We start from the raw sequence: 61,893 nt of genomic DNA, 5'->3' as shown, positions 1-61,893 counted from the left end.
AGCTTGGCAGAGGTTGAGGGAGGTAACTGTTTTCCGGGACACCAATGAAGGGGGTGCAGCTATTTCAGGAAGACAACAGTACAATATTTAGGGCCAGCCCCTTGATCACGTGGCAGTTGCACGAATAAACATCATCTGGGCCGCCTTTTGCAAAGTGGCAGTGTCTGCCTGTTATTCCTTGCGCAAAGAAAAGCAGCTGAAAAGCCCCCAAAGGCACAGCGAGAGATGATGAGGTAAAGAGAGAGATTTTAAAAACCCTGTCAGTTGGACGCACGCGCACACCAGCATGTTAAACAGCCTCGTTTGTTCTGCGAGACCCTGTTTGATCACCGGGAAGCATCTCTTCGCTGCTGTCTTGTAATACCAGGTGGGTCCCTGCAGTGCCTGACAGCCGTACAAGACAGCTCTCCCCAGCGCTCCCGACAATTCACTCTGTGCACCAGACGCAGGGGCTCCCAAGTTTAATTAGAATAATTGACACTTGTTTTGGAAATTGGCTAAATAATAACCGCACAGCAAGCCAAGCTTGAGAGGAGGAAGATTGACATTGATGATGGGGGCAGGGACCGTCCTTCGTATTGCACAATTTTGGTTTTTTTTGTTTTTGGTGGGGGGGGGGGGAAAGGGTGATGGGAGTGGGAAAAGGGGATTGGGGAGCAAAATATACTCTGAAAGTTTGAGCAAAGAATGTGAATTCAAAGGGTGCAGATGTTGTATAGCTGACAACCAAAAGCCAGAGTGCTGGATTAGGACCTGGGAGACCAGGATTTATATCCCTGCTCAGCCATGAGGTCCACTGAGTGATATCGGGCCAGTCATTGTCTTTCTGCCTAACCTTCTAGAGAGGGTTGTTGTGAGAATAAAAGGGAGAGTGGGGAAAGTGTTTGTGCCACCTTGAGATCCTTGCAGGAAAAGGTGGGCTATAAATGCAGTGATAAAATAAAATGTTTTCTGATCTCTAAAAAAGGGGAAGCTTAACAGAGTGGGGTCAGTTTTAATAATGAGGACAGGAGGCGGGTATTGGAGCACATTCTAAATAGTGGAGCAGTTCCTTCCACTATACTCGCAGTTGGCTCCTGTGGTCCCAAAACAAAATATTTAGATCTCTGAACACCCCAGTAAGGGGTATAACTATACTACACTATCTTTTATTTTAGTTTTATGCCACAGCTTCCTTCCCCCCCCCAAAAAAAACCATGGGAACTGTGGCTTGGTAAGCGTGCCAAGAATTTTCCATTAGAGATCCCTGCTCTGCACCACCAGCGCCACAGAACTACATTTCCCATGATTCCTGGCAGAGGGATTTGCTACTTAAAACTAATTTAAACCAGTATCATAGAGATATTGTAAATTTTTAAGGGAGTTTGCGACCACAAGGCATGGTGCTGGCCTCTGGCTTTATAAAAGGAGGATTGCCTGCATGGAGTATAGATAAAGGTGTTTCTGATTGTGTGAATAAACTAGCCTGCTGTACAAAGGCAGGCCCTTGCTCTGCCCAGTTTTGCCTCTTGCCCTGCCATGGCTGACATGTGGCCCTTGGAAGGTTTCTCAGAAAGGATCTCAATGTGGAAAAGGCTCCCCAACCTGAGGCTAAGAGATGCTGACTGAAGAAGTGTGTATGCACACGAAAGCTCATACCAATAAAAACTTAGTTGGTCTCTAAGGTGCTACTGGAAGGAATTTTTATTTATTTATTTGTTTATTTGTTTTGACTGGCCCAGCCTCAGTCAATGGCTTCATCATGACGGAGAAGCAATTTGAACCTATGTATCCAAAAACTATTTTAGAGTGGAGGGACATATACATGTTAATAATTCTTTATTCAGGATGCTGTGTGAAATCAGGAATCAACTTCAGCACCACGTAGCACCATTTCCCTGTACAGTGCTGGTAAACTCTATAGCTCCCAGGTCTACAACCCCTGAGACACTGGGTAAGATTCCCATTACTGTCTCTTCTGCATGCTCAGCAACAGAGGCAGAACTGTTGTTATTTCAATAGCAGTAGGAACACAGGAAATTGCTATATGCTGAAACAAGACCACTGGTCCCTCCAGCTCAGTGCTAACTACACAGACTGGCAGAACCTCTCCAGGGTTCCAGGCAGAATATTTTTTTCCTGCCCTTACTGAAGATGCCAGGAATTAGAACTGGGACCTTCTGCATGCAGGGCATGTGCTCTACCAGAGAGCTGCAGCCATTTCCTGTAGTCTGTAGTTGTGGTCACAGAACATGACTAGTGGCCAGATATCTATGGCTCTTCAAAGACCCACAGATTACCACCCATCTGTCTCAGAGGCTTGGAGCAGATTGCAGTCATCCTTATCTCATTTTTATCCTTACAAAAGTGCCTGGATTATTGTTGGGGGGTGGGGATGACAGCTGATCACAAATGGCAAGCCAATTTAGAATGCACATACCCTTGCGGTTAACTAATAAGGCAAAGCCACCCTATCAAATTATGCACCTGGCGTGTGGGAGAAGGTGCGCCACCTTGGCTAGAGTGTTGGACGAGGACGACACAGTCCCGGGTTCAAATCCTGACTCTGCCACATATTTATTTATTACATTTATATACCACCTTTCCCTCCAAGGAGCTCAAGGTGGGGCACTTGGTTCTTCGCTCTCCATCCATTTTATCCTCACAACAACCCTGTGAGGTAGGTCAGGCCAAGAGACAGTGAGTGAAGAGACAGCCTGGAAGCTTGCTGGGTGGCCTTGGGCCAGTGACTCTCTCAGCTTAAGCTACCGCACAAGGTTGTTGTGAGTGAGAGCAAAATTGGGAGGGGGCCGCTAAGCATCACCTCAAGTTCCTTAGAGGAGAGGAGGGGTATAAACTCAATAAACAAGCCAGTCCATACATTTCACCCTGAGATCTAAGACACAAGGGTGGTTCCTCTTTGAAGGCTCCACCTTCCCCAGCCACAGCTCAGGGGGTGCCATGTCCTCTAAATATAGACTTATTTCGTGCCTCCCACACACTTGAGATTTCGCACATTCCAGGCTAAATTCAACTCTTCCCCACTGCAGCTAAATCCCATCACATCCCCTCCAGCTGACTCAGGAATACCCCTCCCAAACTCACCTCAGCCTCTCAGCCCCACTTTTCTTTAAGGTGGCTGTATTTATCTTTACCTGTCCTTCCCCGCTCCTCCACCAGCCTTGGAATTTCATGTTGAGTTTTCAAGTGAGGGGGGTGGCGCATCTTTAAAAAACACCCTTCTCTGCTCCCTGGGTCACCACAGAGTCCGGGGTGGCTCGCTTTGTTTATGTGTGTCGGGGAAACACGCATATGGCCCCAAACGCATCGCCACTTGTTTACCTCCAGTGCCGCGCACAGAGGTGGATGGGAAGCTGCCTCTTAGCAAACAATGGAGCCGTGGCTGCTCTAATCCTGGACTACCTTTCTTTGCGTATATTACTCCCCCCCCCCAAAAAAAAAAATGAAGGAAGAGCGACTGTTCCATGAGATGCCCCAAAATTCCACCTTAAGAGGCAGTGATGTCATCACGGGGTCCGCAGTACCAGAAGGCGCAGCCTGCATCCGGAGACCAGGGGTGGGGGGCGGGAGGCAGAGACGCACAAGGTGTGTGGGGGGGACAGACGGACAGACTGACTCCTATTCGTCGACATCCTGCATCTTCCTTCCCCCACCAAAAAAAAAAAGCAAAAAGCTCCCCATCATCCTCTCCATTCTCCCTCTGCTCTCCGCTTCAAGGGGTTTTCTCAGTCCCCTCAAGGTGCTGGGGGAGCTTCTTATAGCCTCTGTCTTCGCCTCACTGGTTGATTTTTATATTTTTTTAAAAAGAATTTTGGTTGGGGGGAGGTTGGGGGTGAAGATTCCCCCCCCCTCCATCTCTGCTCCTTCCTCTCTCTCAAAAATATTATTAAGCCACAAGGGGTTGGTTTGGCAGGTAAGTATGGGCCTTCAGTGGCTACATTGTGTGTGTTTGTTTGTGTATGTGTGTGTACATCTATAGTGTGTGTTTGTGTGGTGTTTTGTTTTCCCCTGGGGCAGCAGTGGGGGGGGAGGGAAGGTGAGGGGGGGAGAGATCATTGAGTGTCCCCTTTTACCTAACACTGAGATCATAGGACAGAAGGAGGAGGGGGGAGTTTCAGCACCTGTGAGGTGACCGGCTGCATGTTAACATTGGTGTGCTTGTTTTTTGCTCATTAGTGCCAGCCTAGCTGAGAGAGACAGACAGACAGACTTGCTTCTGATGGCTATTTGTCTGTCTGGGTGTATGTGTGTGCGTGCGTGTGTGTGTAAGAGAGAAAGATGACTGTCAGTTTGTGGATATTTGTGTGCTGCCCACTGCAGTGTGTGAATGAGTGAAGGATAGCTTTAAGTGTATATGAGGAAGGGAGGAAGGGAGGAAGGAAAGACAGACAGTCTGCATGTCTGGTGGACATATGAGGGTGTCCGCTAAGGTGTGTGGAAGAGTGGTTCGAGTGTATGGGCAGTTTGTGTGTTCATGTGTATATATGCCTGGGACTGATAGATTGTGATTCAGGCGGTGTGCAGTTTGTGTGGTGTGTGCACTTGTACGATTTCAACTGGTGCATGAAAGAAATTAGCGCGCCTAAAGTATGCTGACAAGTACCAGTTATTAGGATGTGCTTGTTCTAAGGGTCTGGGCGCATCTGTGTCCATGGATACAGGAGAAACAGGTGAGGATTTGTGTGCCGTTGCGTCTTTGTGTGGTGACTGTAAGTGTCTGTGGTGTCCCTTGGGCTTTTCTGTTGTGTGATGTCTGTGTTGGTGTGGTGCGCCAGTGAACTGGAGGGGGAGGGGTTTAAGAAGAGAGAAAGATAACTCCCATGAGAAAACAAACACAAACACACTGACACACTGACACACAACACTGAAGTAAAGTTCACAGAGAACATCATCTCACTTAGCCCTATGTACATACAGAGAGAGAGATCATAACAGAGACAACTAGAAAAAGCAGACACCGTACATGCCCCCCCCGCCCTTATACACTCTCACGCATTGATCATTGTCATACACATGTGCTCACACTTGCATAATAGCTCACCCACATTCACACAAGCCGGCACTCCAGGCACCCTTGCCTTCTTACCCCCATATAGCAAAGGGCAAAGTGAAACATCTGAAACAAATTTTGAGGTAGGAAGAAACGTAAAATCTTATATACAGTAGTTTGAATGCATGTGTAGAAAATAGACAGTGGAAGTTTTTTTAACAAACAAAACAAAACTCAAACCAGCTGTTATATTAAAACTCATACTGACATTATATTATATTATATTATATTATATTATATTATATTATATTATATTATATCCGAACAGCCTTTCGATCATAATGGCTCCCATAATGGTTTCAGATGAGCACAAACTATAATATTTAACAATTCAAATAATTTAACAGTACTGTCTGTAGCATGCTTACTTAGAAGTAAGCCCATCTGAGTTCAGCTGGAACTTATGCTGAAGGAAGTTTGGATAGGGTTACAGTCTTTAATAATAAAACCAGACTGCAGTTCTCTGCCCACTTTCTGGGGAATAATCCCCCACGTAAACCAATGGAGATTATTGTTTAGTAGACCTGTATAGCAGACCTGCTGTTAATCATCTGCAGATGAAGGCACTTGGAGCGGGTGCGTGTGATGCTGTGCATCTGACCTAGACCCCTGAATGTTCTGGCTGCTGCCTTAGCCCCTTCCTATCCCACCCTACGCATTTGTACATTCTGATTTATAAATTTGAAATCTGGGGGATGAGTAATTCTAAGGTAAATGTGTAAAAATGTTCAAAGCTGGGTGGCAATACTTCAAACACATGCACAGCACTCAAAAAGTAGTTTTGAGATTAGACATGCTTCGCTGATTTTTAGCTCTGCCAGTCATCCTATCGTGCAGATAAGTCTTATTCCAGAATCCGATCATGCAGGTGTAACTTACTCCAGAATATGGCCATTTGCAGTCATTTTGCTTTCTGTAAGGTCGCTCTCACATGTAGAGGTCTACGCTTGAACACATGTAAACAGATACAACATTGTTGTACTTTTACTCTTAAGTTACCAGTAACATCTTCTGAAACACACATAAAACGTTGCCTCAGAACACACCATGCTGCCTGTAAACATGCCGGCCCTCATATTCAAACACACCACTTCATTCACACATGCACAAATACCTAAGTGCACACTCAAATCTGTGTCACCGTACAGTTACCTCCACTCACAAAGAAACATACACAGGGGAATAGTGGGTATTGCAGTCCTCTCTTGTGCATTCACACACATCCTTAATTTGAACAAAAAAAAGAGATCACACCAGCATAAATATCACATACACACACTTTATTGCATATTCATTATTTTCATATAAGGCTGATTCACACATGCACACGTCAGTTGATTTCTTATCACGATGAGAGACAGGGACAGCTGAATGTGTGAATGCTCCATTGAAAAATATTGCATTTGAGGTGGAGTCACCGAGTGATCAGTTGTGCATGAAGGAACCAGCTCTGAGATACCAATTATGCGTCTTTTAGGTGCCTTTTAGAATGCACAGCCAGAGCCAAGTAGACACACGATCAACACAGCTATGGCTGTGGTCCTTTGCATTCATCTGGGAGAAAGAGGTACAAAACAGGGTGCAGTTTATTTCTGAGTAAACTGAGCACAGGATCATGTTGCTGGGCTTACAGCATAGCGTTCTCCACACAAAGAATACGAAATAATTTCAGAACACTCATGCTGTGACACACACACACACACACACACACACACACACACACACTATGCATGCCATGTCATCCCAACACAGAGATTCCTGCACACACTCACAACACATGGATCCATCCTCAATTACAGATTTCTTCATATACAAATTCTGTTCGCACCTATAGTTACTTACTACATCCTTACGCACAATACACACATGCATGTTTCACTGAGAACACAGGCCTTTTTCCTTACACACAAACCCACCATATAAACCCATTTTAAGATAGGCAGAAATGCATTGCCCCGAATGTCACTCCCTATCTTAACCAGCGTAATCCTACCTAAAGAGCCCCATTACTCTCTGCACATGCAGCTCCATCTAAACATTTTTCAACAAAGGAAGAACCCAAATGTCAACTTCTTAATTAAAGCAAAAGCCCCTGAATCCAACTTTTCAAAACTTCCATTCTAACATTGATTTATTTGTTTGAGGGATAGTTTTAAAGAACTAAACATTAAGGTTCTGTAGATGCATTTTTAATGCAATAACATGTTCATTTGCTGAATTTAGTATGCATTACGTATTAATTTTCAAAAAGCTCTAAATTCAAAAGTATCCATTACAGTATTTAGTTATTGTATTGATTTCCTGCCTTCCCTTCTTCCGAAGATTCCTGCACTGCAGGCAGTTGGACTAAATAACCCTCATGGTCCCTTCCAACTACAATTCTACAATTCTATGATGAAACCTAAGGTGGTATACACACACAGGCTCCCACACTGGCCCTGGCCCAAATCGAGATCAGTCTTCATTTCAGCTGGGCAGGCTGCATTATGTGTCTAGGAATACTGATGATGATGATGATAGGTGGGTGTTTTAAAAAATAATAATAATATGAATTGAGGGCAAGGGAAATGCAGGCAAAATTAGGTCAGGAGAAATTGTTTGAGAATCTATTTTTTCCTCCACATGTATTTTAAGTCTCTATTATGCACTCATGCAAACCCTCCCACATTATTTCTCTCTCACTAGTTTCTCCTTCCCACTCCACTCCACTTTCCCTACTTCTTCATCTCACAGCCCAGGAAATAGGATGGTGCGGCAATAGTGCTGGAGGAGAGACATTGGTCTCCTCACCTACCTAATGCCAAGCCAATTCTCTCTTTTGTACTGAGAAACATTGCACAGACACACACAGTCCCCCTCTGCAACGAAACAGTACAATATAGGAGAGGTGGGTGTTGGGACTGGGTGAGCTACAGGCCAAGGAGGTTCCTTGGAGGCGGCCCAGGATTGTAGCCAATGCTGGTTCTTCTCAGTGCAGACCATTGAAACGAATAGGCATGATTAACTTAGGCCCACAAATTCTAGTAGGTCTGCTCTGAGTACAGCTAGCACTGGACATAATCCCCAGTGAAAAACTTCAGGTGCAGGAAAGGGGAGAAGGAAGAACTGGAGGGGAGGATGGATAGGTCAGTGGGGACTATAGAGAGGCAAGCAGAGGCCGTAAGGAGGAGGAAGTAGCCATGGGGGGAGGGCAAACAGTGGGGCACTGAAATTTCAAGGGACAGCATGGGATAGAGGGTGAACTGGGGAGACCCACCAAAGGGAGTATAGGAGAGCAACCATAGCTAGGAGAGGAGATTCTGAGGGGGCACCCCACAAGAAAAGTGTGGGTGCACTGGGGTCAAAAGTCATATGGGAGAAAGTGGGGGCAAAGAGAAGACTGAAGGGGTCCTAAAGGTGGAGGCGAGCACAGAAGCCTCTCAGCTTCAGGAAGATCATCATCAGGGTCCGTAGTGAAGTCAGCAAGGGAAGCTGGGTCCACTGCAGGAGGAAGGATCTGGCGGAAGATAGGAGGAGGGGCTGAGAGAGAACCAGAGTCAGGTGGGGCAAGAGTGGGGAGCCATGGGGCAGAGAGGTTGCTACCTGGAAGAGAAAAAGGAATTGGTTCATTAGTGTAAACGCAAGGGTGGGAAGACTCAGAGCCCAGCAGGTGGAGCAGTATGGGGAGAGGGCTGGGAGTGGGAATCGGGGGGGGGGGGAGTAGGAACTGGGGGAGATGGCAAGGAAGGAGGGAGGGAGGGAGGAGGGGGTCAGTGGAGAAGGAAAACTGGCTGGTGAGGGAGAGATGAATTGGGAAGCGGTCAATGGCAGTGGAAGGACAGTGCAGAAGCAGTAGATTGAGTCTCCGTTTGAGAGGAAGGGGACATTGAAGAAAGGGGGCAAAGTGAAGGAGAAGCAAAAAGAAAGAGGGGAGTCCTGGGAAGATGGGGCAGGAGGCAAGCGAAAGAAGGAAGAGAGGGAAGGAAGGGTGGCAGAGGGGTGGAACGAATCGATATAAAAGTGAGCAGGCTGCTAAGGTTGGGTAGGTAGTTTTCGTGGTGAAAGAGATGGGGAGAGGGACAGAAGAGGCCCCTGAATGAGAAGTGACATTTCGCCTACAGGTGAAGCTCTGGCGAGCATCTATTTTGCCACAGTTACACTTTGAGTGTGGAGCTGCTTCCAAACTTAATGTGGTAAAGGGGCAAACTAGGCACTGCCTGCTTTCTGTGCAATGAGGGAGAAGGAGACATGTCTCCGTGCAGGAAAAGTGTGTGTGAAGTGACCCTAGGCTAAGCAGAGGATGGAGGGGGGAAAGGCAGAAGTTCCCCGGGAAAGAAGGACAGCGATAAGAGAGTAGAGAAAGGAGTTATGGCAACACATGGAAGCGGGGAAGGAGAGGAGACCATGAAGAAGGAAGAAAGGAGAAGAGGAAGAGGGTTGATGAAAAAGACAAAGTCAGCAGAAGAATGGAAAGGGGTAGAAAGAGGGAAGGATGTGAGGCTGTGACAGAGAAGAAATGAATGAAGGATGAGAATGAATGGAGGGCAGAAAAGAGGTGAGGGAGGGAGGCCAGAGATGAATGGGTATCCTAGGACGTGGAGATAATGATGGCAGATCTGCATGGACAGGCACTTGGAGAGGATAATGAAGCGCCAGGGGTGATGGCATGAAGCCTGCAGTGAAGGACTGCGGTGATGGTCCACAGGGCTCGAAAAACGATGGTGGCAGAGGGCTATGGAGGGAATTGAAAAAGAGAAGGGGATGCAGAGGGCAGGAGAGAGAGGGGGGAGGGGTAGAAGGAGGGAAGGCTGTGTGTAAGGATGGAAGGGATGGAGTGGGAGTGACAAAAAGAGGAGAGAGTGATAATGGCAGAGGGGTGCAGTGGCAATGCCGGTCATTACGAGAGGGATGGGAGGGAGGGAGGGAGGGAGGAAGGAAGGAGAGGAGAGGACAGTGGAGAAGCGTACATGGTGGAATGGGGAGGGCGAAAGCGTAACGCAGCAGGGAGCGCGAGTGGCCAAGAAGCGCCATGGAGGGAGCGAGAGGAAGAAGGGGTGAGGATGGCAGGGGCCACGGGGAGCGGACAATGGAAGGGACGGCGGCCCGAGCGGAGTGTCGGCGTGCGGATGGATGGTGGGACGGGAGCGATGGAGGGCAGCGAGCGGAGGGAGAGTGGCCGAGGCTGCGGAGGACTGTGGCGGAGCAGCCGTCCGCACTCACCTTCCCTGTCCCTTTCTCTCTCTCTCTCTCTGTCCCTCTCTTTCGCAGACCCCGGCGCTGCGCGGGCTCTTTCTCTGCCAACTCCTGCCTCCTCCTGCTGCTGCGCCCGCCCCGTCTAGAAAGAGCCTCGCCCCCCTCCCCTCTTCGCCGCGCTCCCTCCTGCCTTCTCCTTTCCCCGCGGCAGGAGGGGTGGGGGGAGAGGGCGGTGGGCCGAGGAGGAGGAGGGGCCAGGATGACGCCTCGCGCCCTGATTTGACACCTGCGCACCGTCGGGGGGCGGCCCCCCGCCTCGGCCCGCGCTGCCGATGCTGAGCTCAGTGTGCGTCTCCTCTTTCCGCGGGCGCAAGTCTGGGAACAAGCCGCCGTCCAAGTCATGTTTGAAAGGGGAGATGGGCCGGAACGAAGACAACGACAAGATAGTCATCAACGTGGGCGGCATCCGGCATGAGACGTACCGCAGCACCCTCAAGACCCTGCCGGGCACGCGGCTGTCGTGGCTCACCGAGCCCGACGCGTGCAGCAACTTCGACTACGACCCCAAGGCCGACGAGTTCTTCTTCGACCGGCACCCGCAAGTCTTCGCCTACGTGCTCAACTACTACCGCACGGGGAAGCTGCACTGCCCGGCCGACGTGTGCGGGCCCCTCTTCGAGGAGGAGCTGGCCTTCTGGGGCATCGACGAGACCGACGTGGAAGCCTGCTGCTGGATGAACTACCGGCAGCACCGCGACGCCGAGGAAGCCCTCGACAGCTTCGAGACGCCCGAGAGCCAGGACGATGAGGAGAGCGGAGACCTCAAGCGCCACTGCCTGCAGGAGGACGGGCGCAAGCTGGGCCGGTGGGCCGCCATGCAGCCCAAGGTGTGGGCGCTCTTCGAGGACCCCTACTCCTCCAGGATGGCCAGGGTGAGTAGCGCTGGGCTGGGGGCTCACTTAGTTGCTTCCTCAGGCTCACCTGCTGTGGGCAGCATGGAGGAGCAGGATATAGATACCTATGACTGCTGTTGTTATTGCTGTTAGCATCATGACCACTAGCATTGACGCTCTTGTCCACACTAATGGCACAGGAGAAGGCAAGCAGGGGAGCGGAGAGGCAGGATCCCTGCCCCCAGGAACTTACAGATCTCAATGTTGACAAGAGGAGTCAGGGGAATAGGGGCAAGCATAGTTAAGGCTGGCAGAGCACAGCTTGTTTGCCAAGAAGTTAATCCCACTGTGTTCATTGGGGCTTATTGCCAAGGAAGTGCAGAAGGGTTTGAGGGCAGCCTTGGTTCGTGTAGGGGAGAGAAGAGCACCCTTGCTTTTCTCTCCCTCCCTTACACTGAGTCAGGTCCCAGGTCCATTTAGCCCAGAATGGCTACTCTGACAGGAAATGGCTTTGCAAGGTCTCAGGCAGGGTCTTCCTCAATCCTGCTACTTTTTACTTGGAGAGGCAAAAATTAAAGCTGGGAACCACCTGAGTCCAAAGCATGGGCTCTGCCTCCCTGAACTGAGTTTGCTCTCCCAGTCTCTGGTTACAGCTAGAGGTGGGACAGAGTAAGCAGGAGAAATTTCTCTTTAAATGTTCTTTTGCTCGTTTTGCAATTGTCCCTTAGCTCTGTTCAACAGCAGGCCTTCCAGCCTTCTTCTTTGCTGTAAATCCTGACTTCCCAAAGAAACCCCCCCCCCCCCGCTACCCTGAAATTGTACTTTTAAGAGAAAGGGGTGCAAGGGGCAGATGGAAAAGGTGAGATGTAAATGGTCAAGAGTGGAGGTGCGGGCTAACGTTGGAGGTGCAGTTGAGATGTGCAAGACTTGTCCCAAGCAAAATGGCACAATGCGGAGACTAGCACAGAGGGACTAGTGTGCAAGGGTTCATGTGCAATGCTTGGTAAGCATGGATGGATGTGCAAAAATAAGGGGGGAGAAGGATGTGTGAGTGGCACTGGGTGCTGGAGGTGAAGGCAGATTATGCAGTAGAAAAGATGAGGTTGCCAGTCTTAGTGTGCAAACAGAACAGACTGAGAAATGAAGATGTTCTGCAGGCAGGGATGTTTTTCAGGAGCTGATGGCACCAGTCACATCTTAGGCACACACAAGCGATGTGCACCGTGCACTGAAGTGCCCTGTAAAGAGAACATATAATAGTCAGATGCTGCAAACAGACATCTAGAGGAAGGAATGGTTGGTTGGGAGAATACAGAATGTGGAACGGAGAATGGTGCAGGTTTCAGAGGTGTGCAAGGGCACTGGAAGAGGTGCACTCAGCCATGTTGAGGCATGCAAAATGTTGCAGAAAATAGGAGAGGTTAATGTGCAGGCTAAGAGGGGGTGACTGAACGAGCCTGATAGAGAGGGGCAGTGATTCCTGTTCAGGGAAAGCGTGCAAGAGACCCAAGTGTGAGAAATGGTACTCTAAGAAGGAGAAAGGAGCATGAGGAAAGGAATGGGGATCATGCAAGGAATGCTGCTGGTGGCAGTGAAAAGGGGGTGCAAGAAAAAAAGTTGAGCTCAAGAGTTGAGCACCATGGGACACAAGCGTGCGAATGAGTGTAGTAGTGTGTAGCAGCAGGAGGATCCTGACACGCATGCGCTGGGCTTATGACTTGCTTGTCGGTGTCAGGGTGAATGCCTTGATCTCCAGCAGGAGGTGCTGCTAAAACAGCTCCGAGTACTTTCCTCACTGTCCCCAAAATGAGGTCCCCTGTCCTCCTCCTCCTCCTCTCTGTTCTCCCCCATCCCCTCCACACACAGTTTATCTCAGGTCTCACTTGCGTCTTTCCTGAATTTTGGAATCCTCTGGTCTCACTGCAGTTTTGCATAGTCCCCCCGCCCCCACAGCATGCCCCAGTGCCAAATCTAGGGATCTTTTCTTCTCTCTCCATTCAGCCCAAATCGACATCATCTATCCAGGGAGAAACTCCAGATCTCCTCCCCCAATCTTCAGCAATGCAGTTCTGAATTGCCTCCCCCCCCCTTTCCAGTGTGCTTGAATAATGCTGCTTAAAACTGCCCCCTTCCCAGACACTGCAGTTTAGAATCCCCCATCCTGCACTGCACCCCCTAAATATCGCTCCCCTTACTGCATTACCCCCTGTTCTTTTTTCTTTCAGCCTATGCAGCTAAAACCTTTCCCTAGGTAAAGCACTGTATAACTTCTTTTTGCAGAGCAGCTGAAGGGGGGGGGGTGTTAATGAAAGACTGCTGCTTGTTCTCTCTCTCTCCTTCCTCCCGCCCCCCAACCCCTCCAGTATTACCTCTAGGACAATATTAGTGCTTTGCTATCTCTAGAACTGCAGAGCCAGCGGGTTGAGAAGGGGGGGGGGGGGAAGGGGCACCGCAGTGCAGTGTGGAAGCCCCAGAGTTTGCAGTGCAAAGCCGGCACTCTGCAATACATTTCCCCTCCCCTCGCCCCAGGCAGCTGTTCTCAAGGCTGCAAGGCCTGTCCGATCCCTTTATTCAGCCCCCCCTCCCCCATGCAGTTGGGAATGCAGCCAGAAAAAGTTACAGCAGGGAGGAAGAGAGGGCAGGAGTGTTGGGGAGCAGGGAAGGGAGGGGGGTTGCTGGCAGTGGGAGCCAAGAAACCAACGGGACTATGAGGCAATGCTGCATTCAGATGGACATCACGTCAGGGGTTCCATAAACAGAGGAGCTGGTTGAGAACTGAAGCCAGCATCTCCCCACTACCAGCCGATATAACGGTGGCTCCCCACTTAATGCATTTACAGAAATGGCATATGTGTGCTGTAACTACAGTAGGGCCCCCCCCCCAACCTTCTCTCTTTGGGCATTTGTGTATGAATAAGAAAAAGACGCAAATCGGTACTGAAGTTTGCAAAGTTGAGGGGGCGGGGAGAGTTGAGGTTCATGCCCCAAGCACAGTGTTTGAAGTACCTCCTTATGAAAAAGGATGCAAGGAGATTGGCCCCCATCCACCACTATCCTCGCCAGACAGGCAGACAGAAGGAAAGACTATGGACTGGGGAAGAGGAGATAGAAAACCAGATCAGTTGACAGCATAGTGAATAGATTGATGGGCCAAAATGCACTTCTGAATAATGCTTCTCCAATACGCAAAGACACATTTGCTTTGTTTTCGTTCACTCTGCACACACCAGCATGCATATTTTATAGTGATGCATAGGCAGGCTGGGGCTACAAAATCTGTACCAGAGCATATTTGATAGCTGCATCTAAGTCCCTACATATCAGAGAGGTGTAAAGTGTGTGCGTTGACAAATAGACAATGAATTAATAAAGACACACAGAGAGATACTTTTCTTCCTCTCATTCCCAGATCTTTTCACATCACAATCATTCTTTTTAAGTTTAGCTTTTCTCTATCAGTTTGCACCTTCTTTTAGTCTGGACTGTGTCCCAACTTTGATCCTGGAAGCACTTCAAGTCCCTTCATGGTATATAGACAAGGAAAAAGTTCCAGAGGGGCAGCTGCATTAATATGGTGCACCAAATATAAACCAAGAGGCAACCTTAAAAGTTTTGTCACTGGCTCGACGGCAGTTCCTTGAGTAATTATGTATAATCATGTATCTATTCCCATTTGTGTGGGTAGAGAAACATATTACATAACATAATTTGATTAAACCCAATGTAATTCCAAGCATGTTTGCTTGGAAGTTCAGTGGGACTTTGCAGCTAGCAAATGTGCTCAGGGTTGCAGTCTCAAACTGTCATATTTAGTGTACAAATGGCGCTTACTCATAAATTAAAAACAAAGTGCAGGTATGTGTACATATGCCTGTATGCAAGTGGAATGCATAAATATACGTACTCAGGACTGTTATTTCCATTTCCATTTCTCCCAACACTACTATTTTGTACTTTAACCACATTTGAAGTATGGCATGAGTATTTATTTCTTCATTAGCTGTGTGGACAGCAAACTCATACGTATACTCACAGATACATAATGATTAGGGAAAATATCATACGCAAAGCAGCTTCATCTGTGTAATAAGGTTACTGTATATGTATTATTATATTATATTATATTATATTATATTATATTATATTATATTATATTAATGCATATGTTTTTAGGTATACATGCACGAGGGAACAAAGTAGGGCCACTTAACTCAGACAAGCCTGTTTTCAGTACGCAAAGGGTTATATGGAATAAATGGGGAATGTGTTCTATCAGGGAGCTTGTTTAAAATGATGAAAATAAGATAAGTATCATTTACTACTGCATGCATTTTTAACGCCCAGATCCTTGTTCAGGGCAAATCTGCACTTTTTAATCAAATCGGGAACTAGGAACCCCGACTTCAGCATCATATAAAATGGATGATTTTTTTCTTTTCCTGCCAGCCTTGCAAGGGAAGTTCTGAGTTAAAATCCAATATACCCCTTCTCTGTAATCAGCTATAAAGTTGAACCTTGGACCAAAAAAAGGTTGATGCATCCAAAGTATTTGTGTCTGTCCAGCAGACTGAGAGCCAGTACCAGCTTCTGTGCTAAGGGAATTTATTTTTAACCAAGTTCACCTCTGCCTCTCCATCCCATCCTCACCTGTGATCTGCAAACACTGCTTTTATTCTTGACGCTGAAAGAGAAGGCAAAGTCTTTTTGTCCTATAGGAGGCACTAGAGAGACAGTGCCAACACACTCTGCAACAGAGCCCAGTCTTTCTTTTATCCTTTTAGCAAACTCTGCACAAATTTCCATGTCCCTTCGCTGGAGATCTTTGCTGTGCCCCCTTCCTTTTCATATTAATTCTCTGGCTTTCGTCTTCCCTGCATGATTAGCAAGCCAGTGCAGAAATTCTGGTTCAGCTTCTTAGGGAATTCAAAGGAGAGTAGATATGTGGGGGAAGGGAGGGAGGAGAGAGGGGGTTGTTTTTTTTTAAAGGCTTTTAATGACTCTTGTGAATAATGACTGCAGAAAGGGAACAGATTCCAGATGCTGGCAAGAGCCAGCTACAAAGGGTGGCTTCTCTTATTTATTACAATGTGGGGCTCAAGCATCTCAATTCTCTAGTCTCCTCTTTTTCTAGTTTAAACACCTCCTCACTCAGAGAGTTCTGGCATTCAGCAGCCCAATTCAAATTTGCCAGCCTCCATTCTTGTCCCAAAGGCTACAGAAGCTCTGGTCCTGAACACCATCTTAACCCACAAGCCAGTGTCCTTCTCCAATGAATCTAGGAGTCCTAGTTGCCAGCTCTCACTGTTTTAACCACCTAGACTCAACACTCCTCTAATTCAACCACCCCTATCCCAGTATATCCACTCCTCTGCTTAAAAAAACCAGCAGTTCTGGAGCAGTTCTCATATTTCCCCCTGCAAATCCAACCCCTTTCATGGCAATTGGGGGACTGTCATTGCCATTGTCCCTCCTCATTTCACGCTCTTGGAGCCTTATCTGCTACCTACTCAGTCACCCAGTAAATCTCCCCTTGTATTCCCTAGAGTCACTCTTCGTCCCCCAAATCAAGAGTCCTGCCATGTAATTCTGCCTCTGCTCTTAAACCACTAAACTCAGTGGGTCAAAATTTCAGATATTCAGTTAATTGAATACAGATTCATAATGTAGGTTAGAGCGGTAGGTAGCATTCTGCCCACTCAATTTCCTTCCAAGACCAAGATGATCCTGGCTTTGCACGTACATACATACTCACGCACGCACACATCCCAACTCAGTAATTCCAGTTTTCCCACAGAAGCTCTTGCATATTCTTTCAAACATGCATTCTCACACTGTATCACTCTTGGTCCTGTGGGACCTCGGTGGTGCCATCTGTGCCCCACTCAGAATGAAAGGAAGCCCTCCTCCGGCCCTGAAAATGCAGCAGGACCGGCTTACTGCATTTCAAAGTAAGTGAAGATATATACATTGCCATCTAAACAGGGACCCCATGTGGGACTGCACTGTCCACAATCTTAAATTAACTGCACCGCCATGTGGCTTTGCTCAATAACTCAGCAATCCGAGCACCCCATTCCTTCCCTACTTTCTGTCACTCTGTAGACTCACCCCCGCTTTCAGCTCACAGAGCCCAAACACCTTTACTGTCCATTTAGTCCTCTCTCCCCCAGTGTCTGACCCCTCCAAATGCCCTTCACAGAAACCCCTGGAGTTTCAGAAACCCCTCTTGCCAAATCGCACTTGACTCCTTTCCATCAACTTTCCCCCTGAAAATCTTGGGTGCCCGGGGGTCCCTGAGCAATCCTTTACCCACAGCTCTACACAGGAAGCAACCCCCCCCACTCCCCCTCCAGTATTGTGGAAAGATGTCCACTTCTACCCCAGGAGCTGAAGGGCTATTGCGGTTTAATCCATTCCCTCCCCTTCATTCCTTGCCGCTCTCCATGGTACTGAACTGCAGTGTTACATCCAGTAATAGCGGCAGCAAAGGGAGAGAATACACACACACACACACACACACAGAGAGAGAGAGAGAGCTTTCTCCCTGTTTGTAAGCATTGTTGATAGAGGTTATTCTATGATGCTATGTATAGAGAGAGGAAGAAAATGATAGGAGAGAAAATTAATGAATTAGTACACAGTGTCAGGTGCGGGGCGGTGTTGACATACATAATGTCCAGTTCAGCCATTAATAATCTGAAGAAAGGGCCAAAGCACTGCAGCCTAGGGCACCCCCCCCTTTTAAAGGCTGGCATTGAGGTGTGTGCATTTGAGAGCAAGGTCATTTGAGTATCTTTACTTTGTTGCATAATAGTTTAATGTGACACAGATTTCACATGAGAGGGGCGAAGAGGGGGTGAGGGAGCTGAAAGGTGGGGTGAGGAAGGATGATAGCCAAGGCCTCCTATCGGGAGGTCTGCCTTGCTTTCTGAGCTCCTCGGCCCCTTATTGTGCCCAGGCAGAAGGACGTACAGTATGTGTGGTAGACTTTGGAAAGAGCAGCAAGACTATAATATGGGAATAGGGGGGAGAATGGAGAAAGGAAAGGCTGTCTTAGCCTTCTCCACAAAAATAAGGCTGATTTCTGTTCAATAAAAAACAGAACTTCCTTGCTTCTATATTCAACTCCAGGACCGCAGGCTTGAAACTGGTCTGCTAAATTCCCTCGTCCTCCGCTGCATCTCCAGTGGCCTTTACGCCCCTCCCCATTTTTCTCCCCTTCCAGAAGGGAGCTAAATCACAGCTTGTTTTCTATCTCTGGCCTAAAATCAATCTTAAGTCTTTCCCCTCTCAACACTCCTTTCTCGGTTTTTTCTCCATCCTTCAGCCTCTGACCCATGCCCATAAACCCACGCGCCTTCCCCCTTCTCCTTTTTGCTGATAATGTATCTGCTAACCTTCACCTCATAGATTTCTCTCAGCACCTTTTTCTTCACCTCCCAGTTCTTTCTTGACCTCCATTCCCCATTTTTCTTCTTAACACGCTCCTTGCATTAAGCCAAACTTTGTTCCAAAACACCTTCTCCAAACCATTCTGCTCACTGTGTTCTCACTGCCAGCCCACTCTGCTGCTCCCCACTTGTGAGACACTTGCAGCAGTCAGCACCTTACTCCAGAGCTTCCTCGATGAGGGGGGAAAGAATGAAAGGACTCTCTAGTCCACAAATCTTACGCCATGAAAAAAAAAGAAGTGTTGATCTTTCAGGGGCCACACAGTGCAGCAACAGACTGACATGGCCAGCCCCGTGAAACATGAAAATGAGAAGCACTCCAAAATAATTTCAAAATCCACATTAGGGCAATATCTTTATTAGGTCAACCAAAATATTACAAACCGCATGCAAGCTTTCTCCGGAACCTTTCCTTTTCATGTGTCTCCAAAGTAAGTGATCTGATGAGGGTTGCAGCATAAGGCCACTTCCGCACCCTTCATACGCATGCCGTTGTTTGAAGTCCAACTTACCTCTAAAACTACCCATCCCTGCTATATCTGCTTATTGTGCCTCCCTCCACTTTCAAATATCTTTGCTGGAAACAGTTCTGACACCAGTTATCCTCAGGACGTCATTGCAGCCTGAATCACAGTCCTCTGCAATGACCTGACTCGTTACAATGCCCCTTTATATAACTTCCATCCATCCAATATTAAGTTAATACTATTAACCAATCTGTCTGTCTGTCTGTCTGTCTGTCTGTCTGTCTGTCTGTCTGTCTGTCTCTCTCTGTGTATGTGTGTGTAAGAGGCAGGGAGGGGTTACTTGCTCTTCTTTGACATATTTCGTCATATTTGCCCATCTCAAGGGTCTAAAATAAGCTTCCTGCCACTTCCCTCCACAAATTTCACTCTGTGCCACCGAGTACCCAGGAGTCTTAAGCTTCCAAAGCCCACCCTGTTCTAAACCTCAACCAACACTTCTATTGCTATTCCCAGAGGTCCACAGCTCCCAACAGCCCCAGGCAGCATGCCAATGGTCAGGGATGATGCATGTTGTAGTAAAAAAATACACATTTGGAGCGCATCACATTGGTTAGCCTGCTTTAACTCAATATACCCCATGCTTCTCCCCGAATAGCTAGTATTCTCCCTGAATAAGTAGCTCTTCCCTTCCTGCCCACCTCTGGCAATCCTTTCCCCTTCTGAATGCAGAAGTCCTGCACCAAAGGACACCTCTCTTCCAAGTTCCACATTCATAGGTAACTTTGGCTTTGCAAGGAGTAGAAAGACCAGTGAGAGCTGACTTTCTCTTTTGCTACTCACAAGGAGAGGTGGGTTGTTGATGTGGTGCAGTTAAGTAACTTTGGACTTTGGGGGGGAGTCCTCTTAAGGTGGCAATGTGTATGACTTCACCTACTTCCAAATATAGTCAGCCGGCTGTGCTGTGTTTGAGTCCCTGCTGCTCATTCTGCTGAGCGGGCCCCTGGACTTCTGCCCCAAAGTCCAGCCACCGAAGGTGCCTTGCATAATGTCCAGGGAACACCTCTTAACGTTTGCTGGATTTGTGATAATAATTTGCCTCCATCAGCTGTCCAGTTTGTAGAATAGAAGCTTTGAACAGCCAAGGGGGAGAGCCAAGGTCATCTCAGGGTATCAGTGGCGGCCAAACCATGACTCTTCCAGGGACCAGAATAACATGTCCTCCTTTTTTCTTTTTTCTTGACTTTGTGCCCACCACCAAGCACACACACTTTTCCTTTACTTCTCACCCCTACTGGATTCCCCATCTGCTACTTCAATATGCTCCCCCATTCATTTCAGGCAAAAGGGGCTATTTCTGTGCTGACGGAAGGACAGCTGGATCCCAACCCAGGGGGGTGGGGGCAGGATTGGGTTTGACAGGGTGGTGGTAAGAGGACAAAACCTCTATCTTTTCAAACAGGGTCCTAATAGGTTGGATGGAGAACTGGAGACATAGGATTTGGGGGCTATTTGGAAGATGAGAGGCTCAGAAGGTAGAAAGAAGGTGCTAGCAACATCTTCTCTTCCTGGCTTTTCCATTCATTCTCTGTGTCTGACCTTGCATCAGTCCGCCCCGCACCAAAAAAATAAATTAAAAAACGGTCCAGAATCAGATATATGAATAATATTTCTTCTCTCTCCCATGTATTCTGCCCTGAACTCCATTTGCTGACACACACCATCTTTCCCAGGAGGCATAATTCATTATTTCTACCAAAATGATTTGGGACTCCCAGAGCTGCTAAAAGGGGGACCCATATAGCTGTCTTCTTCGTGTGTGTGTGTGTGTGTGTTGGAGATTATGGCTGTAAAATGGTGCATTTGTGTGGAGGAGGAGGGTGTACAGAGAATAAGGCATCACCAACCCAGTATATCCAGCAGCTGGGAATATTATATGAGAGAACAACTCAAGACTCTGGAAGTGAGTCACCAGTGCTAGATGGTCCCCAGTAACTTTGCCTTCCTTTGGGATCTCAAAAGGCCTCCCTCCCTTTCCTCCCCACCTAAATGCACCTAAAACACACACACACAAAATCAAGACCAGAGCATCAGTTCCATCTATCCTCTATACTTTCTGTTTATTCATCTATCCAATCACTGCTTTCTCTTTCTCTTCTCCTCCCTCCTCCCATGCCTTGTCCTGTGCTTCCTGGATCCCTTGGCTTGCCCATTCTTCTTCTTCTCCTCTCTCTCTCTCTCTCCTCCCCCCCCCCCCACTTCCTGGGCACCGCACTGCGCTTCAAAAGAGATTCTAGGGTTTGTGTGCAGAAACTGCTGACGGGACGGGAATTCTGTGCAGTGCAGAGATCCAGCGAGTGGAAGAGAAAGCAGAGAGATTGCTTTGCAGAAGGAGATGGGGATGGTGTGTCTGTGTGTGTGTGCTTGCACACACACGCACACACACACACACATCCATGTGGAGTGTGTGTACACATATGTGTGAGCAAGAAAGTGTTCCTGCATTGCCCAAGGCTATATGATCTCTGTGTTGGGACATGCATTCTAAGTGTGTGCATAAAGATACATAGGCTTATCAGTATCTGTGTATAGCATGCCCAACTGCATGTGCATGCATGGAAGTACAGTGGTACCTCAGGTTAAGAACTTAATTCATTCTGGAGGTCCCGTTCTTAACCTGAAACTGTTCTTAACCTGAGGTACCACTTTAGTTAATGGGGCCTTCCACTGCCGCCGCACCGCCACTGCGCAATTTCTGTTCACATCCTGAAGCAAAGTTCTTAACTCAAGGTACTATTTCTGGGTTAGCAGAGTCTGTAACCTGAAGCGTCTGTAACCCGAGGTACCACTGTATGTGGGTATGTATGGGTGCAAGAAGTGTTGCCTAGGAAAGTCAAGTTCCATGCAAGTGTAGAAGCATGTTTGGATGTACTCAAATTGAACAGTCATTTGCTATGTGCATAATAACAAAAGATCGCATGTGTGTGTGCGCGCGCAGATCAGGGCTACCTCTATAAAGATCTACATATTGATGGAAATTATATATAACATGATCTATAGAATGTATCCCTATGTAAATCTGCGCACAATGTATACTGAATGTCTTGTGTGCCTATTTGTGCATATTTATGTTTGAATGTGCACACATGCTGAGTTTTGGTTGCAGATTAGTCTGCAACTAAACCAGCTTAAATCTAATTGAAATCAGTAGATACAGCATAAGCTCATTAAGCAATGAACTTGTTTAGGTAGACTTGCGTGGTGGTATGTGTACAACTGCAGAGATGCATGTGCATCCCTGATTGTGTGTTCAGGAAGGGATAGGAGTGCAGTTAAGGGAATACATGAGTGTGTGTTACCTTGTGTGCAAACCCACACTAGGGTCTGTGTATTTACAGGCCTGCAAAAGAGCACAGCACTAAGATGAGTGTGCTCAGTTGGGCTGCCTGTGGTTGGGAGAAAACGGGTGGAAGTTGTGTGTGTGTGTGTGTGTGTGTGTGTGTACATATGTGCAAGGCATGTATATGTGTGCAGGGTGAACACGCAAAGGAATGCCAGATGCAAAAGGGCAGATAGTTTCGTGTATACACATGTGGAACAGTTTTTCGCTGTATGCATTGACACAAGGTCTGTGGGAGAGCATGTGTAGGTGCACAGATGTTGCCCAGTTGTGGATGAATGGCTGAGCAAATGGAGGGGCAGACATGCATGCCCTAATGTAAGGAATCTGTCTCTGAGGACAGCAGTTGGATTGTGCTTCCAGTGACAAAGCATTTTGTGGTGAGGTGGCAATTGTGTGTGTGTGTGTACCCAATCGGAAAGGTGAATGAATTAAAGAATTTTCTGTGGTGAGTCTATGTGCAGGAAAGCACATGACTGTTTACATCATTGGTTCCCTTCACAGGTTTTAGCAAGACACCAGAGAGGGGAAACGGTGTAACAGAAGGTGTCTGGGTGCTAACCATCCAGCACAATCCTGAAGCCTCAGTAGAAACCTCCTAGCGCTCTTTATTCATTAATCAGAATGCAGATGTTAAGACTGTTTAAAAGCTCACTGGTGGGAATATTGCATGAAATAAGTAAAAAACAAGAACAAAAAAACAGGAGGAGGAAGAAGGGGAAAGGGTTTCCCCTCCCCTTCCCGCATCAAAGTTTTGCTGTAAAAATTGGAAAGAGAATGGCGATCAAGCCCCCCACTCAGTCCCAAAGTTTCAGAGACATTTAGAGACAGGGTTATTTTTTTCTTTTCTTTTTCTCATCTATAATTACTCATCTGTAAAAAAAACAATGCAGTGGTACCTCAGGTTACAGATGCTTCAGGTTACAGATGCTTCAGGTTACAGATGCTTCAGGTTACAGACTCCGCTAACCCAGAAATAACACTTCAGGTTAAGAACTTTGCTTCTGGATAAGAACAGAAATCGTGCTCTGGCAGCGCAGCGGCAGCAGGAGGCCCCATTAGCTAAAGTGGTGCTTCAGGTTAAGAACAGTTTCAGGTTAAGAACGGACCTCCAGAACGAATTAAGTTCTTAACCCGAGGTACCACTGTAATGATGATCTGCCCTAATAGGGCTGTGAGAGGCTCAAGGGTAACACCAGGGAAGCAGAACCTGGTGCCCTCCACATTTCGTTAATTCCCATCTTCCATCAGTCCCAGCCAGTATAGATGGGGATCAGGAATGGTGGGAGTCGGAGTCCAAAAAGCATGTGTAAAGGCCACACATTTCCCATCCCTGCCTTATCTTCACCAAAGGCAACTCAAATCTTACCCTGAGGAAAAACAGTTTTTGCAGCCTACGTACTTCATGCAAATCAGGGAATAACTGCAGCCATAAGGTCCATAGAGTTGCTTTCTTAAAATTCAGGCTGAGAATCTTGGGGTATTGAATGAACACTATGCCGGTTTTCAAATCCTGTGCTTCCAAGGTACAACTGCAGACGCATGGAATATTTATTTGATTGCAATATGTTATTTCTTTCCTCCAAGGAGCACAGGGAAGCATGCATGCGTCTTACCACCACAAACTATTTATTCGCACAGGGAACCTATGAAATAGATTAGGCTGAGAGGTAGCAATGGACCCAAAGTCACCCAGTGGGTTTCATGGCTGAGGAGGGATTTGAATCCAGGTCTCCCTTTATTTCAAGTACAAACTTTGGCCTTATGCCACACTGTGATGTATACTTGCATACAGACCCAATTAATAGTTAATAGCAGTAGCAATTTGATATATAGAACCTCATCTATATATCGAGAGAGCCAGTGTGGCACAGTGGACTGTATGATTAGGGAGACTTGGGTTCAAATTCCTGCTCAACCATGAATTTCAGTAGGCCAAGTCACTATCTTGCTACCTAATCTACCACGCAGGGTTGTTGTGGATAAAGCATGAAGGAAGAGAAAGAGATGTGTCGCCCTAAGCCCTTTGGAAGAACGGCAGGATAAAAATGTAATAAGCAGCTGCTCCTGGAGAACACTAATAGATGTGGCGGTTGCTGATATTTTGTATGGCTTTAAGACAGCGTCAGCTCTCAAGATACTGGTATTTCTGGACTTCAGCTCCTGTCATCCCTGATTATTGGCCAATGGTGGCTGGAGCTCATGGCTGCCGGAAGTCACAGCAAAATCTGGAGTGCCAGGTTTCCCCACTCCTGATTTAAAAGATGATTAGACAAATTCATGGAGGATAAGGCTAGCAATGCCTACTAGTAATGAGCCAGTGGAACTTCCATTGAGTATGCCACTGAACATCAGGTGCTGGGGAGCCCATGGTGTTGTGTTCATAAAGAACAGCCTATACTTCAGTGGTGGAGTTATGGCAAAAGTCCCAGGTTCAATCGAATTGACAAATGTCTCAGCTGGCAGGTGCTGGGAAAGAGTTTCCGCCTGCGACTTTGGAGGGCCACGGCCAGTAAGGGCAGTCAGTAATGGACTAAAGATCAATAGCCCTGACGGACTTGGTGTAAGTTACCTTTATAGGCTGCAGAAATGTAAGTCGATAATTGTTTATCATTTATGATTTGTCACTTTCCCTACTCCAACTGTCTTAAGCCTAGTCTACTCATACAGTACAATGAGGTGCTAGAAAGGACTGCAAGGGGTGTGGGGGATGGAATACTATTTTTTAATGCTCCAGTTTTGACCCCCCCCCTTTAAAAAAAAAACCAAAACCGTCTTGCAAGCAGGCAACTAGATCATCAGAAGCTGGACTACTTTTCTACTTGCAAGGATTTAAAAAAAAAAAAACTCAAGGGGGAACATTAAAAAATGTGACCGTAATCTCTCACACTTGTGAAATCCAGTCCAGCCTACAACCCCCAAGTCTTAGCTTTGCCTGCATGCCTTTCCACTTGTTGGCATAGAGAATGAGAAAAGGAAAGGGGATATCTGCCTTCTGCCAGGAGCATACTCTGTTATCATTCGCCATGTGGATGGGTAGGGATGGATGCTTAAGCACAAATGTGTTCCTTTGGTAGGGGATGCTGTTCCTTCTTTGTCTAGTCTTTTCCAAGGATGTGTGAGCACTAATGGCTTTCTTCCCCATTCTCCCCTGTTACACACCCTCTTTCCCCACGTCCTGCCTCTCTCTCCAGTATGTGGCCTTTGCCTCGCTCTTCTTCATCCTCATCTCCATCACCACCTTCTGCCTGGAGACCCACGAGGCTTTCAACCACATCACAAACAAGACAGAGGTCATACAGTCAGAGAACGGCACCACCGTAAAGGTGGACTTTGAGATGGAGACGGAGCCATTCCTCACCTACGTGGAAGGGATGTGTGTCATCTGGTTTACCTTTGAGTTCCTCATGCGTGTCATCTTTTGCCCAGACAAGCTGGAGTTCATCAAGAGCACCCTCAACATCATCGACTTTGTGGCCATCCTGCCCTTCTACCTGGAAGTGGGCCTCAGTGGCCTCTCGTCCAAAGCGGCCAAGGACGTGCTGGGCTTCCTGAGGGTGGTAAGATTTGTCCGGATCCTAAGGATCTTCAAGCTGACAAGGCATTTCGTAGGGCTGAGAGTCCTAGGCCACACATTGAGAGCCAGTACCAATGAGTTCTTGCTCCTCATCATCTTCTTGGCCCTGGGGGTCTTGATCTTTGCCACCATGATCTACTATGCCGAAAGGATCGGGGCTGACCCAGACGACATCACAGGGAGCAAGCACACCACCTTCAAGAACATCCCCATTGGGTTCTGGTGGGCGGTGGTCACCATGACGACTTTGGGCTACGGTGACATGTACCCCGAGACCTGGTCAGGCATGTTGGTGGGAGCACTGTGCGCCTTGGCTGGCGTGCTGACCATTGCCATGCCCGTGCCCGTCATCGTCAACAACTTTGGCATGTATTATTCGCTGGCCATGGCCAAGCAGAAACTACCAAAGAAAAAGAACAAGCACATCCCACGAGCCCCCCAGCCTGGGTCGCCCAACTACTGCAAACCGGACATGCAGTCCCCACATCGCAGCAACCAGGGCGACTCGTGCCCCCTTGCTCAAGAGGAGATCATCGAGATCAACAGGGCAGGTAAGGTGGGAGTGGGAAGCACCCTGAGGGCAGAAATGGCTAAAAATGCAACCTATTTGTATGAACAGTCTCCTAATCTGGCAGCTTTGAAACTTTCTTCCGTCTGGGTTCCTCTTTCCACACTGAGTTACATGCTGAGGAACTGCTGTTAGGAGGTTGACCCAGAACCCATGCATACTGAAGAGGATTCTTGGGCATCTTAGAGAGTGCGCTCTCATTGTTCCCCTCCATGTGAAACTGAGAGTGACCTGTATCCTGTACACCTCTTTGCACTGCAGAGGAAGGTTGGTAGTCATGGGCAAGCTGTCCTTCAGGAAAGCTTGTCCACAGCTCATTTGCTTAATTATTATTATTTAATTAAGCTGTTCTTCTGTAAGCCACTTGTGTAAAAAGGGACCTAGAAATTTAAGTAATAAATAAAATAATAATAAAACAACAAATAAAATACTTCCAGCCTCCTTTCCAGGTCTTGCTGAACCTCATTTGCTTGCCCTATGCATCCCATAGCTGTCTCCATATGGTAGGTTAGGATTCCAGCACCCTCCCTGAGATCAGAAGATCATAGAATCATAGAGTTGGAAGGGACTGTGTGAGTCATCTACTCCAACCCCCTGCAATGCAGGGATCTTTTGCCCAATGTGGGGCTTGAACCCTCAATCCTGAGTCTCACGCTCTACTGACTGAGTCATGTTAGTAGAGTTTTGTCAGTGTCATCAGTATGCTCTCTTTGAGGTTAAACCCTGATGAACCCCAGACATGTAAGAAGAGCCCTGCTGGATCAAACCAAAATCCATCTAGTACAGAATCCTGTTTCCCAGAGTGGTCAGCCAGATGGCTTCAGGAGGCTATAACCAGGACATGCAAGCAACAGACGTCCCCCAGTTTAACCTCCTCCAAAACACAGTGTGTGGTATCCAATGGGATACTGCATCTGAACACAACACTTTTAAATTCTTCTGTCATTGCCAATAGGCCATTAATAGAAACATCATCCTCCATGAATTTGTCTTATCGTCTTTTAAAGCTATCAAAGCCAGAGGCCATCAGCACATCTTGTGGCAGCATATTTCATAAAGTGATCTTACATTTTGTAAATAAACAGTTTGCTTTCTCTGTCCCTGAATCAACTGCTAATTGATTTCAGGTCTCTCTCTCTCTCTCTTACATACACACACACACACACACCACTCAAGTTCTAGTAATATGGGAGAACGAGAAAAGAAATCTCTGTAGATAATTCCACCACATTATTCTGTGGAACATAGTTTGAAAACTGCTATTCTAATCCAACCTGAACCTTGGAATAATTCTTCAACCAACTCATCCCTGCTGCTTCTGACAGCAGCTAATACAATCAGTAGCATGGGAAACAGCAATTTTAAATTCAAATAATAGTCTCCTAGAAACGTGGAGGATATTATTGTGTCACATGCTTTTTCTTGTCTGATGCTTTGCTGCATTGGGTGCTTCTCCCTCCATGCCTTACAGTCTCTATAGCACAGTTTCTGCCCTTGTGAGAGGTGTAATATAAGAGAAAGGCTAGAGGAAAGTGAAGCACGTTCCCTCCAAACAAGCTGGTTGACTGTTACCTGGTATAGTTTCAGTGAAGTCAGTTTACACTGCCAGCCATTCCAGTGTACAATAATGAAGAGCAGACAGCTTTTGCCATATACACGTGTGTGTGAACCAGCACTGTGATTCCAGTTTATGATGTGTACTGTTCAAGTGTCACACATATGTCCTTGTACTCAAAAGTGCAGGTTTGTAAAGTTACCTTAGATAACAATGGTACACTTACTGCAATATTGAATGATAAATTATTTTTTACATTTAAAAAAGTGTCACACATATGCAGAAACCTAAACTCAGTGAGGAATTCAGCATCCAGGGAATCTCTGCTTTATTTCTCTAAGCAAGTTTCCAGCCCTTAACAATTACAGAGAGATGCGAGGAAAACGCTTTGAAATTTCAGAAGTCTTTCCAGCATCCCAAAGAAGGGTCCTGTACTCACTTTCTTGCTCTTTGCCCTTCCCAATAAGCAGAAGAGGAAGCAGAGTAAGTTTCATTAAACAAAATAGATAAGGAAAGATCTATAGCTCATACTTTGTTGATGATATGAAAAAATAGTACAGACTAAACACAGCTCTACTCTTACTTATTCATAAATAATACGAAACCCAACTTTTCTAATGAACCCAGTACTGCTGCTTATGACTGATACAGATCTCTCAGTTAAAATAATAAGCTGCAATTATCCCCCCCCCCCTTTTAGGGTAGGAGTTTCTTTTTCCCATTTTACACATAGCTGAGCCTAAGCCATAGCAGCTTGCCCAAGGCCACACAAATCTGTGAGCAGGACAGAATCACAGGGCTCCTCGAATACAAAACCAGTTATTGATTCCCTGGCTCAAAATCCAGCTGCCAGTCTCTTAAAATTGTATCTCACCCCCCCCCAATTGATTGGCCAAAGTTCCCTGGTGTGACAGTGGATGAGCTGATTCCCTTGGCCATTAGATATGGGGAGAAAGCCAGAAATGTGAGTCAATACATTTTGTAGCTAAAATATTTTGCAATCTGAACAGGCAGTCTTTCTAGTGGGTTGTATCCCATGGGTCAGATCTGTCAGTCTTCCAAGCTGCCACTCTTAATGGCACCAAAAATCGGCTGTCCTGAGACAGCCACCTCTCTTTACCTCATAGTACGTCTGTGTCAGAAATGAGCCAAGATTATACCACATCACCTGACATAAAAAAGCAGGAGTTAGTAGGGCCAAGTTTTAACTGGAGATGAGGAAGCTCCCACTGGATTGATATAATGGATCTTGGACAGGAGATTGGTTATATTAAGAGGCAGAGTTTTACCAAGACAAAGGCTGTAATGTTGGCAAATAAAACTCTTTCTCCTAACTGTCTTCCTCTCTTTGCTTTGTATATAACACCTTTTGATATAAGGGAGGTAGTAAGCTAACAGTATCACAGAGGCAAGGAATGCTCCACGGATATTTTTAGGAGACCTGGGCTCAAATCTTTGCTCAGAGTCAAAGTCACCAAGGGGATGGGGCCAAGTCATTAAGTTTCTGTCTCGGTTCTTCTAACTGTCAAATGAGAATGCCAGTTGAAATGAGGATTTTAAGTGCTATGTTGTGATTATCTGGATAGTGCGGTGGTTTTCAAACTCTCTTCACAGAAACATGGGCATTCCTCAGAAGCTTATTGGTGAGAAGCTTTGAAAACTTGTCCACCGTTAGCAGTCCTCCTCTGCAGTGTGCGGCTGAAGGAGAGTTTGTGTGTGTTTTGATTGGTCTCCTGGCACTGGTGAGGTCAGACATTTTGCGGAGACCTCAGGGCTCATTTCATTTATTTATTTCATTTACTGTATATCCCACCTTTTTCCATTATGAAACCCAAGGCAGCATCCATGGGGTGCCCAGGTGGCTTTCCCAGCAGACCTAGATTTATTGAGACCCAGAGCTGCTTTAAACAATCATTTCCTCTCCCCATTTGCTCTGTGAGGGAAATAGGGGCCTCTTAACAACTCTTTAGTACCCTTAACAAATTACAGCCCCCAGGATTCTTTGGAGGAAACCATGACTGTTTAAAATGATTACAATACTTCTTTAAATGTATACTGCAGATGAGGCTTCAGTTGACCCCCTCACTTAACAGCATTTTGCTGTATAACAAAAACCTTTTTGGTTTTTTATATTGGTATTTTTATTTTTTGCTTTCCAATGCTTTTGTTTTATCAGCTACACCTGTCTTATTTTATTATCTCTGGTTGTATATATTTGACTGTATCCAGTGCTCAGAGTACACCCACTGCAGTTAATGAACATTTCTTACTTAGGTCCATCCATTTCAATAGGTCTGCTTTGGATACAACCTATTGTATTTCCTAGAACATTAATATTTTATAGTGGATTTCAATTGTTGTTAGACTTCCTAAGTAGTATGTAAGTGCTAGAAGGGCAAGATCTAAATGTTCAAACAAATAAATTCAAGGCAAATCACAACCCTTGTAGCGTTCTGAAAAGCTAAGGGTGCCATCCCAAAAGCAAAGGAGAGAAGCCTCCTCCTTCTGTAATCTAAGCACTATAGGGCCCTAATACTAGCAAAGGTACCACTTCGCTTTTCTTGGAGAACCCAAGAAGACCAGAGACTACACAATAAAATTCTCAAATCACCTCTTCCAGATTAAGGGGGACCCACTAAGGGTGCCTTGTGCAAACTCCCCCCAGAATCCTGAAGCTGGAACTGCATCATAAAGTGCATTCTCAGTTCATCCGGAGCAATGCCAAATCCCTGCAAGGGTAACCAGCACCCTTCACAAACCATGCATGCCCCCTAGAATGCATCCCAGAATCCTTTGCAAAGCAGAAGGGTTTGGCAGCAAACCAACGGATGCTGCTGCCAAGGTTCTCTGGGGTCAGCAAGTTTGAAAGCCAGTGGCCTTAATCTCTCATTCTTCATCCCAGTTTCCTCCCTTGGGTTTTTAGCTGCTGATTCTTTGTTGTGGTGCAAAAGCTGCTTCTCCCTCTGCAAGAGAAGACCTGATCTAGCTGTTTTTCAGGGTAAGGATGTCTAGGGTAGCCCATCTCTGGCTGTGGATACTTTGTCCTTCCAAAATGACTCATATGCTAACATTGAAGAGACTGTTTTGGCAACTTGAGCCACATTTGATCAAGAATTGTTATCTTTTTCTTCTGTGGAGGGATGGGGGTGGAGAGGAGGAGAAGGAGAAGGAGAAGGAGGCAAGCTTGGCAGCTATGCTAGGATTTAGGTGATTTAGAAGTACTGGAACATTTCATTTTGATTTACATATAAAAACTGATCCACTAGCCGTTTGTCGGAAAAGGCACTGAGAATCAGGACTGAAGGGCGTTTGCCAATACATACGTTGCCCTCCTAATTCCTCTCCTCTTTGAGCGGAGTAGGGCATCTGTGAAGATTCCCTGGCATTGCTTGCTCTTACAGAGTTAAGGAGGTGACTCTTGCCTGCATTTCTGCATGTGGAAAGAGCATCCCAAATACCCAAGATACACTGGGGCTCAAGTAGCAGATGGGTCCTCCTATGAGCTGGCAAGGACAATCAGGTTGTTGGCAGGGAATCCCACAAGGGAGACAGTCATGCACATCCCCAGCAAAGGCTGAGAGCCAGAATGACTGGGTTCCCTAGGAATCAGCGGGTCCATCTATGAAGATTTCTGGGCTCTTTCAGAGAGCAGTTGTGGGGGGATGAGGAATGTAGGAGCAAGACCACTTGAGATCTTTTAGAATGACTGAGACAAGGAAAGTGCTTGTGGCAGGAAAAGACAGCGAAGGCTAATGCCTTTGAGCAGAGAAGGCTTGAAAAGGCAGGGTGCCTAGTTGACTGGGGATAGTCAAAATTCATATAGAGTGCGGCAGAGGAATGGGAATGCAGACTACAGTCTGAAAAGTATATCACAATGAAAACAGCTGACCGCTACCCCTTTCTGCGCATGCATAGACACACACACACAAGTTCTCCTGCTCTTTGGTGGCCATTCACCCAGCAAATCTTCAAAGACAGGCAACAAGGCAGAGGTGGGGGAAAGTTGCATGCTGTAGGGCCCCCAGGGCTCGCGGCCAGTTCCTGCCATGCTCTCCCAAGCGCTCCAGTTGCCCTGGGCCAGAAAGGCCATTTGCAGCAAGTGCAGTGGAGGAGCAAGGATTCACTTAATTGGACAGGATCTTGGCTATGCATCGAACATGGCAGAGGGAGAAAAGGGGGAGGCCCAGGGGGATGTGGTTGCTAGAACATCTCCTAATGCTGTCAGGGAGACACATCAGCCTCTGTCTCACTGCATCCCGCCCCCCATCACCCGGTGCACCGTTTTATATCTCCGCTCCTTGGTAGGAACTTCACATTTCCCACCTCGGTTCCTCACATCCAAGTGTAAGTGCCTTTCTGTCCCCATGGCAACAACTTCCCCGCAACTTCATCAACTAGGTTTATGCCCTCACTTCCATACACCACGCTGGTAAGGGTCTTCCCTCCTGCTGTTCCACCAGTCCATATTCCCAGGGCTGGTCAAATACATTTTCCTACCTGAGGCAAAAGGCAAGATGGTGTCCTACCCAAATTCCATATTCAGAAGCTGACTGGGCCGGCAGCTGAAACTTGCTTCAACACTGATGATGGGAGAGTGTCCTCCACCGCACCTGAGGACAGCCTAGTGGGTGCATGACAGGTAATGTGGCACACACATAAGTATTTTAGAGTAGAGGAGAACAACCAAGGGGTTCAGGAAGAACGGCTGGGGGGCTGGTTCCACAGCATCTGCTGGGGTGATTCCTTTATTCTGCCAAATGATATGGCTGGCCCCGATTTTTATCTCTGGGTTAGGTAAAGCGTCTTAGGTATTTTCTGCATATAAACAATAGCCCTACTATGAGACAGTGGTGAACCTTAAGAAAGGCAGTGTGTCTTGATATAGGGTATGCGCTTCAGGTGCCAAATTGTCCAACCAGCCCCAGTTCTGTTTGTCAGGCTGCTTTCAAAGGCACAGGAGGAGAGCCAAAAAAAAAAAAAGGAATCTGGCAATTCTTAGGATAGGTTTTCTGTGAAAATTTTAAAGCAAAGAAGAGAAGTATGCTTCAGTTTGGAAAAGTGAGTTCATAAATCTTAAAAACAAAAAAAAAGATGGGAAGGTTCAGGAATTGGCTGAGCCATGTGGAGAGGCTGCTAATTTTGTTCATTGCATTGGCCACTTTTTGTTTTTATTATATTATTTCAGCATTTATACCCCACTGTCTATGACAGTCATACCCAAAGTGGCTTACAAAAGAAAATGTAATGCTACTTATTTCATTTGGGCCTAGCTAGACTACATTCAGAGTACTTAGTTTAGCTCTGGACACAACAGTTTAATAAAGAAGGATGTTGCCAACAGATTCTGAGGAGAGCTACAAAGACGCGAAAGGGTCGGGAAGACAAATCATGCCAGGAACGGCTAAAGGAACTGAGTATGTTTAGCCTAGAGCTGTGGTTTTCAAACTGTTCCTAGAAATCTTTTGCGACATGCGGGGATTCCACGGAGATGTGCAGCGTTTACTCAGCCAACAAATCAGTGCGGAAAAAGGTCCCTGAGGACAGCAATATGAAATTCACTAACCTAGGGGGAAAGATCGGGGGGAGAAGAGTATATGCAACAATTGCCAAGTATTAAAAAAATGTCAGAAAGAGCAGGAGCAGTTGTTCATCCTGTTTGCTAGAAAAGAGGCTAAGAAGCAATGGGATTAAATTTAGGGGCTTATCAGATGACTGGGTTTGGGGTGGATAAACCGTGTTCAATACACATGAAGGTGTTGATTATTAGTTGCACAGGATTCTTCCAGAAATCTTTCTTAAAAAACAACAACAACAACAAAACATTGTTTCAGCACATGACTTTGCCAGCACTCAAACACCATTATTGTGATACTGGGCACATGTGATTTTTCCGCCTATAGTTTGTGAAAATTGATTGTGCAGTGTAATAGGAACCTGATGGATAAGTTTGCCTGTGACATCACTAGCATGAAAGACACATCACCTTCAATAGTTTTCCATGACCTTTCTGAAATTTTGTTTTTAATGTTATTTTTTTGAAATTAAAGGCTGCACCATGCCAGCAAGGGAGTGTTTCAGTCCTTTATTTTGTATGCAGTAAAGCTCCCTCCTGTCTCTGCAATATTGTTCCACAATTTCATGAAGCCTTTCTCTCTCAGAAAAACTGTTCTCTGCAGGGGCGACCCTGTCCCCCTTTCTAGAATAATTGCCTCACAAGATAAGATATAATTATCTATGTTAACCTACAATAACATCACCAATTCTACTCATCAAATGATAGGTGTTGTTATCAGAGGGGGAGAACTCCCCCACTCAAAGTTGTTTGATCAAAACTGAGAGGCTTGATGTGGAGCATTATCTTAAACGAGGACAACAAAGATGCTTTTATTAAGGGATAGCAGCTCATTTAAAAGATATTCACATATCAAAAGGCCATCACAAAATGAATATTATTTCAGACTACTGTAGCTCTAGGAATGAAAACCTAAAAAAAAACCACCCAAATCCAAATGTTATTTATCTGTACATTTTTACTTGGTAGCCACAACAAGCGTATGAGCTACTTACTATGTTATTTTCAATTTGATTAATGAACTGTGCTAAAAATAAATAATGCCATTTTGTAGCTGCTTTCTTTCAGAACACTTCTGCACTACACATTTATTTAGTCTATGTTTTTCTTCACAGAACCTGAGAAATGTTTTGTTAGAGGTTCCTAGTGCTTCCACATAACTACAACTCCCAAGTTTCCCTTAAGGAGGGAATCACTATTCCTAAAACAAGCAACACTCCACATATGATGAGAATCCTCATAATCACATGTTAACAAAGACAAAAGTTTCTTCCTTTTACCCATTTGCTTGAGCAAATCTTAATGTGAGTACAAAAGGGCAGCGAAACAGGTAATCAATTTACATCAACTGAACTTGAATGTGGACCAAATATATTAATAGCAATTGATATGGGCCAATGGCCGTAATAAATTTTACTACTACTACTATTAATAGCAAGTGGAGGAAAGTCCAAAGTTCATTTTCTTTGATGGTGTTTGATGGTGTTTCCTGCTTGGCAGGGGGTTGGACTGGATGGCCCTTGTGGTCTCTTCCTGCTCTATGATTCTATGATTCTCAAAAAGGTTTAGCTGATCCGAAGTTTTCAAAACAGTTTAAATCTAGCAAGATTTTTTGAAATTCTAATCTACAATTTGGACACTGATCATCATTTATATATTTTAAGGCAATTATGCAAAGCATCAACTTGCTCAGTTCAGTAACGTACATCTGATTTGCAGAGTATGTACTTTAAAAACTTACAGCAGCATTCATTAAATGGTGTAAAGTATTCCTGCTAGAAGGATATTGATTTGGTTATAGACAAGCAAATTTGTGTTTGCATAAGAATTTGCTCCACCCACCCACACTCCCAAAAAATATTTGTTGTGTCTCAGGATGGGAATGGTAGCTAGGTGGTTGTTTGGTTCTTTGTCTGCTTTTTGAGCTGGGAATTCTGGGGAAGGTGCAAAGGTACTATTGAAAAGCCAGGAGTTTGAGGCTTCTTCTTACTTCTGCGTCACTTCTCTTTTTTTCAATCTCACTCCTTTCCCTTATCCGTTCACAGATTCCAAGCAGAATGGTGATGCAGCAAATGCAGCATTGGCTAATGAGGACTGCCCCACCATAGACCAGGCTCTGTCACCTGAGGAGAAGTCACCTGTCACACCTGGTGGTCGGGAACGCTACAACCGTGACCGAGCCTGCTTTCTCCTCTCCACAGGTGACTTTGGTCAGTCACCTGATGGGAACATCCGAAAAGGTACACACATGTGCATAATTTTTCCCCTGCCTCTTTCTGCAAGAACATCTAAACAAGTAGTCCAAGTACGACATCTCCCTTCCCCCACATCACCACCGCCTCCATAACCCTTGTCATAGCAAAACCTCAAATTGACACATTTCTGAGGTAAAAAAAAAGCAACTGCTAATGTGTACTTTGTTTAAATATAACCCTGTCATGAGGGTAAAAAGGCCATGACAAATTAAAATGAGGCAGGTGATGCCCTAGCAGCTGGAAGGCCTCAACTTGCCCATCTTTGCTACCATAGCAACAGCATCCATTGTTCCAAGAGCAGCGCCCTCTAGTGCTTCTTTTCAATTGGCAACCCACCAGCACAATTGATCTTGAACAATTTGGGTTCAAATTGGGGAGGGAGAAGTAGGCCCTCCCCTTCCAGCATTCCCAGTTGCTTCCCGTGATTTTCATGACCTCCGAGATTACCAGCTCAGCCCTGTGTTATGTTCCCTGCACACACACACCCAGCTCCATTATCTCATCCACCTCAACAAATATACTGTATGCTTTTTTGGTCAGCCCTTGCTTTGTGTCAGTTCCCCCTCTCCTTCCATGTCCTCTCCCTTACTTGTATCATTTTTGTCCCACAGTGACTGTATGTGCTCTTCACATTCCTGAAGCTGCCATTTTGAAGGACAACAACAGCAGCAAAGAGTAGACTACCTTATTTTCAGTGACTAGTTGTGATGAAAATCCTACAGTAGTAAACTATTCTCCCTCCTACCCATCCTTGCCCTGCTGTTGTTGTCCTTTGAATAGAAAAAAAACAGACTTTAACCCAACTGACCTGGTTTTAAATCCTTACTTAAACATGGATCCCATAAGCACCACTCCCCATCTATAAAATGGGAATAGTAATAATAAGCTACCTCTCAGGAGCGCAGTCAAGAAATATTATGTTTGCTGTGAGCCTTAGGTAGGATGTAAACTTAAGTGAATAATGAGTCAAAAATAAGTAAGCTGGGTGCGTTTTCTATTCATTCATTTTGGGGCCATTTATTGTTTTAAAAAGGGGACGCGGGTGGCACTGTGAGTTAAAACTACAGAGCCTAGGGCTTGTCGATCAGAAGGTCGGCGGTTCGAATCCCCGCGACAGGGTGAGCTCCCGTTGCTCGGTCCCTGCTCCTGCCAACCTAGCAGTTCGAAAGCACGTCAAAGTGCAAGTAGATAAATAGGTACTGCTCCGGCGAGAAGGTAAACGGTGTTTCCGTGTGCTGCTCTGGTTCACCAGAAGCGGCTTAGTCATGCTGGCCACATGACCCGGAAGCTGTACGCCAGCTCCCTCAGCCAATAAAGCGAGATGAGCGCCACAACGCCAGAGTCGTCCACGACTGGACCTAATGGTCAGGGGTCCCTTTACCTTTACCTTGTTTTAAAGCTGCCTGTGCAAACTCTCAAAGTTCAAAATGTGGTTTGACAATTCTGGGCAATAGTAGTTTTATGAGAAATTGCCACCAATGCAGTTAGTGCTTCCACTACCCCTCCTCAATTTCTTTTGAGTGTTCTCATGACAAATCCCCAAACTATTTCAGGACTCAGGTGAAGCTAAAGAGAGGTTTGTTGGGGGACCAGCTTCAGAACACGAAGCTATGCATGTAGACCTTGATGGAAAATGTTTATGTCCCTATAGATCCCAACCTAGAATTTCAGTCTCTCTGCTGAATAAACACAAATTATGTACTTTAAATAGGGTCATTTATAATTTTGAATATTGTGAAAGTTGGCTATAATTGGATAAGGAAGCCAATGAAAGAGGCTTAGGAACTTGTATTTTTTACAAAAAGGAGGCTGAAAGGAGGTCAATTTCAGATTTCTGAAAAGTGGTCCCACCAATGTATTTGTTACAAATTAATCTGTTTAATAGGTTCTCATAGTCATTTACACATATTAGGATTCCCATTAAAAAAACACACACTTAAAAACCACATTTCAGTCTGCATAGACAGAAAGGCTAGTTAGGGCAGGGCAGTTAGCTATTAACATTGGAAGGCATCATTACAATTTAGAATTTACAGTTTAAACACTGGACTGCTGTCACTAATCAATTTGATTTTAGTTCTGCTGCAAAACCTACCAATAGTTCTTATGAGACCTCTTCCATTTGTAGTCCTGCATCCTAAATTAGGTGAGAGCCAATCTTAGTTTTGCCCATCTCACTGTAGAAAGGTATAGGAGAACATTGCCCCTCTGGAGAGGAATCAGCAGCAACGTGTGTTGAGTGTTTTATAACTGCTGGTCTAGCATCTGTCAGAAGCTGATCTTAGCAGCAGGCAGCCTCTCGAACAGGGACAAGGTTGTGCCTGTCACAGCAGGGGAACAGGAGGATGCAGCAAATGAAAGCTGACGAGGTATTTACTTCCACCGAGGGAGAGAACACGACAGATGTTTGAGGTGTTACACAGCAGGGAGAATCGGCAAGGAGCGGGCAAGGAGCAACTACAGAGAGCTCAAGGGAGGAGCGACTTGTCGACTTGCCACTTGTCATTAGGTCCAAATCTTGACAATTATCTTTCTGGTCCACAGCTCTTGAGACATAAAATAGGTTTTGGTATAGGTATGATATTTTATTGGGAAGATTTCATTTGGCATAACAGCATGCAGACCTTTGAATTGCACAGAATTCTTCATCAAGCAGAATTAAAGTTATCACTTGAAGAAATTGTAGTCTATCAACCAACTGAGTTTTAATCAGTCAGTTTGGCATATGATGACTAAAACAATAGCTTTGAAGAAAGGAAGTGTACTTCCTTTGTGTTTTGGTGGTGCATGTACAGCATATGTTACAGCAGGCACTGGCGAATGGCTTTTCTCAGATGGTGTTGGCTGTGCACCATTTCAAATTACCGGTATTATTTTCTTACTAACTGGGGGTGTCTTTTTAGTCAACTAAAAAGGTTCTTAATCACTTAACCAATTAATCAATTTGCAGTTTCAGTCTTGGGCAGTCGAAAAGGAAGCAAAGGGACCACAGGTGCACAACAGAGTTCTTCTTGTCTTACAAGTCACATCATACATCATACAAGTTGCATCATATAAATTGATGCAACGGTCAGTTTCCAGCAAGGGCAGAGTCTCCCAGCTTTCCTGACTAGCAAAACAAGCCGAATGGCTGATCCACACTTACCTTTTGCCCTGTGCTTTCTTGGGCATGGATCTGCACTTTCCCTGTCTATGAGCTTTTTTTTTTTTTTTTTTTTTTTGCCCTACCACTATCCTGAGGAAAACCTGCTCCTTAATGCTGAATCAGAACAGACAGCAATTCATGTTTTCCACAGGATTGTTTTCAGTGGTAAAGAGTGGGTTTTCGCAGGGAAAGTGCTGGGACCAAAAAAAAAAGCACTCAGACATGGAGATTTAAAGCACAGACCTGTGCCTAGAAACGTGACACAAAAGGAAGTCTGGATGAGCTCTGAGTTTCACCTGGTCCCCCAAGGCTTATTGGTGAAAATAGCAGGACTGTCACCAAGATTAAAGGAAACTTTGATGATTAACTATATGAGTTTTAGTCAATTAATAAATTTAAGATTTGCACAAATTTGAATATAGGTAAAGCAGTACCTCTGAAGGGTTTTTTATATATACATCAGATACGTTTGCATCACAGCAGGTATTTTAGAAGAGATTTTCACATGCATACCATGTGTATATGTGCAAGAAAAGTGGAAATGCCTCTTTCAAGTGTGTTTGCGATATGCAGTTGTTAAGGATGCCTGCATTAAAACTAATACCTTTTGGGGAGGGTGGAGTCTGCTATCTGATTAATCAAAGCACCTTTTTAAACCAAGCAGAGATTTTATTAAATGATTAATGTAATTGCTTATTGATTAAACATTGTAGTGCTTAGGAAGAAATTCATTGCTAATGTGACTGATCTGCCTACAGTTCCCTCCATTTATCTGAAATGGGTAGCAGGGCATATTTTGAATCCATCCCTGATATCCTTGCAATTCAATGTATGTCTACCTAGAAGCAAGTCTCACTTAGTTCAATGGATGCTGGTTAGTGTTGTCAGTTTTTCAGCCAAACCTGCATAGCTGCCCCTTTAATTGCTGTTTGTTCTGCAACCATTAGCAATTGATCATACATAGCTGTTTGCCAAAAAAAAAGCTTCACCTGCTGTTTTCTGTTCATAAAATTTCTGTCAATGGGCCAGAGGGGTCCTTCTACAACCACCTCACCCCTGCTGATACTCAATTCTAGCTACTAATGTAAGATTACTGAGGAATAGGGTCGAGACTGTGAGAAAGTTATTCCTGAAGTTCAGGAGTAGTCTACTCAAAAATACTTTCAAGGAGTCTTGTGACATCTTAAGGACTAACAAATGTCACTGAGCTTGAGTCCATGAAAGCTTATGTCATAATAAATTTATTGGAATTTATTATGGGACTACAAGACTCTTAAGTTGTTTTTGCTGCAAGAGATAATATAGCTACCCCTCTGGAATTTATAACAAAATACTTTGGCACTTCAAACACAACCCATCAGTAAAGGTTATGTTTACTGTACTCACAAATTACAATGCAAGAACCCAAGTGCGCTGTTCAGCTAAATGTATTTTGTATTTAACAAGGTAGCAAATTGTAGTTCCCAACCTCTATTTAGTCTCTTGTCCTCTCATAGTCAGCGTTAGGCTTCAAACAGCTGAACAAACAAATGTACCCCGAAAATTTGTTCTTTTGATTTTTTTTAGGTCTTAATTAGAGCCTCAGGCTTTACTCAGTTAATCAACTAAATGTTTGGTTGATTAATGGGGGGGGACTAGTATTAATTGGTGGAGCTGACAGTGAAGTGCACAATCGTATTTTGATCCCGATTGGCTACAGTAATAGTGAGTGAAAAAGAAAACATTCCTTTCGTTCTACCAAAATGTGTAACAGAGGGAGTTTTAGCAGAATTAGCTGCTTGTATTCTTGCACGGGAAACTGTCCCTGGTGATTTTTTTTTTAAATATCTGCCATCTGATTTAAATAAATCTTTGTTATTATTCATAGGAGTTTTAGTTCATTAATCCATCAATCAAATATTTACATGTAGGAAAACCAACAGAGGCATACTTGTCACAGAAGGTATCACCTTGGAAAAGGCATTTCCCCTTTCTCATAAAGGAGGGAATGCAAATGCTAAGATGGTGCTTGCTTTCGGCAGTCTCTCTCTATATTTACATTAAAGCTAATTTCTAAAAAATTAAAATATGATGCTCAATAGCAAAGTGCTTTTGATCAACAAATATTTGCACCTGATTATCATAGGTGGAGTTCAGGGTGTCATAGTGGACAATTTTTGCTTTAATTGGGTAAAGGCCTACCTAGCCTTGTGTGTGCACTAAAGAAAATATCTACCTCTGTTCACTGTATTTGACCCCATTTTCCTTTCTTGGTCCTCCAAGCAAACATGGAAAAGCAGACAAAGGTGTCCCTTCCCCACACTTGGCACACTTAAGCCAGTCTCAGTGGTCCCAGCGATGCCAGAGTGCATTCTGGGATATCACCTAGGAGCGCATGTGTGGGCGGAAATGTCCTTGGCAAAGAGCCACAGCAATCTTACCACCAGATTAAAAAGATGTCTGGACAAGCATGAATAAAGCGATGGTGTTATTGAAATACCACTTGGTAATTTATCACATCACAGCCTCAGGATAAACACGATGCATGAAAAGCAGACTTAAGGCCGCAATCCATTAACCAGGCACTGTGGAGAGAGATCACCTGTTCACTTATATGAGGCTCCTTTTTGGAGTTAAATGTGTTTTGGATTGCTGGATAAGAGAGAAGCAAAGGGCCAAAGGGGAGAAAGCCTATTGTTCATAGGCAATTGCTAATTAATCCCAGTGTGTGTAAATTAAAAAAGGAAGGGAAACCATTGCTCTTATGTTCTTGCTTACTAGCTGAAGTATGAAGAGTGCTATGGCACTTTAGAGCCTAACGGCACAATCCTAACCACATCCACCCAGAATTAAGTCCTGTTGAGGACTTGGGCTTACTTCCAAGAAAGTGGAGTTAGAATTGCACCACAACTAGTTTACTGTGGCGATAGCCTTTTTCATCAGCAGGCTGGTAGTTTTCCAATGTCTTGCCCTGAAGTAGCCCTTTCCATGTCACCTGTTTCCCCCTAGAAGTTCCTGTGCATTGGCCACAGAACCTCTCTGTGTCGCAGATGGTTCTGGGGGATATCCAAGAACTCCGTATGCTCCAACTGCTTCTGTTTATGACGGACAGCCCCTATTTTGGGTTAATCAGTGTCCCTATTTTTGCCTTGTGTGCAGTGCACAACCTACCATATCACTCACTGCAGGTGCTGAGGTATACTTTGGGTTGTGATCCATTAGTAGACAGTTTTGTGGTCTCAAATATATCTTTAATCAAAATAACAACCACCTTGTGAAGGTCAGGCTATTGCAGACTAAAGAAATAAAGCATGCAATGGACAGAGTAGAGTCTTCATTAGCATGCAATGGAGGGCTCTTTTGAATGAGGAGTGTGACAAGCATGTTCCTGTTTTCATCTGTGAAATGCTTGGCACCCAATCAGTTCAAACTGGACATCAGCTGGGGCTGTTAAGCCAATCTGTTGCCCCCATGCAAATAGAGAGTACCCTTACCAACAAGCCCCTAGGAGCCATGCTTTGCAAGGAAGATCTGCAACAGCAGGCAAGTTGTCTTTTTGGGAAGATGTTGTACCTCTTCTCATTGAAGAACCTCTGTAAAGCTTTTAAGGACTCCAAAAAAGGCCATTGCCTAGGAAGACCTTTGCCACAATAAATCAGATAACTTCTAGAGTGCTTACAGCATCTTTCGTATGTTTGCAGTTAAGAGATTAGACCAGCTGTTCATCTGGGATTTTAATCTACAAACACGTTTTTAAAAATACTCAATGTACTATTCATTTGCATACACTTATTAAGCCCTAAGTATGTGAACATTCACTGACGTATGCTTTTAAATCAAATATAATACTCAGGGCAAGACCACTGCTAATTTGCATGTAGACATTAATAAATCTCAATGCGCGCAAACTGTAACAAAATGTTGGAGGTGAGGTTTGAGTTAAGGCACACAGCTACAGAATCTGATTTCAGTACCAGGGCTCATTCCCGGAATACATTACAGTAAAATAAATAAGAGTGTCTGAGCATGTGCAGAGCATCAATTCCACTGAATAGCTGCATAGTGTTTTGCCAGATTTAATATTGGGGAGCAGAATTTTTAGGGCAGATAGTAGGGGGTGATTTGTGCCCTCGTACCTCTTAGAGATTAAGTACTCTTTACATCCTAATCCAAATGTATGCAAATTAACATGGGAAATAGGCCACTGCTTTGTGCATCATTGTTAATCCAGATGTCTGCAAATGGAAATTTTCTTATTGCATAGCACCAAGGCTGAGCACGTGCGCGCACACAATAAAATAAAATTAAAACTTGATATGGAGAGGGAGAGAGATCAAGCCAAGGACTGCTGGGTTAAACATTATGCTAAGTAAACGAGGGAATGGGTCTTCTGTTCAGCATAGTAATCATGTTTCCAATGGGGTGGTGTAGTCCATCCTGTGCCTTGCACCAGTCGCCTATCATATTCCCTGTAACTCAGAATATAATGGATGTTCCTTCATGGGAGGGTAGGGGGAGAGAGAGAGCTGTGTTCCCAGCTGGTGGAAAATTTAGGACATTGGTTGCCTGACCAGCATGAGGAGACTGCTGAATACCATCTGCACCACAGAAAAATTCTTAGGCAAGACAGGATGGGACTGATGGGAGTGAGTCACAGAATCATAGGGTTTTATTTTGTTTTAAGCTCATGTGCTACTGTTTCCTCATTGCCGCACACCATTATTTTCTGGGTCAGTGCAGTGGCAGAGCATATGCCCAGGGCGGGCGCGCTCCCGAGGGGTGTGTGGCGCGGAGGGTGCCCTCCCAGGCGCAGGATAGCCACTCGGGTGTCCGGACCGAGCCGCCCATGGCGGACATTCGGCACGCTGCCCGCCTGCAACTCCCAAGCCTCCCCCAAGCTGTGAAAACAAAGGGGAAAGGGGGGAATGCCACCGGCAAAGCAGCGCAGCTCTTCCCGCCCCTTACCCCGATGGCTCGGGGTAGGCCTGAGAGTCATAGGCGGCACGCCGAATGTTACCCCCCTCAGTGAGGGCACTCAGGGCGGTCTGCCCCCACTGCCCCCCCCTTCCTACACTACACCCCATGGTCAGTGGCAGAAGTCTTGATGAAACAAGGGAGGCCTGTTTGATTCATGACCAATGCTGTGGCCATTTTAGGGAAGGGGCTACAGCTAAGCGGTAGAGCTCACAGTTTGCACACATAGCCCCAGGTTCAGTTGCTAGGGTCTCCTGTTAAAAGCACAGCTTTTCTCTTCTTATTTAACCATTATTTCTAGATTGCCTCCAAACAAAAACATCTACAAGATGCTGTATGTTACTGGCTTTCATTATATTCCACCTTTCCTCTAAGGTGGTCAAGGCAGCAGACAAGCCACCCTCATTTTCATCATCACCATCATCAACACAAAGTAGGGCTGTGCTGACTAATGGTCACTGGCCCAAGGTGAACTCATTCTTGAACTGGGATTTGAGGCTTCCCCCATGCCAGGTCCCAACAATACTACCTTACTAAGGACACTGCTAACCAATTTTGCAGCTCGTTCAGATAGATTGGGAATCAAGCAAGCTAGCAAACAGCAGTGAAAATAATGTGACAGAGATAAGCACCACTGGAGTCTACTGTCCCAAATCAGGATAAGCTTAGCAGGAGATCACCTGCCTGTTTTAACAAGAAATTAATTACAAGCCAAGTAATAATAAAATATGCAAGCAGCCTTGTTACTTAATAATAATAATGCCACATTTATTAAACAACAGCACTATCCAGTCATAATTAAGTAATAATACAGCAATGAAAATTATAGCTGTAGTTTAAAAACAGCTTAGAATGATTGGACTTTGTTTTTCTCCACATGAAGCAGAAGCCTGCTCTGTTATTAAACATGATATACTAATGGCCCTCTCCTTCCTCTCTGAAGGCTGCACAGAGAACCATCCCCCACCACTTTTATCCTCATAAACAACACAGTGAGTTAGGTTAGGCACAGAGATAGTGCCGCCTAGTGAATTCCATGGTTAAGTAGGGATTTGAACCCAGGTCTCTCTCATCTCTGGCAAGCGTCCTAACCATGACATCATGCAGATTTACCTCTTAGTGGTAGTGTGTTAGAAGCTAAAGGCTAAAAAAGCAGGACCCCTGAGAACCCTGGGGAGGGAAACCCAATGTATCAGGACAGGTGAGTCTGGGCACCAGGAGCCCTGAGCTCAGGTTGGGAGATGGGCAAGAGAGGGGTGAGGGGTGGGAGGGGATGTTTCACAGCTGTGCCTTCCTCTACTTCATCACATGCCCATCTTCAGTGCCTCCTCCTCACACATCCTCTGTCTGTTTCTCCTACCCCCTTTTCATTTCCATCCATTGCTCCTACCCCCTATCCTTCCCCCTCTACCCCACTGCCCACCAAACCCGGGCCCCATAGGCGCCCGCCGCCTGCCGCAGCCAGCATCAGACTCCTCTGCCACCTCCTGGTACCTGCATGACTACAATGCCAACGCGGCCCCCTGGAAGCATGAGTAGGATGCCTGGAATGCAGGGAATTGGTGAGTAGGCTCCCCACATCACCCCACTCCCCACCCCATTACTCACTCTTGCAATTTAGTCCTCCTTGTCGCTTGCCTTCCCTCCCTGCAAAACTCGCCACCATTGACCACTTTGCAGCTCCCCTCCTCCAGCACCTAGAGTTACCAGCTGCATTTCTGGTAGGGCTCAGGTGAAGAACAAACCAGTTGAAGTGAGGAACCAAAATGTTCCACCCATAGTTGCATGGAGAGGAAAGCAAATATGAAAAAAAAATGCCACAAAACGGAAGCAGCCATTTTGGGGCTTGTTGAAGAATGCAGGAGAATGAAGTCATACTAGAACCTGCTGGATCACTACTGACCTATGTAGCATCTAGCTGGATTCTCAGGATTTCCCTGGGGGAAGAGGACTGGGCTATATTGGTTCTCCTTGGTGTGGTGGAGATAGTAATGTCAAAACAAGGCCCCTAAAAGCATGCATGCATGCACGCATAAATAAATAAATAAAATAAAATAAAATTTGCACATTGATATAGGTTGCAGGTTTCACTCCCCCCCCCCGCCCCCCAATTCGTGTTGCTGCATTGAAGTTATCTTGGCACAGGATGCTGCTCTCCGTTTTTACTTCAGACTACATATAACGCTGAGTCTCTGAGGCAATTCCACCAGTGCTACCTGTAGGGTTTAAGGGGAGCCCTATTAGATGTTCCCAGAGATGGTTTTCCTTCTCTTTCTTTTTCTTCTGCTACTGTTGCTATTCAACTCTTCCTTCTGAAGGAGTTCCAGGTGGTCATTCAACACCATCAAAAAGGCAACAGAATTCTAGTCAACTATTTCTAAGCTGCTGATCCTCTTTTGTCTGTCCTGATCCTGAATCAATAGCCAATTTCACTGAACAATTTCCAAGCTTCAATATTAGGAGAGAAACTTCTCACATGGCAGGCACGAGGCAACTGGCTGGTTCTGCCCCCAGCACCCACCTTCACTTTGGCTCCTGGCAGTGGCACAAGCCTCGTATACCATGATCACTTGCTGATTGGCATATCTGACGGCGTGAGTAAGGGCATACGAGGGGGGCGCCCCTTCAGCTCTTGTTGCCTTATAAGTGCACATGCTGGTGAACACCATGGAGAGGAGGTGGGCCACCCACCAGCCTCTCTCTGGCACTTGCTTGCAGGGGTGTTACACTCTTGGGCAGGCATAGGCAAACTCTGGCCCTCCAGATGTTTGGGACTACAATTCCCATAATCCCTGACCACTGGTCCTGTTAGCTAGGGATGATGGGAATTGTAGTCCCACACATCTGGAGGGCTGGAGTTTGCCTTTGCCTGCTTTTGGGCTTACCTGTTGGTGACATAACGAGCCACTGTCATCAGTCACACCTGTTCACATGCATGCACAAATCACAGAATTATAGAACTGTAGAGTTGGAAGGGACCTTGAGGGTCAACTAGTCCACCCCCCTGCAATGCAGGACTCAAGTGAGGGTAGCCACTAGAGGGCATTAAGAAGAGCCTGCTCAGGCAGCCCCTAAAACCTGGATCCAGCCCCACTTCTCTTGAACCACTTTCTTCAGCTCATGAATCAATTTATAAACCCGTATTACTTCAAATTTCCATGGAGGGAGGGTGGGCTCTGCCTGTGTGATTTGTGCAAAGCTGTTTAGTCCTGCCTTTCTCAAAATCCAAAATGACATGGCGATTGGAATGAACTGAAACCTGTCCCTGAACAGACACTGCACACAGTTCCCCAGAGGCCCTGCATATGTGTGAAATACATTTAGCATACGGTTGCATAAAAACACACCCTTCACTGAGCTGTGAGAAATTCTGGAGGCAGCACCAGTGGGCTTAATTTCCTTTGGATGGGAGAGCACTGGTAGAGATTCAGTAAGAGTGCCTTGGTAATATTTATTTGACAAATATACCAGCAGAATATAAGTGGAAGCGAGCAGGCACTGCTACAGGCAGACAGCATCTTGGGCAACCCCCTAGGCTCCATCACTCATTTCAACAAACCCCACATAGAAACTCTTTGCTCTGAGCCTTCTGGACTGCTACATTGCAGTCGCTCACTCTTTTTACACACACACACCACTCTCACTTACAGGTGGGTAGCCGTGTTGGTCTGCCATAGTCAAAACAAAATCGAAAATTCTTTCTAGTAGCACCTTAGAGACCAACTGAGTTTGTTCCTGGTATGAGCTTTCGTGTGCATGCACACTTCTTCCACTCTCACTGTTCACCAGAAAAAGCATTACTTTCTCCAAGTTCTGATAGGGCGCTTCCAGAATGTCACCATTTTGGCATAGGATTCAGTCACATACTGGAAAATTCAGGCTGTGCAATTATAGAAGAAGAGGAGGAGTTTGGATTTGATATCCCGCTTTATCACTACCCGAAGGAGTCTCAAAGCGGCTCACATTCTCCTTTCCCTTCCTCCCCCACAACAAACACTCTGTGAAGTGAGTGGGGCTGAGAGACTTCAAAGAAGTGTGACTAGCCCAAGGTCACCCAGCAGCTGCATGTGGAGGAGGGGAGACACGAACCCAGTTCCCCAGATTACGAGTCTACCACTCTTAACCACTACACCACACTGGCTCTCTTATAGTTGATTGGGAAATCTTGCACAACAAACCAGCTGCCCCACCCACCCCCCAAAACGGAAAGTGACAGAAAATTACGCTGGAAACTTAGGGATAACACTTGTTTGACACAGCACTATCTATTCTCCCCACAAACAAATCAGGGGGAATGTGCTGATAGAGTCTAATCTCTCAACAAACAAATCAGAATAAATGCTCATTAAACAGGTAGTGTAGAAGTGACCTTGTTCAAAGGACCAGAGAGATTCCTCTCCTATCTATTGGCCTTCTCCTGACTAGTAGCTTCTGTTGATCAGCCAGCCATTGACCAGTCATCCTAGACTATTAATGAGCTGTACATTACAATGAAATGCTGATAGGTTGGCAGGCCCTGTCTAGAATCATAGTATCGTAGAGTTTGAAGGGACTCCCAAGAGTCATCTAGACCCCTAGATCCTTTTCACATGTACTACAGGCAAGCCAGGTCTATTATTTTTAAAATCACAACTCAAGCTTAACAAAGTAAAACAAAAACAAAAACAAAGAGCCTCTACCCCAAGGAGCTTACAATCTCAATTTTGACAATGAGAGGGACAAAGGGGAGGGGAATGAAGGGGAGAGGCAAGGCAAGAAAATATGAATGCGAGTATATGCAGTTATGTACCATTCAATGGGAGCATTCTGTATAAGTGTGTACAGGACTGCAGCTTAAGTTTCAGGTAGGGATTAGGTCCCTAAACCAGGCCCATCATGAAACAGCTCTAAATTCTGTTTGCTTTGAGGGGGGAGCTCTATATTTCTACCCCTTTCCCCACCTTTCATAACTATAGGCACTCAGATGTCTTTACAACCCACCCACCCCGGTATCCCATGTGCTTGTGGCTTACTTCATATTATCTGTTTTCATTTTCAGGGCAAATATTGCGCCTGTCCACAGAAGGGAACACGATTGGGGGGCCCCCATAGCTCTGGATTTGAGGATGCCCATAGAGACACAACAGGGTGCGGATGAGTGCAGGAGCTGTACTCCACAGCACACACAGAGAGAGTAAAGAAACATGCTCAGAAGATGAAACTGAGAAATGGGTGTTGCTGGAGGAGTCAGCAGGGATGGTGAGAAAGAGGGATGGGGGGGATGAAGTGCACTTGGGAGTGTGGGCTTGATTTGGTGTAAGGCTAGAAGCATAAAAGGAAATAGGGATAGGTTAGCACAAAGGATAAATATATTTGAACTGCACAAGGACCTATTAAGGTGCTGGGCTCCCCTCGTGTTCTCCCCAAAGATGGGCTGCACCAATATTTGATTCCAATTAATGCCCCATTTCATACGTCTTGTAGGGTCCACCCTGTATTCTCGTAACGCCCCGACCGCGTGAGCCAGGTACGTAACTCGCTCCACACACCTTAGCCTGCTTGTTTTTTGCACCCAGGGGGAATATTTCCCGTTTTCCACAGGGAGCCGTTTGGATGAGGCTGACACCTCTTGCAGCCTCACCCCAGCGTCCAATGCATGGGGGTGGGGTGGGAAAGTGGAGGAGAGCATCAGAAAGAATGCCTTCTTACACCAGACTTGTGAAAAAGACCACAAAAGTTATTCTAGGGTCGCCATACGCCCAGAATTTCCCGGAGATATCCGGAATACTGCAATTGGAAGCAGTGTCCGGGCATAATCCGCTAAAAAAACCTCTATGTCCGGGAAAATCTGGACGTATGGCAACCTGTGTTGGTGCAATGTTGTTTTTTGGGTGGTTTTCCTTCAAAATAGCTCAAAAACATCCTTTCTCTTGTGAATTTGCCAAAAGAAAATTATTCAAAAATAAATAAATAAATAAATCACAACAACTTTCCTGTCCGGATTTTCACCGTTTGAAATTTGGCAACCCTAGTTATTTGCCTGTCTAATCTCCTTTTGTTATCCATTTGTGGTGTTAAAGAAATAAAGGCATCAATTTAGGTGGAGGTTGTATGCATGGTTGCTTGGATACAGTTCTTAACTTACCCCAGATAACAAGGTGAATGACTGATTCTGCCTGCCCTTGAGGTTTCCTAGGATTAGCTATACACTCCCCCATCCCCAGCACCTTGGCCCTTCCTAAACTGCTGTCCAACACGGCTGGTGCCAGAAAGCCACTGTTGCAAATCCTGTGGGTGCACTCTTCTCCCCATCTGTAGACAATCTCCACTATCCTGTTTCTTGGTGCAGATTGCCATGCATATGGAATTGAGACCTATGTGCAAAATCCTATTTAAAAGTGTGAAGGAGATAAAGGTGCACCTTTGTTGTGGTTGTAAAATCAAATTGTGTGTGTGTGTGTGTGTGTGTGTGTGTAAGTGCAGAAGAGGTAAGTGTGAAACTGGGCACCTGGTGAACATGTTCAAAAAGTGCTGCATGTCAGGGAAGCTCTGCTCTCCATCTGCACATGCAAAACCTGGATAAGCAAATGAAAGGAAATGTGACAAGCACAATCAAAGTGTTTGCACATCTGCATTTGTACCTGTTTGCAGGTGAAGCTTTTTCTGCTCTTGAAAAATGGGCTAAATGTGCAACTTGCTGGTGGGTTGCATATGGTTATGAAGACTTGCATGTGCAAATAGAAGAGATAAGCTCTGTGTCTCTGAAGTTTTGTTTCACAGAAGTGACTTCTATGTAGGAAACATCTGTGAAGCAATCCTCAGAATGTGCAAATTTGACTCTCATGCAAGTGCTGCCTGTGCCATTGAAAAGTGCACCTGGCAGCATGAGGAATGTGCACTTTTGCACGTGCCGTTTTTCTCCCCCTCCTCATTCCCCTTGTGTGCATAAGTAAAGTTCCTTGCAAAATTAACCACCTTTCTCATGCACACAAAGGAAGTGAACGTTGCTCTTTGCTGCTTGCACAACCTGTCCTGCTTAGCATTTTCAGCGCGGTGTGATCAGGTCTCCGTGTCTTTCTCTGTCTCCAGCTCTGATTACCGCCTGAGACTGGCTGGGCATGTGAACTCCAGCGCCCCCCCGGAGGCAGGTCAGCCCTGCTCAATGCTTTCAATCCAAACTCAGCGTGTTGTCGCTACTGCTCCTGGGGTGGGCTGCCTGGCAGATGGGAATCCTCAGGGCATCACACTCTGTGCAATAAGGTCCTTTTTCTTCACCCCGATCAGAGTTGAGTTGGGAACACTTGTTCATGCAGGGATCCTTTGTGTAGTGGTGTTGAGATGCAGCTGTCTCCATGGTGGAGCAGCTCTTCCACATGCAGGTAAGCCTCACTGTAAGGCTTCCATGGGCAGAGAAACTGGGCCTTGCTTTGCAGTAGGTTTAGTGTGATACCCTGAAGGGAAGGCTGGCATCTCTGTATTGCATACTTTAAACATCCAGCAACATGCTAGTCTGGTAAACAGAGCATGCTGTATAGACACTGCTTATCTGCATGCATAACATAACACATTACATGGCATGTAGTATGCCACAGACGTATGTGGTGGCATGTTTTCCATGTGCATGTTATGCAGCATAGTTTCTAAGACATTCTACTCCAACACACAGTGTGCTACAGAAATGCACAGTACATATATTGACATGCCACAGACACACAGGGTCACAGATAGTGTGCTGTAAACGTGGTACATGAAGTTTCACCGTATTCATAAATATGCATACACACCGTTTATAACCGTGCTATATATTGGTCCAGCACAGCACATGCTTGCATTTGTGGTTCACGTGTTAACACACTAGCAACACATACTACGTGCATTCTGATAAGCAGGTCCACACACCCTACGGCAGGCTTCCACAGCCCACTGCATTCTAGATGCTGTTGGACTACAGTTCCCATCATGCTTGACCACTGGCCATGCTGGCTGAGGTTAGTGGGAGTTGTAGGCCAGCAGCATCTGGAAGGTACCAGATTGGGGACAGCTGCACTGTGATACATGCTTGGCCACGGGCAGAATATGCAACCCCTGTTGATGTCATTTTTGCATACTGCTCCATTCTGATTAAATGCATACTATTAATATCCATACACATATCTGCTCTAGTTCACAGTCTGCATCGTACCCAGTACCATATTGTTCCAACACATACATTTTATACATAGTTCATGCTACCAACATAATGCAGTCTGTTGTGACCTCCAAACCCATGCATACATATGTGATTACATGTTATTCAGCTCCGAGGTGCCCTTTATTATGTACTCCGATGGCAGATCACTGACATGTAAGTATCTATTTATTTCTTTATTTGTTTTTGTGTATATAAGCTTTTCTTAGAGAGGCTCCAACTGTGTGTTGTCTGCACTGTAAACTGCAGTCCCTTCCCTTGGAAGCTGCTGTGACTGAACACACCACATGTAGTGATCACCTTCTGCCCTTAGGTGCCATGTAGGATGCCACGGGGGCACTAACGTGTCCCCTTTTCACACATAATATGCTAAGCAACTATGTTACAGTTCAAAACAGGCTCAATTCCCATGCATCTCGTCCCCCTGGACTGTTGTAAGAGGAATGCGAGCACGGTGTGCATGTTTTTGCTTGTGTTGCATGCCTAGCTTTGTGGGGAACCTATCTGTGAGCATGTAATGGGGGGGGGGCAGTGAGCATTTCTGCATCCTAGGAAAACACAGGAGAGATGTAGGAAAGGTTATAGGATGGAGCAGCAGGAAGCCAGGCTAGGATTCTCCAGAGAATGAAAGGCATATAGTCAGTTCCCCACAGCACAAGATCAGCTTATATGAAAGACTATTTGCTACTTCTAATTATGTTTACAAAAAAAAACCCCACCACAATCTTTAAATGGCAATCATGTAAGCCAAGTCAGTATTATTATTAGCAATGCTAATTTCAGGAGGGTTTTTTTTGGGGGGGGGGGAGCAGTCCCTTGGGTAAGACATCCTCAGTGCTCCCATCAACCAAACGGGCCCACTTTTTTCTGCTTGCCACTGTTCCCACTGCCCATTTCCTTGCCTCTCCCTCTGTGCCCAATTCACAGCACTTTCCAGAGGGAAAGGGCAAAACATGCAGAGGTTACTGCAGAGGCATGTAGCAGTTCTCCTCACCCATATATGGTAGATGAACAGGCTGCATCAACAGCAGAGAGGAGGAGCATTCAGGCTAGGAGGCTCTGAGGTTCAACAGTGGCAACCCTTGACAGCAGCCCTAATTATTACGGCTACAACATTTAATTGATTAATCAGGTAGGTTAACCAGCTAATGACAAGTATGGCTTTTTCTTCAAAATTATGATTTGGGTCGAACACAAATTCATTCAGATTTAATCTACTAAGACTTATTTAATTGAATAGTATCATAGAATCACAGAGTTGGAAGGGTTATCTTGTCTAACCCACTGCAGTGCAGGAATATTTTGCTCAATGTCAGGCTCAAATCTATGACTCTGAGATTAAGAGTCTCATGGTCTACTGACTGAGCTTTCCCAGCTGAGCTGTAGTCCTGATGATGATGATGATGATTATCATTATTATCATTATCATCTTCACCCCTGTATTATAGGATGAGAAGAAAGAATGGCTTGCCAAGGCAGCTTCTTAAGGGCCAAAATAGCTGTGATACTTAATGTGTCTTTTTGGGTTTCAAAAATGCAAAACAGCAGCTACTGGGGGCAGGGGCTAATAATTATCGATATCATTACCAAGCAGGGAGGGAAAGTTTAACCTTTTCCTCCTTTGCTGTGCTCTTGACAAAAAGTGTTCCTTTGAATCTGCTCTTTGCAGGAAGAAGAAACTGGGGCAAATGGGAGATTTCTTCACAGTGCAGTACCGGTTTCAGAGACAGGATTCCCCCTCCCTCCACACCTGCTGTGTTTCTAAACATGATCAGCTCCCTCCAGCTGATGTTAAGAGTTTGGTTTTATTTTTTTTTAAGGCTGAATGTTAAATGCAAAGAGGCATCCATTTAAGGTCACGTCTAGTTTGGCCCTCAGCAAGTTCAGTTTCAGCTAACAGCTCATGCTCTTCAAGACTGAGGCCACAGAGCTTCCAGTTAAGGAATGCTTTGGCTTAAAACTATGATTGTGGAATGATGTTTCCAGGTTCAACATGGAGGATCGAGCCTGAGACTGGTTGTAGAAGGTAACATTGATTTGGGAGATGGTCAGGAATGGTGGTATGAGCAGCAGGCAGGCACAGGCTGACTGACAGCCCAAGAAACCCAAACCAGGGTTGGCAGCTTTACAGAGCTTGGTGGGACTTCTTGTCCGCATGTGGCATCTGAAGCTTGCTGAGCTGATAGCTACAACCCTGCCCTCTAGCAATCTAGAGCAGCAGCACTGGGAAAGGGTTATAGTTCAGTGGTAGAGCACAAGCACTGTGTGCAGAACATCCCAGATTCAATTCCTTGCATTTCTAGGTGGCAAGTCTAAGAAAGACCTTGGCCTGAAACCTTGGAGAACTGCTGGCAATTAGAGTAAGACACTGGCTGTGTTTGAACATCAGCCAGCGGCTTCATAAACCTTCAGAAATTTGGCTTAATGTCATTTAACAAGCTGGGATCTGATCGGCCAAAATTATCCTGGTTTGTTAATCAGCATCACGACAGAGTTGCTTGCTTCAGACGTAACAGGGAACTTTTGGTTAAAGCAAAATCTTTGCCAAATCCCAGGGCATGAAGGAAAGGTCTAAGGAGAAGCACCAGACCGCAGTGCGCAGCCACAGCTTCATAAAATGTATGAAGCCATCAACAAATCTCCAGATGTGGCCAGTGCTGAGCTAAGAGGACCAAGAATCTAGTATATTAGGCATATGAAGTGTAGCAGAGGGCAGCTCCCTCCTCTAGCATGCTGCTATGGTAGCTAGTGCCAGAGTCCCTACTGTGAGAGAGTCAGGGCCTTAAGTTGACCTATGTTCCTCTTCCCTCGTTCACCCCTTTCACTTCTCTCCTTTCCCCACAGCGCTTCCAACAGGCTATGAGAAGTCCCACAGCCTGAACAGCATTGCTGGACTGCGCCTGTCTCCGGCGCCCACTCCTTTCGGCTCGCCTGGTTCCGTCCGACGTCCCCGCTCGCCCATCCCTTCCATCCTATAGAGACGCACCAGGGATGCTTGGGGTTAGCTTGTATGTTTATTTTTTAAAAAAAATATATAGAGAAGAAAAAGAAAAAAAATAAGGTAATGCCAAAAAAGGAAAAAGAAAACAAAGGCGGCCAAATGCATTGGAACAAGTAAAACACAGGAGGCATCTCACAGGTCGTGTTGCACTAAAGTTTGCACTTTCTGGAGTGTCCATGAGAATCCCGAGGCCTGAAGCCTTCTGTTCCCGTGGCTATGGATCAAGAGTGGGGCTTAAATAATTTACCGATGGGAGGGCGAATGCGGGGGGCTGGCTTGCTCAGAAAATCCAAATACTCTGAAGAGGAGGAGGTCACTGAGAGATGGACACTGCAGGAAAGGGGCTCTGGCCCTCCTCTCTGGGTTGCCTGCATTTCTCCCCCTCTTCAACCTCACTAGAGTGCACGATTTTTCTCTGGCCCTGGCTTTGCGCTTTATTTCTCTCCCTTTAGTGCTCTCCCCCTTTTCATCATCTTACTCAGGACTGCAATGAGCCATAGAGCTTAGTGACAAACTTCCTTGGACTTCTCTCTCTCTCTCTCTCTCTAACACTGTAATCTGTCTACCCATCTCCATAAAACATCTTTCCAAGTGTCAAAACAATCCACACTTTAGATATCCATCCAGTCTCTCTCTCTCTCTCTCTCTCTCTCTCTCTCTCTCTCTCTCTCTCTCCTCCCTCCCTCCCTCCCTCCCTCCCTCCCTCCCTCCTTACTTACTGAGCAATTCTGGTTCTTTGACCACATGGACACTCCACAGTCTCCCAGGAGAAGGCCACCCCACCCATCTGCCTTTGGCCTTCTATTATCTTTCCTTGGAATTGTTCTCTTTTGTGCATGGATCTTCCATCAATCACAAGCAATAAGGTCAAGTGCTCCCTTCTGCCTGATGCATGATAATGACTTTCCTATGATGTAGATATTCCAAGAACACTCAAGTTCCTACAGATGAAGGAGCTGAGGGCAGGCATGGAAACCGGAATGTGGTTGGGGAGCACGAAATTCCAGGATTTGACTGGGTCTGAAGGAGAAAGCTTAAGAGACCCAGCCTTCTTCCTTCACGTCTCCCCGCCCCCCTTCTCTTCTGTTCCTTTTTTCGTTTTCCGCACACAGAAAAAAAACGATAATGGAGCACTCCTTGTTAAGGTGAGTGCTTTCACTGTGATTTTTTTCCTGATTCCATCCGAAGTTGGGATGGAGTGGCGCTTTGATCTGATTGCAAAAAAAAAAGGAGCGGGGAGAGATAAAGAGACTCAACAACAACAAAAATGAAATGCAGGAAAACAAAAATAAACATATTTTTCAGCAGATATATATATATATAGAACAACAGGATCAGAACATTTGTTGGTGACCATGCGTGGGGAAATATTTCACCTGTAAGCTTCTCCTGGAGCAACAGAATATGGGAACACATTATTTAGCAGCAGAGTACGGGACATATTATTTTTCAAAGCAATGCTGCTGAGACAGACAAAATAAAAGCTTAAGGAATAGTGTCGCCGAGCTAAACTATTTAGAATCTGCATTTTCCAAGCCAGCATGTATTTGCATGTGATACTGTAAGCGACAATATTTAATGTTATATGCAAAAACAAAAGAAAAAAGAACAACACAAAAAAGAACAACTACAACAAGAGAGAGGTATACTTTCCTTCTGGACTTGCAATGCCCTGCAACAATAAAAATCACCAAATTTAGCCAGTGCCCACTCCCCTGACCTGTTCCCATCCCGCAAGGGTGTTGGAGGCACCACACATTGTAGGAGCCTGGTGTATCCTAAAGGGCTTTTTCCTTCCCTGGGTGTGGGGTTATTGATGGTTGTAAGATGCCAGCAAGGAGAGCTCTCTGTCACAGAGCAGAATTCAAAAGCCTCATGTTTGTAAGAAAATGTTTATAAATCTGAAACAATGCAAGAGGGAGGAGAATGTTGTGCACACTGTCAACTCATATAAGTAAGCCCCTGAGGAAAAGACAGGACGCAGCAAGGCTGGTGTTTTATTATGTGAGTGTTCAGAGATTTGGTCCAGCAGGACTGCAAAAAGCAGTGGTTTTGAAGGGTGGCCAAGCTGAAAACAGGAAGTGAGAGATGCTCTGATGTGTTGCAAACTCCATACATAGAGGTATACTCTGTAGCTGATGTATTTTGGTGAAAGAATTCTATTTTGTCAGTGGGGTATAATACAGAGTGGCATGTTCCCTTTGTAGATGTTCTGGGAGATGGGAATCTTCAGTGCCTCAGCTACCATTAAAAACCGGTTCCCCAAGCAATTAGCAGTTATAAAAGAGGAAAAAACAAACAAACAGCAAAGCACCACCGCTTGTTTGAAAAGTATAGGACCAATCTGATTGAATATTTTTTTAGGTGTGTTAAGATTTGCAAATTTGCACAGCTCCAGTTTTTCCAATTAATGCACTTTTGAAAAATGCAAAACTATGTTTTGTAAGAGGCTTAGGAAACGAAGAGTGAACTGTTGGAAGATGTCTCCTTACAGTTTTTAAAGAGAATTCCTCCAGAAATAGTTCTGGAGCTTGACTGAGCCAGTGATGGAGGCAGGGTGACCCCTGTGGCAGCCAAAATATTTTGTGTGTGGTCTGAAAGTGAGCTTAATAGGGCAGGATTCTGTCCTCAACCTTGTTGCTTGTTCCATAAGCAGTCTTAAAAGTCGCTCTCTAGGAACGAATATTATGCGTAGCTGAAGTGATTGGTATCCCATAGTTCAATGCTTCTTGTTGGCAGGCCTTGCATTCACAGGGTAAAGACATTCATATCCTTGATGGCTGATGTGTGATAGCCAGAGTTGCACAAAAACAAGCTATCTTGTGGTTATGAAATGGCAGCTGGTAGGCACTGGCCAAACTGATTTATATGTTAACCATTATTTATTCCATGTAAAGCCTGTGCTAAATGCATCACATCTTCATCAGCATCTGATTAGCCTTATGGAGTACAGAGCTGGTCTATTAAATGTTGACCTTAAAGGTCATAGATACCTTGTTGTCATTAAACTTATCAACACCAGTAGCTGCATATCATTGTGGTGGCCAAGTGATCAGCTCTCAGAGAGCTTAGAAACCTTTCCCTTTCCACCACTACACATTTGATAAAACATGTTTATTTGTTTATTTAAAATATTTCTGTCCCAAATGTCTATCTCTCCCAACAGAATGCCATGGCAGCTAACAAAAGTTACAGTACAACTGTAAAAATTCAAGAGCAAGATATGTTAAAAGAACATGTAGTTCATTTCTCTTAGGCTAGCCAGACAGGAGCAAACTCATTTAGTTCAGACAGTGGATGCTTAACCCATAGTCTGTGTCAAGCTATCCATAGTAAACAGTTACCAGTTCTTGTCCAGTAGAAAAAGCTACCTACCATTCACATTTAAGAGATAAAATGACAAATACTCTTCTCTTATGCCTTCCATACTTTGGTTCTCGTAACTAGAAGTTCAAAATCTCCTCGTACTCATCATTGTAGCAGTATAAGTAGCCTGCTTTTTGTAGTTTAAGCTTATTACTCAAAGCATTTGGTCTGCTGTTGCCAAAGCTACATTGGTACCCATAAAGACTTTAGAAACCTTTGTGTTAAATGAGGAGCAATAAGACAAGCTAAAAGCAAACGGAAGAAGCCAACAGCATGCCCATTGAGAGAAGGACAGTGGAGACAAGACTTCATTCAGACAATCATATCTCAGCCTGATAAACCAAACTATGAATGAGGCTTGTGTCTGCACATGCAATCCCTTCCTCCATTCTCAGAGTACTGTAGTTAAACTTGGAAGCCTTCAATTATTAACTGTATTTTTTCCATTTCATTTGAACCAAGACACTATCATCATGTTCGGGACAGGACAGGACCTTAAGCCACCTTCAAACCATGGTTTAAGATCCTGGCTTGGCAACCATCATTTCCCAGTTTAGATGAAGTAGGAAATTGTAGTTGATTCACAATTTCAAGGCTTATTGTGGCACACCAACAGTGCAAGAACAGAGGCAAAATGCTTGTGTACATCTTGGCTTATTTAGCAGAGATATGATTGTCCAATGGCTATTTTATTAGACTATTGTCTGCATTGTACCCAGTTGTAATATTTTTTCACAGACCAAATTGATCAAAGGAGTTATCTCATGTGAAAGTAACTTTTTTAAAATGCCCATAAAATAGCTCTCTTATAGATATAACCAAGGGGCTTCTGAGACTGATTTGAGGGTGTAGGAAGTCAGCCAATCTGAGAATCAATGACAGTCATGTGAATGAACAAGTTCCCCATTATTCTGAACTTGGAAAATCAGGTTTGTTCTGTGGTTAGTTTAAAAAAAAAAAACCAGGACCAAACTATGGTTTAAAATCCTGGTTTGTTAACTACCTGTTAGTTAGGCAAAATCACAGATTCCCAAATTTGGAAATAATGAGGAACTGTAACTGGTTCAAAAGTGGAAGTTTTTTATCTTCTTTTTGTGCATGCAGAAAATGAAGAAAGGGAAGGACTGGGTGTGCTAGCTTGAGCTTTGTGCAGGCTTGCTCTCATAACAACAAGCCATTGTTTGCTATCATACCTAGATCGGACATGGGAATGCATTTATGACAAATTATATCAGTTTATACCAATTAAACTGTCATAGCTCACAGGCACAAACACCCTTTCCTGGGAATTGCAGTTGATTGTAAGGTTATTGGAAATTCTGTGTTAAGAAATCTTTATAAATCTTCCTCCATCTCTCAGTGCTATTGTCCCTACGTTTCTTGGGGATAATGAACGAATATTAAACCAGTTCAGGTCTGTGGGGTGAATGCTTAGTTTTGTTTTGTTTTGTTTTAACATTTCAGCCTTGATAATGCAGCTAAAAATAATCTGAATTTAGCTGAAACATCAGTAAATAAAATATAAGAAAACAATAATATGAAATATAACCCCAACATAGCAGATTAAACACTTCAATATAAAAACCAAAAGCCTGTTGAACTAAAACTGTCTTCGCTGCCCATCTGGAGGCCAATAAAGATGGAGCTGAGCTGTCCTTTCTTGAGAAGAGTGCACTCCAGAGTCCTTGTATTACAGCAGAGAAGACCTTGCTTATTGTGTCCACCTGCTGTACATCCAACAGTATGCCCCATAATTCAGAATGGCGATTGGGCACCTGCTATTTCTTATATGTGTGTATGTTTGATTTCCAGACCACCTTTAGGGCCCTCTACTAAGGCAGCTACTAATATATAAAACTCAATATATCACTGAAGTCAGAAACATATCAAAATTCCATAAAGCAGCAGAGTCTGTTTAAACAGCCTTGCATAATAACCTTTAAAATATTTAAAAATATTTCTAGCCAAGATAAATCCAAATTAAAACATCAGTACTCAATATCTGTCAAAAGGAAACAACTTAAAGCAAATTGGTCTTTGGAACCCATTTGAAGGCATCCCACATACGTTGGGGCCACAGCAAAAGAGGCACTGACCCTCATGCCACCAACCTAATCAATCTCACTGACCAGGAGGGCCTCTGTAAATGAATCTCAGAGTTTGTATAGGTGAAAGTGCTAATCCAGATAACTGGGCCCCAAACCATTACAGCTTTAATGGTCAGTGTCAAGTCTGAATGAATTTAACCAGCCCAAAGTCAATTCCAAGAGCCTTCCCAGTTGAAGGATCGACAAAAGCATTGTTAGATGCAACCAAAACGTTGCCACACATTGTTTACATGTTAATCTAGTATGTTTGCAAAAGGATTTCAGGGCAAATGACAAAATACAGCATAACATTCATTAGTCAGCTGATTTTAATGGTATTCATAGAGATTCTGGTTAACCTTAATATTAAGGTCTTGTTGTGTCGAATACGTTCATTATGTGCTAGCCTAGGGATTATTTACTTCCTCATTGGTAATTTAGGTTACATTTGTTCCTTTGGTCTAGTTAAGAGTGGAAGTTCTGTTGAAATCAGTGGGGCTATATTCCTACTAAATGTATTTCTGGATTAGAGCCGTGTTTTGTAGTTTGGGTAAACATCTCCTGATCTTGCCAACTATGCTCTCTCATCTTCATCAGCATGTGATTGGCTTCTCAGCATCACATGCTATTGAAATTGTTCCATCGGTCGAATGCTGCCGTGACACTAGCAAATGCCAGCAGTGACAAATAAGGCCTAGTTTACATCAAGGTGGTCGATCTGTATCTGGGCTGTACCAGTTAAGATTGCAAACTGGGGCTTCCTTGAATTAATGCCACATACAAAAAAATAAATAAATCCAATAGCATAGAAAATTATGTGTCAAGGAAATGGGTTCTTCCAGCCAATATAGGTCCTTGATGCTAGTTACATATCTGTGTGCAGCATTTTATTTTTTATAGATGACCATTCAATTACAGGTGAAACTCGAAAAATGAGAATATCGTGGAAAGGTTCATTTCTTTCAGTAATTCAACTTAAAAGGTGAAATTAATATATGTGATAGACTCATGACATGCAAAGCGAGATATGTCAAGCCTTTATTTTTTATAAATGTGATGATTATGGCGTACAGCTGATGAGAACCCCAAATTAACAATCTAAACTTTGGGGTTTTCATCAGCTGGGCGCCATAATCATCACAATTATAACAAATAAAGGCATGACATATCTCGCTTTGCATGTCATATCTCATATATTAAACTCCAGTAGCTAATGA

The 61,893-nt window shown here is 45.1% G+C and overlaps 1 protein-coding gene across 9 annotated transcripts; it reads left to right on the top strand.

Annotated features, from left to right (window-relative positions):
• The first annotated feature begins 10,340 nt into the window (after positions 1 to 10,340).
• On the top strand, positions 10,341 to 55,894 carry LOC117058020 (potassium voltage-gated channel subfamily C member 1-like). 9 transcript variants are annotated; one of them, XR_004427826.1, is made up of 7 exons: positions 10,341 to 11,154; positions 25,625 to 26,558; positions 35,748 to 35,942; positions 45,497 to 45,617; positions 49,519 to 49,561; positions 51,124 to 51,413; positions 55,067 to 55,894. XR_004427826.1 is itself a non-coding variant. In XM_033168887.1 (5 exons), exons 1-4 carry the CDS (start codon positions 10,555 to 10,557, stop codon positions 51,138 to 51,140), a joined length of 1,746 nt encoding a protein of 581 aa, XP_033024778.1. In that variant the 5' UTR covers positions 10,341 to 10,554; the 3' UTR covers positions 51,141 to 51,182; positions 55,067 to 55,894. The 9 variants fall into 9 exon arrangements, 3 of the variants coding, with proteins under 3 accessions (XP_033024778.1, XP_033024777.1, XP_033024779.1); XR_004427829.1 differs by lacking the exon at positions 45,497 to 45,617 and having other exon boundaries at positions 51,124 to 51,182; XR_004427828.1 differs by lacking the exon at positions 45,497 to 45,617.
• Positions 55,895 to 61,893: the final 5,999 nt, after the last annotated feature.

Source organism: Lacerta agilis, chromosome 14, assembly GCF_009819535.1.
Source record: "Lacerta agilis isolate rLacAgi1 chromosome 14, rLacAgi1.pri, whole genome shotgun sequence".
Taxonomy (NCBI): Eukaryota; Metazoa; Chordata; class Lepidosauria; order Squamata; family Lacertidae; genus Lacerta; species Lacerta agilis.
The sequence above is the reverse complement of the archived record's forward strand: the minus strand, read 5'-3'. Positions and strand labels throughout refer to the sequence as shown.

Excerpts from the sequence above, each read along its gene's own strand:
- LOC117058020 (XM_033168886.1), top strand. The coding sequence starts at position 10,555 with ATGCTGAGCTCAGTGTGCGTCTCCTCTTTCCGCGGGCGCAAGTCTGGG. Across the intron at positions 11,155-25,624 it reads ACTCCTCCAGGATGGCCAGG|TATGTGGCCTTTGCCTCGCT; the intron begins GTGAGTAGCGCT and ends CTCTCTCTCCAG. Across the intron at positions 26,559-35,747 it reads CATCGAGATCAACAGGGCAG|ATTCCAAGCAGAATGGTGAT; the intron begins GTAAGGTGGGAG and ends ATCCGTTCACAG.